General features: G+C 41.6%; 2 protein-coding genes across 2 annotated transcripts; one reads left to right on the plus strand and one right to left on the minus strand.

Moving 5' to 3' along the window:
• The first annotated feature begins 20,224 nt into the window (after nucleotides 1–20,224).
• On the plus strand, nucleotides 20,225–21,499 carry LOC123395707 (NDR1/HIN1-like protein 13). The gene has a single exon (XM_045090738.1). It carries the CDS (start codon nucleotides 20,332–20,334, stop codon nucleotides 21,298–21,300), a length of 969 nt encoding a protein of 322 aa, XP_044946673.1. The 5' UTR covers nucleotides 20,225–20,331; the 3' UTR covers nucleotides 21,301–21,499.
• A 1,715-nt stretch (nucleotides 21,500–23,214) lies between these two features.
• On the minus strand, nucleotides 23,215–25,779 carry LOC123452870 (non-structural maintenance of chromosomes element 1 homolog). Its single transcript, XM_045129596.1, has 6 exons — nucleotides 25,552–25,779; nucleotides 24,853–25,049; nucleotides 24,670–24,750; nucleotides 24,016–24,249; nucleotides 23,797–23,874; nucleotides 23,215–23,718 (listed from the first exon to the last, which is right to left on the minus strand). Exons 1-6 carry the CDS (start codon nucleotides 25,667–25,669, stop codon nucleotides 23,431–23,433), a joined length of 996 nt encoding a protein of 331 aa, XP_044985531.1. The 5' UTR covers nucleotides 25,670–25,779; the 3' UTR covers nucleotides 23,215–23,430.
• Between the last annotated feature and the right edge of the window lie 46,310 nt (nucleotides 25,780–72,089).

A 72,089-nucleotide genomic window follows, 5' to 3' on the forward strand; every position in this document is an offset into this window, starting at 1 on the left:
AGGAACTGGCACTTGGCACTGAGTTAATAAGTTAGTCCCAAAAAATATATAAAAGGCATGCAAAACATCCAAAGTTTGACAAGATAATAGCATGAAACCATCAAAAATTATAGATACGTTGGAGACGTATCAAGCGTCTTGATCTATCTCTATAGATCTTGATGCATAATATGTAAGCAGCTTCTCCGAGGTCCTTCATTTAAAAACTCTTGTTCAAATATATCTTCACGCTTTTTAAATGTTCTATATTGTTTTCAATCCGCAATATGTCATCCACATATAATATTAGAAACGCTATAGAGCTCCCACTCACTTTCTTGTATATACAAGCTTCTCCATAAACTTGTATAAAACCAAATGCTTTGATCGCCTCATCAAAGTGAAGATTCCAACTCCGAGATGCTTGCAGCAGTCCATAAATGGATCGCTGGAGCTTGCATCTTTGTCAGCATTCTATGGATCGACAAAACCTTCCGATTGCATCATATACAACTCTTCCTTAAGGAAACCATCAAGGAACGTTGTTTTGACATCCATATGCCAGATTTCATAATCGTAAAATGCACCTATTGCTAACATGATTCTGACGGACTTAAGCATTGCTACAGGTGATAAATTCTCATCGTAGTCAACTCCTCAAACTTGTGAAAATCCCTTTGCAACAAATCGAGCTTTATAGACGGTGACATTACCGCCCGCGTCCGTCTTCCACTTAAAGATCCATTTGTTCAGAATATCCTTTCGAGCTTTAGGTAATAGTTCCAAAGTCCATACCTTGTTTTCATACATGGATCCTATCTCGGATTTCATGGCCTATAGCCATTTGTTGGAATTCGGGCCCACCATCGCTTCTCCATAGCTCGTAGGTTCATCATTGTCCAACAACACGACCTCTAAGACAAGATTATTGTTCCACTCAGGAGCAGTACACGTGCTTGTCGACCTACGAGGTTTGGTAGTAACTTGATGTGAAGCTTCATGATCACCATCATTAGCTTCCTGTTCAACTAGTGTAGGTGCCGCACGAACATCTTCCTGTGCCTTGATTCTCTTTGGTTGAAGTGACAATTCAATAACCTCATCAAGTTCCACCACCCTCCCACTCAATTCTTTCGGGAGAAACTCTTTCTCGAGAAAGGATCCATTCTTAGCAACAAACACTTTGCACTCGAATCTGAGATAGAAGGTATACCCAACTATTTCCTTTGTGTATCCTATGAAGACACACTTATTCTCTTTGGGTTCGAGCTTATCAGGCTAAAGCCTTTTGACATAAGCACCACAACCCCAAACTTTAAGAAAAGACAGCCTAGGTTTCTTGCTAAACCATAATTCATACGGTGTCGTCTCAACGTACTTAGATGGTGCCTATTTAAAGTGAATGCGGCTGCCTCTAATGAATAACCCCAAAATTATAGTGGTAAATCGGTAAGAGACATCATAGAAAGCACCATATCTAATAAGGTATGATTACGACGTTCGGACACACCATTATGTTGTGGTGTTCCAGGTGGCGTAAGTCGTGAAACAATTCTACACTCCCTCAAGTGCATGCCAAACTCATAACTCATATATTCTCCTCCTCGATTAGATCGCATGAACTTAATCTTCTTGTTACGATGATTCTCCACTTCACTCTGAAATTGCTTGAACTTTTCAAATGTTTCAGACTTGTGTTTCATCAAGTAAATATATACATATCTACTCAAATCATCGGTGAAGGTGAGAAAATAACGATATCCACCGCGCGCCTCAACACTCATTGGACCGTACACATCCGTATGTATGATCTCCAACAAGTCACCGCCCGTTCCATTGTACCGGAGAACGGGGTTTTAGTCATCTTGCCCATTAGGAATGGTTCGCATGTGTCAAGTGATTCGAAATCAAGTGAGTCCAAAAGTCCATTAGCATGGAGCTTCTTGATGTGTTTTACACCAATATGACCCAAGCGATAGTGCCACAAGAAAGTGGTACTATCATTATTAACTCTAAATCTTTTGGAATCAGTGTTATAAATATGTGTATCATCACTATCGAGATTCAGTAAGAACAAACCATTCATATTGGGTGGATGATCATATAAGACATTACTCATATAAATAGAGCAACCATTATTCTCTGATTTAAATGAGTAATCGTCCGCATTAAACAAGATCCATATTTAATGTTCATGCTCAACAGAGGCACCAAATAACAATTATTTAGGTTCATAACTAATCCCGATGTTAATCGAAGAGCGAGCGTGTTGACGGCGATCACATCAACCTTGGAATCATTTCCCACGAGCATCGTCACTTTGTCCTTTGCCATCCTCCGTTTATTCCGTAGTTCCTGTTTGGAGTTACAAACATGAGCAACCGAACCAATATCAAATACCCAGGCACTACTACGAGAGCTAGTAAGGTACACATCAATAACATGTATATCAGATATACCTTTGTTGACGTTGTCAGCCTTATTATCGGCCATATAGTTGGGGAAATTGTGCTTCTAGTGGCAAGTTCCCTTGCAATAGAAGCACTCAATGTTAGGCTTGGGGCCAGCCTTGGGTTTCTTCGTGGGAGCGTCAGCTGACTTTTCGTTCTTCTGGAAGTTTCCCTTCTTCTTGCCCTTCTTGAAACTAGTGGTTTTATTCACCATTAACACTTGATGCTCCTTTTTGATTTCTACTTCCACGACTTTCAGCATCGCGAATAGCTGCGAGAGTGACTTGTTTATCCCTTGCATATTATAGTTCATCAAGAAGGTCTTGTATCTAGATGGTAGTGATTGAAGAACTCTGTCAGTGATCATCTCAGGTGGAAGCTCATCTCCCAACTGACTCAAACGGTTGTAGTACCCAGACATTTTGGAGGTCTCATACCTCTCGATTCAAGCATTATCTTCAAAAAGTAACTTCAACTCTTGAACATCTCATATGATCCATGGCATTCAAAATGCCTTTGAAGTCCAGATTCCAAGCTATACAACATGGCACACTGAACTATCGAGTATTCATTAGCACGCACATGCCAGGCATTCACAACACCCGCGAACGTGACCATAGGGGGTGGTGCCTCAAGCGGTGCATCAAGTACATAAGCCTTTTACGAAGCCGTGAGGATAATCCTCAGATTACGGACCTAGTCCTCATAGTTACTTCCATCATCTTTGAGCTTAGCTTTCTCTAGGAACACATTAAAATTCAGGGGAGCTACTGCGTGAGCCATTGATCTACAACACAATTTGCAAAGACAACTTGGACTATGTTCATGATAATGGATTCAATTAATGATATTACTTAAGAACTCCCACTGAACTCAACATCCCTCAGTTTCTTCGAGTGTTACATGATCCAAATCCACCAACCCAAGTCCGATCATCACGTGAGACGAGGTTGTTTCAATGGTGAACATCTCCATGTTGATCATATCTACTATATGACTCATGTTCGACCTTTCGGTCTCCTATGTTCCGAGGCTATGTTTGTACATGCTAGGCTCTCAAGTTTAACCCAAGTGTTCCGCATGTGCAAAACTGGCTTACACCCATTGTATGCGAGCGTAGAGTCTATCACACCTGATCATCGCGTGGTGCTTTGAAATGATGAACCTTTGCAACGGTGCACACTTGGGGAGAACCCAATTTTATCTTGAAATTTTAGTGAGGGGTCATCTTATAATGCTACTATGGTCCTAAGTAAAATAAGATGCATAAAAGGATTGACATCACATGCAAATCATAATAGTGACATGATATGGTCGTCATCATTTGAGCTTTTGATCTCCATCTTCAAAGCACTGGCATGGTCTCCATCATCACCGGCATGACACCATGATATCCATCATCATGATATCCATCAACGTGTCACCATTGGGGTTGTCACGCCCACTATGCTTATACCACTATTGCTAACACATAGCGATCAAGTAAAAGAAAAAAAGGCATAAAGAATTAAAGACAACCCTATGGATCCTGCCGGTTGCCGTACTCGTCGACATGCAAGTCATGATAATTATATACAAAACATGATAATCTCATACAACACATATATCTCATCAGGTTCTTGGCCATATCATATCACAACATACCCTGCAAAAACAAGTTAGACGTCCTCTACTTTGTTGTTGCAAGTTTTACGTGGCTGCTATGGGTAACTAGTAAGAATCGTTCTTACCTACGCAAAACCACAACGGTGATATTCACGTTGATATTTAACCTTCTACAAGGACCTCCTCTGTCAAATCCGATTCAACAAAAGTGGGAGAGATGGACACTCGCCAGCCATCTTTATGCAACAAGTTGCATGTCAGTCGATGGAACCGGTCTCTCGTGCGTGGACGAGTAAGGTTGGTCTAGGCCGCTTCATCCCACAATACCGCCGAATCAAAATAAGACTAAGAAAGTAAGAAATCTAAACATCAACGCCTACAAACACTTTGTGTTCTACTCATGCATGTTATCTACGCATAGACCTAGATCATGACGCCACTCTTGGGGAACGTCGCATGGGAAACAAAAAAAATTCCTACGCTCACCAAGAACAATCTATGGAGATCAACATATACCAGAGTGAGAGTGCATCTACATATCCTTGTATATTGCTAAGCGGAAGCGTTGAGGAGCGCGGTTGATGTAGTCGAACGTCTACGTGACCCAATCACGATCCGTCTCACGATCCAGTCAGGAATGTCCTGATAAAGTGTCGCATGTACGACACCTCCGCATTCATCACACGTGCAGCTTGATGACACCTTCACCACCTTGATCTAGCGAGCGTGGGTGAAGTGGTAGATGAGTTCTCCGGCAGCACAACTACATGGTGGCGGTGGTGGTGCGATCTCGGCAGGGCTTCGCCAAGCGACACCGCGATGTGACGTAGGAGAAAACGATCTAGTGAGAGAGAGGGAGAGCGCCACCAAGGATTTGTGTGTTGGCTTACTCTATCTACCTCTTTATTTATAGGAGGAAGGGGTAGGTGGGTGCAGCCTTCCCCCCTCCTCCAAGGGAGGGCTGGACGGCCAAGTGGGGAGGAGTCCACCTCCCACAAGGGAGGTGGGCGCCCTAAGGGAGGAGTCCCTCCTCCTCAAGGCACCTCCCCACCTACCACTTGGGCGCATGGGCCTCTTTGGGTGGGGCGCCCAACCCATCACGGCTAGTATGCCTCACTCTTAAGCCCATGTGGGCCCCTGGGGTGGATGGACCCCCTCGATGGACCCCCGGAACCCTTTCGGCACTCCCGGTACTATACCGGAAAAACCGGAAACCTTTCCAGAACCCGAATACCACTTTCCTATATATAAATATTTACCCTGGGCCATTCCGGAACTCCTTGTGACATCCAGGATCTCGGTCGGTACTCCAAACAACCTTCGGTCACCAACACTATACTCAACTATATCTACATTATCACTGAATGTTAAGTGTGCAGACCCTGCGGGTTCGAGAACTATGTATACATGACCGAGACACCTCTATGGTCAATGACCCATAGCGGGACCTGGATGCCCATATTGGTTCCCACATATTCTATGAAGATCTATATCGGTCGAACCAACAATGTCAAGGATTCAGCTAATCTCGTATGCAGTTCCCTTTGTCCATCGGTATGTTACTTGCCCGAGATTCGATCATCGGTATCTCCATACATAGTTCAATCTTGTTACTGGCAAGTCTCTTTACTCATTAAGTAATACAAGATCCCATGACTAACTCCTTATCCACATTGCTTGCAACCTTAGTGTGATGTAGTATTACCGAGTGGACCAGAGAAACCTCCCCGTGACACTGAGTGACAAATCCCGGCCTTGATCCATGCCAACTCCATGTACACCCATGGAGATACCTGTAGAGCATCTTTATAGTCACCCAGTTATGTTGCGACGTTTGATACACACAAGGCATTCCTCCGATGCTAGTGAGTTGCATGACCTCATGGTCATATGGATAGATACATTGACATGCAGAAAGCAATATTAGTAAACTGGATACGATCAAACGCTATGCTTAAGGTTAGGGTCTTGTGCATCACATCATTCTCCTAATGATGTGATCTCGTCATTAAATGACAACTCATGTCTATGACTAGGAAACCTTATCCATCTTTAATAAACGAGCTAGTCCAGTAGAGGCATACTAGGGACACTTTGTTGTCTATGTACCCACACATGTATATGAGTTTCCAATCAATACAATTATAGCATGGAAAATAAACGATTATCATGAAGAGGAAAATATGATAATAACTACTTTATTATTGCCTTTAGGGCATATTTCCAACAAAGGACGAGAGGGGAAACCCTCCTCTCATCTAGGGAGGAGTCCAAGCGAGAGGAAGATGGAGGGTGGCTCTCTCCCCCTCTCTCTCGGTGGTGCCGTAGTGCCCCCGGAGGAACCATCGTGGCAGCGATCTACACCAACAACTCCTCCAACTTCTCAACAGTGCCATCACCTTCCATCATCTATTATCACCGGTCCACTCCCACGCAACCTTTTATACCCCCTACTTAAACATGGTTCTTTATACTTCATATTATTATCTAATGATGTGTTGCCATCCTATGATGTTTGAGTAGATTACTTTGGTCCTATTGGTTGATTGATGATCCTGGTTGTCTTATGTGCCTTCTGTGCCACGCACACATGGGGGATTACCGATGTAGGGCGTTGCAATATGTTCATGATTAGCTTATAGTGGATTGCAAGAGTGAAAAAATCTTAAACCCGAGTAAGGGAATTGTTGCATATGGGATAAAGGTGATTTTATACTTAAAGCTATGGTTGATTTTTACCTTAATGAGCTTTAGTAGTTGTGGATTCTTGCTAGAGTTCCAATTATAAGTGCATATGATCCAAGTACAAAATTTTTGTTAGCTCATGTCTCTCCCTCATATAAAATTGGAACGATGACGACCGATCTAGTTATCAATTGCTTATGACAATCTCACAAATCCTACCACCACTTTTTTACACTTGATATACTAACTTAATTATTCTTTATGTAACCAACCCCTAATTTTATTTACATGTTCTTTATTATCTTGCTAAACTATCTTATTACACCTACAAAGTACTTCTAGTTTTATTCTCGCAGACTAGTTTTATTCTTGTTCTAGGTAAAGTAAGTGTTAGCATGCGAAGAGTTGTATCGATGGTCAACAGAACTTGAGAGAATATTAATTAGCATGCAAAAGGTTACAATCGATCCCCTACACTTGGGGGTTATCACGGTATTACTCTCCTCAGGCCCGAACCTGGATAAACCCCTCGTGTGACCTCCAATCCAAGACTTCCAACTGCACTTGGACCGTGATACGTGTCCAACATATCAATAATTTAGGAAGTATTCATGCCATATTTAACTATGTTTACAATTTTTTAATATGATTTTGATGCACTTTATATGATTTAATTGTAACTAACCCGGACTGACGCTCTTTTCAGCAAAATTACCGTGGCTTTGTTTTTGCGAAGAAAATAAAAGTTCTCGGAATCGCCCGAAACTTTTGGACGATTTTTCCTGGAACAAATAAGAAGTACTGGAGTGAGTAACCACTAGAGGGTGTCTACCAGGTGCCCCCAAGCCATCAGGGCACGGCCGCACCCTATAGGTTGGGACCACCGTGCGGCTCTGTTCCGCGTGATTCAAACACTGAAAAATCCTATAAATCCCCAAACCCCTAGAAGTTAACCTAGAACTTCCGCTCTGTTGCCGAAAGCCTTTGTACTTAATAAATATCATTTGAAACACTGTTTTGGCACCCTGTCGGAGAGGGCAATCATCATCAAAGTCCATCTTCATCATCCGGATGGTCTCCATGACGAAGAGGGGGTAGTTCACCCTCGGGGCTAAGGGTATGTACCAGCAGCTATGTGTTTGGTATCTCTCTATATCGTGTTCTTGAGATGGCACGATCTTGATGTATCACGGGCTTTGTTAATGTAGTTGGATAATATTGTGTTTGTCCCTTGCTATCTTGATGTGATGAATTGATTCTATCCCTTTTGAGATTTTGTTATGTTGGATTGAATACTGGATTTGGGATCACTTGATGTATGTATTGCATGTGGATACCCGTGGTGACAATGGAGTGTTCTATTAATTCACTTGATACATGTTTTGGTACTCAACTTGCAGATTCCTATGGTGACAATGGGGTAATCTATGCATATGGGTTGATACACGTTCTTGTCCTACTTTCTTTGATAGAAATCTTGGGGTACTCTTTGAAGTTCTTTGCGCTGGATTGAATATCATGAATTCGAAATTGTTTGATGCATGTCGAATAAATAAACCACGGATACTTGAGGTGACATTGGAGTATCTACGCGACATTACGGTTGATTGATGCATATCATATGGTGGTTATTTTAGTACGAACTCTAGGGCTGTTTTTGACACCTATAGGAATAGCTCAATAGATTGATCGAAAAGGATAACTTTGAGCTGGTTCTACAACCTACAATAATTTCATCTAATGTTCTTCCGTACTTATGAAATTTGGAGTGATTATTTGTCGCACGTTGAGGGATGACCATATGATTCTATTATGATAGCATTTTTGAGAGATTGTACTAGTAAAAGTATGAATACTAGGCCTTATTTCCAAGCATTGCAATACCATTTATGCTCACTTTTACTACTTTTAACCTTGCTGTTTTATATTTTTCAGATTATAAAAACATATATCTTCTACCAATACTACACTTGTATCACTGTCTCTTTGCCGACCTAATGCACATATACAATTTTCATTTTATTGAGTGTGTTGGGGACACAAGAGATTTCTTGTATTTGATTGCAGGGTTGTTCGAGAGGGACCATCTTCATCATATATCTCCCATGGATTGATAAACCTTAGGTCATCCACTTGAGGTAAATTTGTTGTTGTCCTACAAAACTCTACACTTGGATGCCCAACAACGTCTACAAGAATAAAGTTGTGTAGTAGATATCAAGCTCTTTTCTTGGCTGATTGCCGGGGAGGTGAGTGCTTGAAGGTATATCTTTAGATCTTGCAATTGAATATTTTATTTTCTTGTTTATCACTAGTTTGGTTTATAAAATAAAACTACAAAAATGGAATTGAGGTGGCCTCAAATGCTTCGTCCTTATAATGTTTTTCATGAGAATGATGGTTCGGAAAATTGTGCCAAAAGTGCTAGAAGACGAATTTAATAAATGTTTGGCATTAAATCCTTGTATTATAAGCATGACTGCAAGGTTGTTGGTATGAATTATATGAATATACATGAGGCTAATGATATGCAAAGCCATAATCTTGGCGATGTTATGTTTGATGAAGATGACATTTTTAGTCCCCCAAGTTTTGACGAGTAAATTTATTATGATGATGGCATGCCTCTTATCTATGATGATTGTGGTGGTGACATGTATGCTATAAAGAGTGATAGTAACCATGAAACTTATCATCACGATTGTAATGTTGAATTAGGTTATGCCAATCAAGTATCTCTTAGTAGTTATTTTGTTGAGTTTGCTCCCACTACTATGAATGAGAAGAAATTTGTGTATGTAGAGAGTGCTAAATTTTCTATGCTTATGGATCTTGAAGGGAATGATTTATGTGATAGTTATATTTTTAAATTTCTTCATGATGCTATTGAAAATTATTATGAGAGGGGAATATATGCTTATGTATATTTCAATAATATCAAGTTTCCTCCCTACGTGTTCAAAGTTTGGAAGTCATGCTTGTTTTGCCTTCTTTGCAAGTTGATTATTGATACAATAAATTTTTTGCTTACAAAATACCTATGCATAAGAAGTGGGTTAGACTTAAATGTGTTTGCCATGTGATTCAAAATGCTCTCTTGCATGGTTCATTACTACCATCATAATGCCTAGCTAAAAGGCATTAAGGAAAAGCGCTTGTTGGAAGACAACTCAATAGTTACACCTATTGTTTTTGTGTGTTCACATGATTAATATAATGTGGTAATCATGTTTTGTGTCTTTTATTTCAATAATGTGCCAAGTAAAGCCTTTGGGATAGTGTGGATGATAGTTGACTTGGTTCTGTGCAAAACAGAAACTTCTGTGTCCAGTATAAAAATTAACAAAATTTACTAGAGCATGAAAATATTATGAAATTTTTACGTATTCTTTCTTTGAAAATTTCTTATGTTGTACTAAAGTTTCAAACTCTTCGGAGGTAGGGAAGTGTGGTTTTAGGTTAGATCTTTACAGACTATTCTGTTTTTGATAGATTCTGCTTCGCATGCATAGTTTGCTCGTTTTAGTTTTTCCATACGTTATATTTAGTGATATAAATTATAGAAATGATAGAATACAGTAGGTATTATGTGATAACAATTATGAATCTTGTCTTGACAATATCTAAGTGAATAGTCTATCATTAATACACTAACCCACCTCACGAAATTCCGTTAAGTTTTGTGTGATTGAAGTTTTCAAGTTTTGGGTGAGACACTCATGTCTACTATGCAACTTTATTCTTGTAGACTCGTGTTGGGCCTCCAAATGTAGAGTTTTGTATGACAGTAGAAATTTTTCCTCAAGTGGATGACCTAAGGTTTATCAATTCGTGGGAGGAGTAGGATGAAGATGGTCTCTCTCAAAAAAAAACCTGCAACCAAATAATAAAAAGTCTCTTGTGTCCCCAACACACCAAATACAATGGTAATTTGTATAGGTGCACTAGTTCAATGAAGGGGCGCTAATACAAGTGCAGTAATGATAGTGGATATTGATTTTTGTAATAGGAACAATAAAAAACATCAAGGTAGCAAGTACAAAAGTGAGCACAAATGGTATTGCAATGCTTGAAAATAAGGCCTAGGGTCCGTACTTTCGCTAATGCAACCTCTCAACAATGGTAACATAATTGGATCACATAACAATCCCTCATAGTGCGATGAAGAATCACTCCAAAGTTCCTATCTAGGAGAGAACATAAGAAGAAATTGTTTGTAGGGTATGAAACCACCTCAAATTTATTCTTTTCAATCGATCTATCCAAGAGTTTGTACTAAAATAACAGAAGTTATCCTTTCCGAACGATCTATCTAAGAGTTCGTACTAAAATAACACCAAAACAAATGCAGATTCATAATACTCAATCTAACACAAAGAACCTCAAAGAGTGCCCCAAGATTTCTACTGGAGAAACATAGACGAGAACGTGCATCAACCCCTATGGATAGATTACCCCAATGTCACCTCGGTAATCCGCGAGTGGAGTGCCAAAACATATACCAAGTGAATCAATATGATACCCCATTGCCACCACGGGTATTCATAGCAATACATAAATTAAGTGCTCTCAAATCCATAAAATTATTAAATCCGACAAAAAGAAATCTCAAAGGGAAAACTCAGTTCATCACAACAATATAGAGAGGGAGAAACACCGTATGATCCAACTATATTAACCAAGCCCGCGATACATCAAGATTGTGCCATATCAAGAACACGAGAGAGGCATAGATAGATAGATAGATAGATAGATAGATAGATAGATAGATAGAGAGAGAGAGAGATTAAACACATAGCTAATAGTACAAAACCTCAGCCCAGAGGGTGGACTACTCCCACCTCATTATGGCGGCCATACAGACGATGAAGATGGCCACCGGAGATGGTTTCCCCTCTCCGGCAGGGTACTGGAATGTCTCAAGATTGGTTTTTCGTCGATACAAAGAGTTGTGGCAGCGGAGCTTCTGATCTAGGGTTATTTCTGTTTTTTATAGGGATTTTTGGCGTCGGTCTCACGTCAAGATGGGACATGAGGTACCCACTATCCACAAGTCCACGGGCAAGGCCTCTGGCGCACCCTGGTGGGTAGTGGCCACCTCCTTCACCTTCTAGTCCTCCCATGAAGCTTCTAGTGGATCTTTTATTCCAAAAAATCATCAAAAAGTGTCGTTGCATTTGGAGAACTTTTCTTTCTACACAAAAAACAACACCATAGTAGTTCTGCTGAAAATAACGTTAGTGTGGTTAGTTCCATTCAAATCGTACCAAGACCATATAGAATTATTATAAACATGGGATGAATACTTCATAAACTACACATACGTTGGAGACGTATCAGCATTCCCAAGCTTAATTCCTACTCGTCCTCGAGTAGGTAAATGACAAAAGAAATAATTTATGAAGTGTGAATGCTAGCATAGTGCATAAGTTTGATCAATGATAATTTCAATCACTTTTCCTAGCATCATAACAACAAATCCTTCTTATAAAACTCATCATGATAAATTAGCAATTGAAAACGGAATTTTTGATGTGGAATGCTACCTATCATATTCATCATATACTATTTTGTTTTGTAGCATGGGCATTTGTACTTGAATGACTCAAAGCAATAGTCTATAATTTGACATGAAAACTTTAATACTCAAGCATGTCAACAAGCAACCAAGTCTTTCAAAATATCAACGCTAAATAACGCTATCCCTAGCCCATCATGCTCAATCATTGACCCATTCATGCAACACACCCAAATATTAGCTACATCCAATGCTCAAGTATGATAACAGTGTTCCGTAGTTGGTGCTTTATAAGAGAAGATGGAGACTCAGATAAAAAATAAAAATTGCATAAAAGTAAATAGATAGGCCATTCATAGAGGGAAGGAGAGATTTGCAGCGGTGCGAGAGCTTAAAGCAAAAAAATTGAGAGATAAAATATTTTGGGTGGCATGCTTTTCGTGTAAACGCAAACGACTAAGAGTTCCCAATATCTTCCACGCTAAACAAATCATAGGCGGTTCCCAAACTGAAAATCAAGTTTATTCCTTTTTCCACCATTCTTTCACACTCTCCGGCTAGCCGCATACATGGGTATTGTCCATACCAACACTTTCCAAGGAATTTTTTATTTGACAACATAAAATAAATTTCTTTGCATTTCGGGACTAGGTATCCCTATTACCGCCATACTCTCGTGTAATGACAAGTGAATAAACACTCATCTTGAGAATAACCTATTTAACATGGAAGATACCGGCCACCATTACATAGAACGACACTAAAATGCCGCATATAGGTAGGTATGGTGGACTCATTTGGCACAACTTTGGGTTTAGGATTTGGATGCACAAGCAGCATTCCCTTTTAGTACAAGTGAAGGCTAGCAAATAGATTGAGAAGCGCCCAACCAAGGAAAGAAAACCATCATAAGCGAACATTAAACATAACTAACACTGAATAATGCAACACAACTAGGATGTAGTTTCATAGCATAATTATTGACTTCATGTGCATGCATAGGGAATCACAAACCTTAACACCAATATTTTTACTAAAGCATAATTACTCATCAACACAACTCACATATCACTATCTTCATATCGCAAAACTATTGCAAAGAATCAAGTTTAACATCCAATGATCTTCATGGAAGTTTTTATTATATCTCCCCTAGATATCTATCACTTTGGGACCAGTTTCATTTAAATCTGATTGCCATTGCTAATAACAAGCTCCCAAAAAAGATAAGTGAAGAACGAGAGCACAAGTTTCTTTAAAATTTTCAACTCTCATAATAATATAAGTGAAGCAAGAGAGGATTTATTCAAAGTTTCTACTAACTCTCAAAATAATGTAAGTGAAACATGAGAGCATATTACTTCAAAATAACAGTATCACCGTGTTCAAAAGATATAAGTGAAGTACTAGAGCAATTCAATCAAACTACTATCAAAAGATATAAGTGAAGATCAATGAGTAGTCAAACAATTAAGTAGCTACATGAATAAAGATTTTAGATCAGATATTTTATTTCAAACAACAAATAAAACAAAATACACTCCAAGAGTATCACATATCATGTGGACAAATAAAAATTTAGGCTCAACGTAGGCTAACCGATAATTGTTGATGAAGAAAGGTGGGATGTGCAGCATCCCCAAGCTTAGATGCTTGAGACTTCTTGAAATATTTTCTTGGAGTGACTTGGTTATCCCCAAGCTTGAGCTTCTGTATCTCGTGCAATCCTCTCATATCCCGGTTTCACCTAAATCTCAAAAACTTCATCCACACAATACTTGAAAATAACTCGTGAGATATGTTAGTGCACATAAGAATAAATCAACTCTTTCTGTACTATCAAGAAAAGTTGCATAATAATTTTCAAACATTAGGTACTGTATACTATCATTTCCAAAATTTATATTTACCAATATAAGCCATGGAAACTCTGGGATAAATAGATAACAAAACTATGCCAGCAATTTGTCCAAACAGAACAGTCTGTAGAAATCTGTTTACAAAGTTTACTTATATGTCTTCAAAAATTCTGAAACTTTAGTAAATGATAAATAATTTTCATGAAACCAGCGTGTAAAAATTACAGAAACTTTCCACTTTCCAGTAAAATATGATAATTCAAATACTATAGCATAAGTTTCTATTTTTATACAACACACATCACACATGCAATTCAAGCATTCTAAAGGAAATTCGTGGAAGTTTTTATTGAAAACCAAGATTATAAATAACATCTAACATATAAAAACAAAATAAAATTATGCTCCAAGAAAAACACATACCATGTGACGAATAAAAATATAGCTCCAAGTAAGATATACCGATAATGTTGGAGATGAAAGAGGGGATGCCTATCGGGGCATCCCAGAGCTTAGACACTTGAGTCTTACTTGTATATTACCTTGGGGTGCCTTGGGAATCCCCAATCATAGGTTCTTGTTGCTCCTTATTCTCCTCATATTGGCACCTCACCCAAAACTTTAAAACTTCAATAACACAAAACTTAACGGAACTTCGTGAGATGGGTTAGTGTGATAAATATAGATCATTCTCTTAGGCACTGTCAAGACAATATTCATAGTTGATCTCAAATGATGCATGTTGTATTATATCATTCCCATAATTTATATCACTAAATATAAGCTACGGAAACACTAAAACAAGCAAACTATGCACGGAAATCAGAATCTGTCAAAAACATAAGAGTGTGTGAAGATCTGAATGAAAACCATACTTTCTTGACTCTAAAAATTCTGAACAATTATGAAAACGCAGAGAAATTGCTTACCAAAATTGTGTAAAAATTTCAAAATTTGTTCATGCCCCAGTAAAATCATAGAAATTCTGCACTGGACGTAAAAGTTTCTGTTTTTGCACAAAATCAAACAAACAAGTATCCACATTATCCCAAAGGCTTTACTTGGCACTTTATTGAAATAAAATCTATAAAACATGATTACCACAGTATATTAATCATGTGAACACACAAAACCAGAAAGTAAAAGTGTTGGGTTGTCTCCCAACAAGCGCTTTTCTTTAATGCCTTTTAGCTAGGCATGATGATTTCAATGATGCTCACATAATAAGTAGTAATTGAAGCATGCAATAGAGCATAATGAAGCACATTACAAGCACATTTAGGGTGTGTTTAGTTGGGGGACCAAGTGGAATGTCATGGAATCATTCCATTCCTAAGGAATGGAATGGTTCCATCTTGGTGTTCGGTTAGAATGGAACATGGTAGGATGGAATGGTTCTTAGGAGAAGAACGGCTCCCCCTCTCCCCACGGCGCACACAAAGCAAGCGGCAGCGGCGGCGGCGCATGCGGACGAGCGGCGGCGGTGCACGCGGGCGAGAGCCGCAGCGACGGCGGACGAGCAGCTGCAGCAGACGAGCAGCCACAGCGAACGAGGAGACACAGCGGACGAGGAGACGCATCCGGTTCCGCGTGGTCCGCTCGATTTGGGGAGACCACGCGGAACGGCATATTGAGTGAATATGTCGTTCCCTAGAATTAACTGGTTCCGGTTCCTCTATCAATCTAAACACGTGAATGGGCCTTTGGGATGGAACCGACCCATCTCGTTCCCCTTGGTTCCACCAACTGAACACACCCTTAACTCTAACCCGCTTCCTATGCATAGGGATTTTGCAAGCAAAGAATTTATCGTAGCAATAATCAACTTGCATAGAAAGTCAAAACAAGCATGACTTCAAAACTTTGAACACATAGGAAGGAAACTTGGTACTATTGCAATTCCTACAAGCATATTGTTCCTTCCTCATAATAATTTTCAGTAGCATCATGAAGGAATTCAACAATATAACTATCACCTAAAGCGTTATTTTCATGATGCACAAGCATATAATTTTTATTACTACACACACAAGCAAACATTTTCTCATTCATAGTAGTGGGAGCAAACTCAACAAAATAACTATCATGTGATACTTGAGTGGCATACTCCAATTGAAAATTAAAATCATGATGAGAAGTTTCATGGGCTTTATTACTGTTTATAACATATATGTCATCACTATAATCATCATAGGTAGCAACTTTGTTTTCATAGTCAATTGAAGCCTCTTCCAAAATAGTAGGTTCATCACTAAATAAAGGCATGACCTCTCCAAATCCACTTTTATCATTATGACAATAAGATTTAACACCCTCCAAATTCGTGGGATCATTAGTAACTAGAGTTGACACTCTTCCAAACACACTTTCATCAGTATAATTATCATAAAAAGGTGGCATGCTTTCATCATAATAGATTTGCACAACAAAACTTGGGGGGCTAAAAATATCATCTTCATCAAACATAGCATCCCCAAGCTTGCGGCTTTGCATATCATTAGCATCATGGATATTCTAAGAATTCATACTAACAATATTACTATCATGCTCATCATTCAAGGATTTCACATTGAGCATTTTCATAAATTCTTCCTCTAACAATTGAGCACAATTTTCCTTACCATCATTTTCAAGAAATACATTATAAATATGAACAATATGAGACCACCTCAATTCCATTTTTTTCTAATTTTGTTTTCATAAACCGAACTAGTCATAAAAAAGAAACTAAAAGGTTCAATTGCAAGATCTAAAGATATACCTTCAAGCACTAACCTCCTCGACAACGGTGCCAGAAAAGAGCTTGATGTCTACTACACAACTTTATTATTGTAGACTCGTGTTGGGCCTCCAAGCGCAGAGTTTTGTAGGACAGTAGCAATTTTCCCTCAAGTTGATGATCTCAGGTTTATCAATCCATGTGAGGCATAGGATGAAGATGGTATATCTCAAACAACCCTGCAACCAAATAACAAAAAGTCTCTTGTGTCCCAAACACACCAAATACAATGATAATTTGTATATGTGCACTAGTTCAAGGAAGAGATGGTGATACAAGTGTAGTAATGATAGTAGAAATTGATTTTTGTAATAGGAACAATAAAAAACAGCAAGGTAGCAAGTAACAAAAGTGAGCACAAACGGTACTGGAATGCTTGAAAATGAGGCATAGGATCCGTAATTTCGCTAGTGCAATCCCTCAACAATGCTAATATAATTGGATCACATAACAATCCTCAACATGCGATGAAAAATCACTCCAAAGTTCCTACCTAGCGGAGAACATAAGAAGAAATTGTTTGTAGGGTACGAAACCACCTCAAAGTTATTCTTTCCAATCGATCTATCCAAGAGTTCGCACTAAAATAACACAAGTTATCATTTCCGATCGTCTATCTAAGAGTTTGTACTAAAATAACACCAAAACAAATTCAGATACATAATACTCAATCCAACACAAAGAACCTCAAAGAGTTCCCCAAGATTTCTACCGGAGAAACAAGGACAAGAACGTGCATTAAGCCCTATGCATAGATTACCCCAATGTCACATCGGGGATCTGCGAGTTGAGTGCCAAAACATATACCAAGTGAATCAATATGATACCCCAATGTCACCACCGGTATTCATAGCAAGACATAAATCAAGTGCTCTCAAATCCATACAAGTATTCAATCGAATAAAATGAAATCTCAAAGGGAAAATTGAATTCATCACAACACGATAGAGAGGGAGAAACACTATATGATCCAACTATATTAGCAAAGCTCGCGATACATCAAAATTGTGTCATCTCTAGAACACGAGAGAGAGAGAGAGAGATTAAACACATAGCTACTGGTACAAAACCTCATCCCCGAGGGTGGACTACTCTCTCCTCATCATGGTGGCCATAGGGATGATGAAGCTAGCTACCGGAGATGATTTCCCCTCGCCGAGAGGGTACTAGAACGTCTCCAGATTGGTTTTTGGTTGATACCCAGAGTTGTGGCAGTGGACCTTCTGATCAAGGGTTATTTCTGGGGGGTGTATTTGTAGGAATTTCTGGTGTCGGTCTCACATCAAGATGGGCCACGAGGTGCCGACTACCCACCAGCCCACGGGCAAGGCCTCTAGCGCGCCCTCGTGGGTAGTGGCCACCTCCTTCCCCTTCTGGTCCTCCCGCGAAGTTTCTAGTGCCTCTTTAGTTCCAAAAAAATCGTCAAAAAGTTTCATTGCATTTGGAGAACTTTTATTTCCGCACAAAAAACAACACCGCGGTAGTTCTGCTGAAAACAACGTTAGTCCAGGTTACTTCCATTCAAATCATACCAAAACCATATTGAATTGTTATAAACATGGCATGAATACTTCATAAATTATAGATACATTGGAGACATATCACACACCGATATGAGGAGAATAAGGAGAAGCAAGAACATAATGTTGAGGATGCCCAAGTAACCCCTAAGGTAATATCCAAGGAAGACTCAAGCGTCTAAGCTTGGGATTGGCCTGGATGGCATCCCCTCTTTCGTCTTCAACACAAACGGTATATCTTACCTGGAGCTATATTTTGATTCGTCACATAATATGTGTTTTGCTTATAGCGTTATTTTATTTTGTTAAACTTTGTTTTCTGTTATTTATAACCATGTTTTTCAATAAAAGGTATCAAGAATTGCCTTGAGGATGCTAGAATTGCATGTTTTGATGTGTGTTGTATAAAAACAGAAACTTATTTGTATTATTTGAACTATGAAATTTTACTAGAACGTGTAAAGTTTATGAAATTTTGACATGGTACTGTCATACAAATTCTATATCATTTCCTAAAGTTTTATAGTTTTTAGAGTTACATAAGTTCACTTTTGAAAAGAATTGCTACAGATTGTTCTGTTTGGACATATTGTTGTCATAGTTTTGTTAACTACTTAACCGAGAGTTTTCATGGCTTATATTGATAGATATAGATTGTGGAAATGATAGTATACAGTACCTAATGTTTGAAAATTATTATGAAACTTGTCTTGTTAGTACATGAAGTGTTAATTTTTCTTATGTGTACTAACCTATCTCACAAGTTCTTTTCAAGTTTTATGTGGACAAAGTTTTCCAGACTTGGGTGAAACCGGGATATGAGAGGATTGAACGAGATACAGAAACTCAAGCTTGGGGATGCCCAATGCACCCCAAGTAAATATTACAAGAAGTCTCAAGCAGCTAAGCTTGGGATGCTACGCATCCCGCCTCTCTTCGTCAACAACTATCGGTTAGACTATGTTGATCCTAAGTTTTTATTCGTTCACATGATATGTTCTATTCTTGAAGTATATTTTTGTTTAGTTTGTTGTTTCAAATTAATCTCACATCTTGAAGTCTTTATTGAGAGAGAGTCCTCATATAGCTACTTAATTGTTTGACTACTCGTTAATCTTCACTTATATCTTTTTAAGAGTAGCTTGTGTTCACTCTTTTGCTTCACTTATATCCTAAGAGAAAATGTTGAATGAATTGAATGTCATAACTATGAATATAAATTATATATATATGCTTTATATGTTTGTCCCATGGGGAGTAATGACTTCACACACTATGAGTATAAGCGGTTAAATTTATTGGAAGTTAGCAAACATAGCATTGATCACTTGAACAGTTTATGAAAGAATATTAAAGGAAGAGAGATTTCACATATAAATGTACTGTCTTGGACATCTTCTATGATTGTGAACCCTCGTTAATTATTTTTAAACTTGACTAAGTAGTTGATGTTGGATAACAAAGACAACGTAATAGTTATGTTTGTTTATATTCATATAGAAATTATATTGTCATGGATCCTCTAACATGTGGTGGTTGCTTAGGATTTTTTTTTGCAAGCTAAAAATTCGTAGTAAGTAGAGATACTACATGTGCATCCAAAAAACCTTAAACCCAGTTTCTTGCAATGAGAGTCCATCATATCTATCTATGGATTGAATAAGATCCTTTAAATAAGTTGTCATCGGTATAAAAACAATAAAAATATACTCTTAAACATGTATAATCTTTTATTAAAAGGTAAAATAAACTTTGTGCGAACTTATGATGATTAAGAAGTAAAAGTAACGGACTGTATAATAGTGATTACTATCACAAGGGATAATATAAAGTGGCTTTCCGTGATGGAACACAAATCTACACCTCCATAATTAAATTTCTTCTTTTCCCAAACGATTTTTGCTAAAACAAATAATAGTGGTTTGAACAGCGTGAGATGACCGTTTCCCTCACGCGTCTCTTGTCTTCTCCCTATAAAACCAAGCAAGACTCCATTCGCACGCACCTCGATCACACACTCTTCTCCCCGGTTCTTCTCGAGCTCACGTCACCACGACCCGGGCGCGTCATGGCCGACCGCGTCCACCCCATCCCGGCGCCGCCACATCCCGCGTCCCCTCTGCCGCCGCCGGACCAGGAGGACGCGGCGGCCACGGAGACCACACCTCTCCACCCGACCTTCTACGGCCCGCCGGCGCCGCCGCCCGGGACGTACATCGTCCAGATTCCCAAGGACCAGGTCCTCCGCGTGCCGCCCCCCGACCGGGCCCGCCGGTACAAGAGCCTCGCGGAGCGTCCGGTCCGGCGCCGTCGCCTGCGCCGCGCCTGCTTTGGCGCCTGCGGGGCCGTGCTCTTCCTTGCTATCTCCGCCGCCGTGTTCGTGGGCGCTGTGTACCTCGTCTTCCGCCCCCGCGCGCCCGCCTTCTCCGTCGCCTCCCTCTCCATCCGTGGCCTTGACGCGGTCGCCCCTTCGCTCTCCCCGGAGCTCGACGTCACCTTGCGCGCGGACAACGGCGCGAACAAGAAGGTCGGCGTCGACTACCGCGGCGCCGGTGAGGTGGCAGTCTCCTACTCCGGTGTGCGTCTTGCGGCCGGCCAGTGGCCGGCGTTCCACCAGGCGCCGAGGAACGTGACGGTGTACTCCACGACGCTGAGGGGGACCGGCGTGAGCTTCAGCGACGAGCAGAGGAAGCAGCTGGCAGCGGAGCAGGCGGCGCGCGCGTTGCCGCTGACGGTGGAGGCGCGGCTGCCCGTGAGGCTGCGGTTCGGGAAGGTGCTGCGGACGTGGACGGTGGACGTGAAGGCGACGTGCCAGGTGACGGTTGACAAGCTGGCCGGCGAGGCGGCGGCGGCCAACAGAGGATGCCGGGTCAAGGTCAGGCCGTTCTTGTGGTGGTGGTGGTGACTGGTGGCCGGGGCCGGCGACGGCGCCGGCGCCGCTTGTGGTTTTCAATGTGCCAACGGCTAGCAGTAGCAACAGCGGCCGAGCATTAACTGCGAAGTTATTTGACGGTGGGGTGAATTGAATTTTGTAAATTTCAGGCATGTTTCTTGTGGTGTGGTTTCAATTGTTTGATTTGAGGAAATACACTATCATTCTCAGACTTAACTGGTTAATTACCCCCTTGTCTTGAAAAGAAAGGCATGTTTAGATCACATAGTACTACAGATATTAAATGAATGAATGTATGTACGTACATGAGCATTTTTTATTGTATCGTGTTAAAAAAAATAACATATAAACTTTAAAATATACTAGTAAGTTAATAGTACAGAAGGATAATTACAAAACACAACAAAATACTTATAATGTGGAAGTAATTTTGGTCTAGGTTTACAATTTCACGTACAATCAAAATGTTTTTAAATATATTACTCCCTCCATATCAAAATATAAATTCCCTTTTCGACACTACAGACACGAGGAAGTATTAGTGAAAGGTTTAAAAGCTTTCAAAACTGTCCAAAATATCATGTTATTTGTGGAAGTGAAGGGAGTACATGTATTTTTTATTTTATTTTCGTTACCATTGGTATATAGCTAAAGTTACCGCTGGTGGTTACCTACTTAATTACCTGCCTTTTCTGGTTTACTTACCAACTAAGGAATCATGTTTATAAAATAACTAATAAAAGAACCTCTTTGATTTAAGTGAATCCCGTAGGAATTTAAATGAATTTTTCATATAAAGTTTGTTTGATTCATGTGCTAGGCCTCTGCATTATTGCGATGCACACGCTCTGGCATGGCATAAGATCAAAAACATCAACGAGTTGCATATTTGCTTTTTCCCCTTACAATATTGGATTTATATTTCATGTGTCATATCAGCAGCAGGGTTTTCTTCTGATTGATCAGCGCATGCCATTGAATTGACTCTGTAAAATTGCACCACGAGTCAGGAAAATCGTTCTACGAGCGAGGTACAGCCTTTTTTTTACCAAAGTCTTGCGCATACCATTTCTACAGTAGCTTTGTAATATTTTTGCTGGTGTTGATGTAACCTATCAGTTAGAATGTTTGTATTTTAATTGATGTCTTGTAAATTTTATTCTGCCTCTATCAGCGTAATTTCAAAAAAAAAAAAAAAAAAAAAAAACAAGGCATATCCTCTCTTGTTTGGTCATAACGGCGTTAGTGTTAATGAAGCTCCGACTCATAAAACTCCAAATAAGACTGAACTGTACAGACGCTACTGTAGTTCCATTTGCCTTTCCAGACCAATATAAAAGCATATGACAAAAGCATAGTGCTGGAGCGGCTGGCCATGATCCTGTGCTCTGAAGCTGGTTTGTCCTGTTGCCTCCTCAATATTTCTTTAAATGTATTTTTTTCTGGATGAACTCAGGTGACCGAGCTGGTTTGTCCGGCTGCTTCCTCGATCCTAATTTTTCGACATGTTATCTTTCGTGCGACACTGTCCCAAGTCCCAACGGCTTGATCTTGCTCAAACCGCACTAGCAAGCTAGTCTTCTGTACCTACCTTTCTTTAACCGTTGTGTAATCAGCCTAGGCTGGCACGAGAAATGGATGGAACAGAACAGTTCAACAAGCTATCACCACTTGTCGCAGCGTAACGTACGTAGCGTAGCTATCACCTGCTGAACTAGTCTAACTTAAACCGAGCATGCAGCTGTATGCCACTTCGGATTGTGTCTTTGGATCCTGACGCACGCAGAGACGGCCTGCCTCCACCCCTCAGATCGCGATATCACGGATCTCGAGGCACGATCCGACGGTGACTGGAGTTGAGGATTGACCCCGTAGAATTGTTTACGACACAGGGAAAAAGTAGGGCCATGCAATGCAACACCTGAATGGCGTAATGGCATAATAATTATACTTAAACTAAAATAACACGGGCCGTCCTTATCCTTGTCTTCCCAGCTGGCTAAAGCTAGGCGGCAAACGGGCAAACAGAGGAGCAGGTCAAGCAAGTAACTCCAGGAAAGGCAGAAACCACCAGCATAGTGATACCAGCTACGCTATGTACACGACAAAAGCGGCATTGCATTGCCAATCTTGCTAGATCCATCACTTCTTCCTTCTCTTTGAGGACCTGGCCGGCTGTGAAGCATCTGCAGATGGTGCCTCCTGCGCTTTGGCCATCCTCGAACTTCTCCTGGTCACCGCGGTCGATGGGCCTGCTTCTGCAGCTTCTTCCGCCACTTCAGCCTTGATTCTGCGTTTCCTCCTCGAAGGAGGGTCAGCCGGTGGGGCAGATGGACCTTCCCCGCCGGGCTCGTTCGCTTCCTCGTCGTCCTCATCCTCGCCTTCCTGCTGGGGCCACTCAGTGGCACACTGGGGACAAGCTCTTGAGGCCTGAATGTGCAGATAAGTTAGCAAACAATGACGCCAACGGCAACACGAGTAAAAATGGGACTGGGATTGCGGAACTACCTTCCGCTGCGGAAATTTCTTCTTCAGACAGTAGATATGGATTCTCACATTGCATCCCTCCTTAGAACAAGTTGATGCCTGGTGTGAATACAAAGATAATAATGCTGGTATCAGAGCACAGAACGCTTATAGAGATTCTCAAAAACGTCTGTACTGTATATGGTGCGGAATGAGTGGCAACAAGGGAAACACAATCTCAGAGTGATCACACATCAGTACCTTTATACCAGCTTCATTGCAAACCTCGCATGATGGGATGTCATTACTGCGAAACCAGCTCCGGAGATCAAGAAATGATCTGATACCAAGACCAATCTTGCCCTCCGAGGTGTAAGCCAGCCAACGGTCTTGTATCAGGTCATTAAGAGTATTTTCCTTTTGAGAGAACGAGAAGTTTGTGATAGAAGAAGGAAGACGAGATTGAGTGTCTTGTGTACTGTCCGCAATTACGACCTGAGAATAGAACACTAAATAGTTTATGATACCCTTATTGCAAAGAAGATTCAACTCTACCAATCAGCAGATACAAATCATGCGACAGAAAATACTGGAACTTGCATGTACAGATCATGACACAGCCATCCTAACTGTTGGTAAATCACAATTGAATGAAGCTACAACATAAGCACACATCAATTAGTATAGCTAGACAACAATGTGTTGTGAGTACGGTACATATGGATGGGTAGATGATGCTTTAATCATGATCAGTTCATCACACCTTGAGGATATCTTCGCACGTTATGTCCTAAACAGCTAAGGTTTTGTGCTTCTTGCATGATCACACATGACAGTATGTGAATGCACAAGTAAGGAGTTGTTTAAACATAATAAAAGAGAGCCATGTGTCCATGACAGACTGGTACAGCAAACCTGGTTGTCGATCCGGACGTTGAGAGCATCAATACTAGTTATGCTCCCATCGTTTCCAGCTTCATGAACTATTGCTTCTAACTGCCACAAGAGCCATTGTGAATACAGTTATGCGAACATACAAATAAGTCATTCAGCATACATCATGCTGAGTTGAGCTAGTTAAAGCAAGCATCTGCATACCAGTCCCTTGTAGAATGCAATCTGTGGAACGGAATACTTGGAGCCAAGCTTTGATTCTTCATCAGAAATGTTGTTGACCACTCCATAATAAACTGTTCCATCATACTGGTTTATACATGCTCGCAGATCAAATTGCAAGTACCTTAACTCATTGTTGATCTTCATAAGTGTATCACTGAATAGTTGCTGGTGAGTGGCTGCAGGTCATGACAATAGTAGACATATTCAACTGGAGATGGAGTTTGGTGATCTAATTACAGTCTGTAGGCAATATGTTGGCTGAAATACACTTGTATATATAAAAACACGATTCAACCAGCCAACCAGGTCTCAACTGAACTAACAATGATATTAAACACACGCAAACCAAGATAATTCTGTTTTTTAGGCAATCAGAAGATGCAACATTGAACCGATTGTGAATCAGTGAATGGCAGTTGATCCTCCAATGAACACAAACTCATTTACTGAAAAGGAAAGGTTTTGAACCCTACAGGGGCTACATCAGTAACTGCGACTACATCAGTCGAAGTCAAACGGACGCTTGACTAAAAGTTGCCACGGAAGCATTACATCGAACACATGGGCGACTAAAAGTTCCCGGTTGCGCATTACATCGAACACCTAGGCCGCTACGAGTAACGAGGAGAGGGATGGAACTAATCGAAGGGAGGGGAAGAGAAGCGGGCAGGCGGGTACCGGGGTTCTTGCCGCCGGAGATGGCGGTGAAGAGGGCGTGGAAGTCTCGCTCCGAGAGCGGTCCACGGGAGAGGAGCGCCTGCAGCAGCGTGTGGTGCCGCCATGAGAGCGGCGCCATCGGATCGTGCAGCTCCTCTAGCGCGTGCCTTTGTGTAGGGATCTGTGGGGGGCGGGGGAAGGAGAAACCCTGGCTTGGCACGCAGAATGGGTGGGATTACGCGGCCGAGGTGGGGAACGGAACGGATTGGGAGGTTTTTGCGGCTCGCGGGAAGACGTCCAAGATCGCGCGGGAAATGTTTCGCGGTGGTTGTGTCACGCCCAAATCAACTTTTCTTTTCTAAATACAAAGCAAAGATAGTGAATATACACTCTAAAACATATCTATATATATATATCCGTATATAGTTCGTTAGTGAAATCTGTAAAAAAATTATATTTAAAAACGGATGAAGTAAAAAAAATACGATCACGTACGTAACATATATCTTAGTACCTAAATAGTTCATCCTCGATAACCTATATTTTTCAACATGCAACATATCCATGTCACTAATTTACATCCAACCATTCACATCCATAGGTTGCCTCGCCTGTTCTCTCTAAAAAAATAAGACGGCGACAATTTCCTTTTCGCTACATCGGCGAGGCCGGGGGTTTCTTTCCCTCCGTTGGTCAGTCGGGCGACGGGTAGGGAAAGGAACCCCGTTTTTTTGTCTTGTATATAGTTAGAAATAAGATTGTAAATTTTTTTTCATCAGCGTCTTGGATGACGATTGTGTTGACATTGAGAATAATTATTCCTCGATCCCAACCACATCTCGACGATGTCGATGGATCGAAGGGATTTGTTTTCTGCCATTACTCATGTGTGGTGGACCTGGTATTCAGAGGTGTTGCCGGCGAGGCGGTGGCTGCCGCTTCGGATGGCGATGGCGACGAGCAGATGGTGACGACCTCTCTCGTACAGGGTTTGCGTTTGATGGTTGGCGAATCTGTCAGTCTTCTTCGATAGCATCGCCTGAAGATAGCGGTTTCGAGACCTAAAGCGTTCGGGGTTGTTCCCCGGCCTATATGCCACACAAATAAGTGTTCTGATGTTCATGGCGGTCCTTTATTCGGTTCAGAAAGCTTCGATGCGATGTGGCGTCGATGATCATTTGATTTGCGGCTGCTATCTCGTCTACTTCTCGCACAGACGTCGAAAGAAGATGACAGCAGGCTTGGATTTAGTTCAACAATCTCTCCCTCTAAGGACTGTGTTGTAATTTTTATTTTCTTGAAGATGGATATGTTGTTATTCCGGGACAGTTGCTCACTCTGTTTTAGTGTGTGTCACACGCATTGTATGATGGATATTTGCCTAATGAAAATGTGGTTACACATAAAGAAACATTCACATCACTTCACCTCAATATGTCTACCCACGTCCTCGGCAATAATGCCACATCAGCAACTTTTTCACGTGCATGATGTCAGGTCGTGCCTTCGGTTACGAACTGTTAAAAATAGAATAGTTGCTTATTAATTAAACTAATTAGGATTAAACTAATTGTTAGATAAGTTACTTGGTTCTAAGTAACAATGTAATTCCTTGTCTCTCGAGTCAAATATGTAATTCCTTGGCACTCAAGTAACTATGTGTTTATTTGGGTGCTAAACAACATGTGTACTTTCGTCTGGGTATAAATATCCCATTTCTATCATCAATAAAGACGAATGAATCATCTTTCATTCATCTCTCTTCATTTTTTATTTTTTACTTAAAACACGTTATAATGCACTTTGCTCTCCGATCGAGCGATTTAGCAACACACAGGAGAAGAGATGACACATGAAGGATTGCCTACACACAGGATCATCAAGAAGAACAGATAAATAGATAACATCGAAATCAACACCTTAGGGCAGCACGGAAAATTGCACCAATAAAACCAACGGCGATTTTAACCTAATTGCTATGATACATCATGCGCTAGTGCGATTTACCTAATCTTTGTTCTTCAATACTACCATGAATTGTTGCTCTTGGCACAACAAGACAGTCGAATGGCCTTCACGATGCAATACTCGACCAACGCATGAAAGCAGTACTTCTCGACAGCGTGTCGTGCATGCAAGAACAAGGCATCACATTTACCCTTTTTCATGAGCCAACGGTGCAAACCAAGGCAATCAATTAACGAGCCCGGAATCAAAAAGATCCGTATATGAATCAAGTCTACGTCATGGACTACTTCTCACATGAAACTTACGATCAAAGTACTTGATCGCAATATCAGGTGCTATTTTCCTAGTTTTGTTCATAGTACATAATCATGGTCAACCATAAATCGACACCCTTGGCACCGGCCACGCCACAACAACAGTATGACTGCAATCCCATTGATCTAATGAGAAGGATGTACTTGTTGAAGGCACTCAAGAACGTGACCGCATCAGCATCCTACTAAATGTAGCAGTGATCGACCCTACCCTCCGGTGCGCAGCCTTCTGTGGCGGGCCCCAGACTGGCGGGTAACAGCGCTTGGCGAAGCCCTCCGACATGGCGGCAACATTGCCTCGACTCTGGCCGCACGCGCACAATAGCCATGCCACCTCCACCCTCTCATCATCTTCCATCCCCGTGCTCCCTCTCGGCCATGGCCCGTCTCCTTGATTTGGGCCGGTGCGCGACGCAACGCGCCCTCCAGCACGGCTTCCTATGGCACAAGGCGTGCCAACCAAGGCAATGCTTCCCGACGGCGCGGCGGCAGATGTTAATCCCTAGCTGCACAGAGGAAATTGGGGATTCCTATCCTCTATTTTATTTTTTAGTTCAGGCCTTTAAATTTCTATTATCTACAGAAGGTTCCTCCAATTTTTGTTAAGCCCTCTGGCTTTGTTCATCATGCAGTATAGTCCTCAACTTCTACTGTCAAGTCATCTAAACTCCTATGATTTGTAATACAACCCTCTGTTTTCGCACTTTAACCCTCAGGTTATTACTATTTGTACTCTATAAGCCCTCGGTTTTAGAAAACATACATGGAAGAACCTCATTTCATCCTAAATTACATACAAACATAATTATACACCATTTTACAATGGGTAAAATTCTCATTTGAAGTATGTAAATTGTTATTTTTCCACCTATATGTATTACCACGGTAATACTAATGCAAAAGAATATTTCGCATACATTTATTCCATCGGAATTTTAAATATTCCCTAGCATACGTTATAGGAGAACAACTATATTCTTTTGCAATTGATTTTTTTGCAATCTAAATGTAATTCAAACATGAATTATGAAGTGTCATACTTATTATGACCATTCACATTTATTTGTGAATCACAAGGTATTGATGGCATCTACTACATAATTTGCAGATTATCCGTCACTACTGTGAGGTCTACGTCTTGTCATTTTAACAAGATGACTACCTTCGAAGTGCTCTTCCGAATATTAATATTTAGATGTGACTACCTCAAGATATCATAAGATAATATTGGCATCTACTATAAAGTTTTGCAGACTATCCACTATTACTGCAAAGGTCTACACCATGTCATTCTGATAGACGATTACCTTCAAAGTGATTTTCTTAAATATAGCATAACCTAAGGTAATAGAATTATAAACATCTACTGACAAAAGTCAGACTATGTTTTCTATTACTGCGAGATCTACATCATATTGGTGATTATCTTCAAAGTGTTATCATATATCAATTGAGGTCTACACATATGGCTACAAGGCATCATCCATACAAAAAATTGCTCCTCTAAAGAATTTATTGTTGTTGTTCACAAAAACATTTTACTCTCATAGTAAAATATCATCATGCATAGTCACTGCATGCTAAATGGTATTTTTTGTGCCAATATGAATTATTCAAGCCTCAATTTGCTTGAATAGGTCTTGGAAAATTATGCAAAAATTTGCATACTCCAACGATTACCTTCTATTACATTGGTAAAATACATGGCAATCGAGCCCACGTCACTATTTCTAATTATAGCGTCGTCCATCCATCAAGATGGATCCATAATTTATGGCAATGATTGAGTGTCTCAACACTTCCGCAAGGTCCACATCACATTGTGGTTATACTTTCATATTGACTAACCAATGTTAAACATACAACATGTATGTTTTTAGCAGCGACTCTAAAGTTTCAAATGTTCATATGCATTTTATATGTCATCAACTTCATTTAGTTCTCAAACTAAGTACATAATGGATGAATATTTATTCACCTTGAATATTCCCTTGAGACAAACATGCTGCCATGAGCACATCGTGAATGATCACACATTCATTTTTTAATACCTCAAGTCTATCGCAGCTCACCATTTTGTCACTCAATCAACTTTAAGTTGAGATCGCATGATCAAATATATTTCGTATGCAGATCCGGTTGAAAAGCCCATGATACACTTTACATCCCCATATGATGGTATTACCATTTTCCATGATGAAGAAACATGGAATTTCTTAAAATCACTAGACTCACCCCACATGTGCTATACCATCTTTTGAAAATCTTGTTGGTACTGAATGCCAAGTCAGTGGCGACAAAATATAGCCATGCGGACTTCAAAGTAAAGTGGCAGCTAAAAGACAACCAAAGATAGAACATGGTCAAACTCTCAAGTTTGTCAAATATGTGGTTACATAAATATCATACATATGATTACCAAACCCTCAAACATATGGTCAAACCACACCACGAATTTATTAAAAGGCAAATAAGTTCCTTGGGATAGTTGAAAATTTGCAAGCATACAACCAGAAAATATTCTGGTAAATGATTTTTCTCAAATCTTCATGAGCAGGAGAACCAAAAATATAGTATAATAAAAGAATGATCAATTACTTTGTGCCTATGATATGTTTGCATAATTAATTTTCCAATATATGGGCGACCTCATGTAATATCCTAAGTATTCCCAAAATATCAGTAGCCTACACTTGTGCTACTACGTGTAGTGTGATGTCCAATATACTATTGCTTGGACATTATATTTGCTAAATTTTGAATGTATGAATCAATTTATACTCAGTTTGTTGCGTACGCAATAATTTTCTAAATCTTACAAAATATTTGGTTTTAATCCTTATAATCCTGGTTTGGGGTTGATTAGAAAAATTATTGGCACTTCTATTGGTCACAACTTTTTAAGTTACAATATTTCATAACTCATCAGATTTTATATGCACCACATGTGCCATAGGAGAAATAAGTTTTAAGGCTCTCTCACCTTAAAAATTCAAATGAGCCACTAATTCTTCCTTGAACGCATTCAGAAGGTATGTGGATTACTCAACCATTATGTGGTCTTATATAGATACTTCATGGTACTCACTGAAACATTTATAAAATGATTTCAAGTGTGTCTCTTGTTACACAAAACCATGAATTATATAACTAAATTAATTGCTCAAGCTTTCAAAGTAAGAGCAAATTATCCTATACAAGGGATAAATCCATTCGAATGGACAACTTCGTTGAACTCATTTCACGAGCAATGTCTGGTTATATATTACTATATATATACCTAAAATGGTTTAGTTCAATATCTTATCAAATATGATGAAATTAATTACATGACCAATCATAAAGAATTGTAAATTTACTAGCCTCTTGCTGGACTCATACGGCCTTACACACCGTAAGTATGATCTAAATCATACCAACTGCATAGCATACTACTTTCCCCTTGTAGTAATTGTGTGGAAACTAACAAAGTATTTCCTATCTGCGATAATTCGGTTACATACTGATATCACCACTCCAGCATACATCAATGGGCCCTCACAGAAAATTAGGGATCTATACGAGGAATAACAATTTGTCCGTCAATCAAAATTATTCATAGCCCGTATGCTCATTGCATTAGCAATAAGGATATTTTCTGGCATTAGGGGGAGATAAGTACCACAAAGAGTGCCGAGGAATAAATTATAAATGTTATTGACATTCAGTCCTTCTATCCACGTATTCAAAGAATCTAAACTAAAAGTTTAGAATCACATATTTGCAACTCATTGCAAATCTCCCACATATGTTTACTGATGACAAATGTGCCACTCAATTTTATATTCCTGCAGTAAAGTGTCGGAAAGAGTGGAGGTAAGTGATAAATCACTCTTCTCCCCAAATGAGAGCAATACGAGGAGAAATCTGACCACACGAGGTATAATCTCGCATACACTTCTGCGAAAATAGAGGAAATCAAATCCTCAACCAGTAAATGTAATTCAACATCAAGTTGAAAGACACCTCACTGGATGCTCATCATCCAAAGCCCGACATAAACTTGCACAATTTTTTTTTGTCGGGACATCGAAACACCTTGACTCCATTGTTGTAGGAAATCACAAGGAGATAAAAGGAATAAATACATTTACACAAATTACGCCCATTCCTCAAGAATCATATAGCATAAGTCTACATTTATCGGCATATATTTATTCTCAAAATTGCTAAAACCTTTTGGACCGTGAACCAAAATCCATGGTAGGGTGCCTCTTGTACTCATATTGGTTCACATAAAAGGAAGCAAGTAATGAAGAATAGCACTCGCGCTGCAAACGAGTGATATTTACCACAGTAATACGTACTCCTCATAAGTATCTTTCATATGGAATAGTAAAACTTCTCATTCATAGACAAAGCCAATGAGGTGGTGAGAAAGCGAGGCTTGTAGCAAAAGGGTTCATGCACAGACCCGACATCGATTATGGTGTAACATGCCCTCTTGGTATGAGTGGAACTATGTTTCGATACTAAATATAATTGGCAATAAAAAAATATCCATGCAGTTAATGGATGAAGTGGCTACATACTCATATGAGTCACTCATTTCGAAAATCTATATTGATGTCCCTAAAGGGCTTACAATTCCGAACCCGAAAAGAAATCGCAACATGTATTGTGTAAACCTTCATAAGTCAATCTATGGCTCAAAATAGTCGTGAATCATATGATACTACTGACTAGATGAGTTCCTTCTTCAAAGGATTTCTCAAAGGGTGATGATTTTTTGTGTGTTAATAAAGGAATCCCAAAATTTTATTTCCTTACATCACCTCGGTGTATATCTATGATTTCGTCATAGATGTCTCTACAAGACATAAACATACACAAAATCATCTCAAGACAGAAATTTTGGATTCAACCAAATTTATCTTAAGTTTAGAACTTGATCATTCTCTCAAGAATAAATGCCAGTCTACATATATCCAAAACATATACGAGAAGTTCAATTTGGATATATCATATCAATAAATGACATGTATGGTCATATTGCCCTGATCGGGTACAAATATATTCTTACCTAGGGGTGATAATGAAGTGACATAAATACCTGAAGTTCTATCTCACTAATATCAAAGCACTCATATGATTGCAAGCTATGTCACGCCTCACACCATATTTGCTATGTTTGCTTAGAGTGCAACCCCCAATAAAAGGTACATGCTTGATATCTGGAATATCATCCTATATCTTAAGCTCACAATAAATCTTGGAAAATTCCATCAGAAAATACAAGATATGACCATGATATGATATAATGATATTGGCTCTTTATTTGATCTCAACAATGCCATATCAATGACTGAATTCACTGGAATAGTCTTCTCATGGAAGTCATCTAAATAGACTTTAATGAGTATTTCCACTTACCATTCTGACATGATTACTTTATCTAAAAGCATTGCAAAATATGTATAGCTTAGCAGAATGATTAACCACACTCAAAATCATGTGGTTGAGATTCATCAGAATCACATAACTTGATTTATCAAGATGTTTCCACTTGTGTTACTCAATACCTACAGGTTATATGAAGAGCAATATCAAAAGGCACATTGCTAAAAAAATACTTATCCTCACGGATTATAGAAAAGTGAGGAAATAATTTGCAAACAAAGTAGTGTAAAAATCCAATAGATTATACACAATCTCATGTTCATGTCAATGGAATTGGCGTGAGACATTCTCTATATTTGCAAAGTTAAGGGGGAGTAATCTCCCAAACTATAACCTATTAACAATGATCAGATTGCATATATTGTACTCTTTTTGCCTTGATGAGTTTTTCCCTAATGGTTTCTCATAAAAGGTTTTTAACGAGACAATATAAACACAAGTGTTTGTATATGCCATATCATTTTCTCCTTATATTTTTTCCACTGGGTTTTAAAGGAGTTTCCAATAGCATGTCAGATCCACTCTTTTCCCTTATGAGTTTTCTCCCGTAGTTTCTCGTAATGGTTTTTAATGAGTTAGTATCTTATCAAAGATCATATGTCGTACTTTCTATTTTCCCTACTCGGGGTTTTAAAGGAAGTACTCAAGACATGTTAATTGTTCTCTAAACTCACCAATGAGTTTTCTCCTTCTTCAAAGGTTTTTCTCATATGAGTTATCAAGAGACAATAATCATTATATGTTGCATCATTTTCTCCTTATTATTTTTCCCACTAGGTTTAAAGGAGTTTTAGCAACATATCTGCACAATTCTCCTCATATTTTCCCCACGGGGGTTTTGGAGGAGACTTTCAAGATTATTCAAAGAATTGGTCAAGATGATGGATATACCCTAGAAGTACAACGAGGAGTGTTAAAAATAGAATAATTCTTACTAATTAAGCTATTTAGGATTAAATTAATTGTTAGATAAGTTACTTGGTCCATGTAATTCCTTGGCTCTCAAGGCAACTATGTAATTCCTTGGCTCTCAAGCAACTATGTGTTTACTTGGTTGCCAAGCAACACGTGTACTTCCGCCCGGGTATAAATACCCCACTTCTATCATCAATAAAGACGAATGGATCATCTTTCATTCATCTCTCTTCGTTCTTTATTATTATTACTTAAAACATGAATGAGTAAATTAAGCCCTTTCATTTCAAGTAGTAAATGAGGCTTGACCAGTCGATCCTCCTTCCAAAATCCTTTCACTTATCAATAGCAATTGCGTGGTGGCTAGGGAGTAGGGACCCATATCTATACCAGGTATGCACCCCGGCAAACGCCTCTCCCTCTTCGTCTTCTTTGTCTCCATTAAATTGTTGGATATATGCCCTAGAGGCAATGATAAATAGTTATTATAATATTTCCTGTTTAAAGATAATCGTTTATTATCCATGCTATAATTGTATTGAATGAAAACATAGATACATGTGTGGATACATAGACAAAACAATGTTCCTAGCAAGCCTCTAGTTGGCTAGCCAGTTGATCAATGATAGTCAAGGTTTTCTGACTATGAGCAAGTGTTGTCACTTGATAACTGGATCACGTAATTAGGAGAATCATGTGATGGACTAGACCCAAACTATGAACGTAGCAAATTGATCGTGTCGTTTTATTGCTATAGTGTTCTGCGTGTCAAGTATTTGTTCCTATGACCATGAGATCATATAACTCACTGGCACCAGAGGAATACCTTCTGTGCATCAAACATCACAACGTAACTGGGTGACTATAAAGGTGCTCTACAGGTATCTCCGAAGGTGTCAGTTGAGTTAGTATGGATCAAGACTGGGATTTGTCACTCCGTGTGATGGAGAGGTATCTCGGGGCCCACTCGGTAATACAACATCATACACAAGCCTTGCAAGCAATGTGACTAAGTGTAAGTCACCGGATCTTGTATTACGAAACGAGTAAAGAGACTTGCCGGTAACGATATTGAAATAGGTATGTGAATACTGACGATCAAATATCGGGCAAGTAACATACCGAAGGACAAAGGGAATGACATACGGGATTATATGAATCCTTGACACTGAGGTTCAACCGATAAGATCTTCGGAGAATATGTAGGATCCAATATGGGCATCCAGGTCCCGCTATTGGATATTGACCAAGGAGTACCTCGGGGCATGTCTACATAGTTCTCGAACCCGCAGGGTCTGCACACTTAAGGTTCGGTGATGTTTTAGTATAGTTGAGTTATATGTGTGGTTACCAAATGTTGTTCGGAGTCCCGGATGAGACCACGGACGTCATGAGTGTTTCCGGAATGGTCCGGAGACGAAGATTGATATATAGGATGACTTCATTTGGTTACCGAAAAGTTTTCGGGCATTACCGGGAATGTACCAGGAGTGACGAATGGGTTCCGGAAGTTCACCGGGAGGGGGGCAACCCTCCCGGGGGAAGCCCAAAGGCCCTAGAGTGGCAAACCAGCCCTTAGTGGGCTGGTGGGACAGCCCAAGAGGGCCTATGCACCAAGAAATAAAAACCAAAGGAAAAAAAAGAGAAAGGTGGGAAGGAAGAGAAGGACTACACTTTCCAATCTAGTTGGACTAGGATTGGAGTAGGACTCCTCCTCCTCCCTAGCCGGCGCACCCTTGAGGGCTTGGCCCTCAAGGAAAGCCTCCTACCCCTCCCTCCTATATATAGTGGTTATTTAGGGATGATTTGAGACAACTTTTGCCACGTTTAACTCAGATCTAGACACCATAGTTTTACCTCTAGATCGTATTTCTGCGGAGCTCGGGCGGAGCCCTGCAGGAGTAGATCCTTCACCACCACCGGAGCGTCGTCGCGCTGCCGGAGAACTCATCTACTTCTCCGTCTTTCTTGCTGGATCAAGAAGGCCGAGATCATCGTTGAGTTGTACGTGTGCTGAACGCGGAGGTGCCGTCCGTTCGGTACTAGATCGGGACGGATCGTGGGACAGTTCGTGGGACAGTTCGCGGGGCGGATCGAGGGACGTGAGGACGTTCCACTACATCAACCGCATTTCTTAACACTTCCTGCTGTGCAATCTACAAGGGTACGTAGATCCAAATCTCCTCTCGTAGATGGACATCACCATGATAGGTCTTCGTGCGCGTAGGAATTTTTTTGTTTCCCATGCGACGTTCCCCAACATAAATCCCACTACTTAGATGCAACTAAAATTGATGGATCTTCTTCTCCTTCCTATGCAAAGGTGACTAGCGCAGTTGATCTCCTATTTAAGCAACTCTGTTGTTGCATTCCCGTCATCTCTACTACTTTGTGCATGCGCCCTTGATCGAGAATCGTCAGGTTTCAGCCTCGGATAGTCAATGACCTTGATTGGACAAATCTGAAGTTTCTGTTGTCTGCGCCAGCTTATTTGGCAGACCTCGACATCGCCTCCCCTCTCTGTAATTCTCTGATGTCGCCAGTTTATGCAACTCAAGAAACCACAAAACAAATCAGATGCTTGCAGTGACACGGGCTAGCCATAGTACAGGGTTTTGAAGATACACAAGCATGCCATCATTAAATATTCTTCTAATTTTGCATTTAAAAATGATTTATCTTCCAAACCATTATCTCAATTAATGATCCGCTTTCACCACTGACTTTTTCGCGACGAGATCTTCAAAAGTAGATCCCATGTCGATATGTTTCGATAACTTTTATTTTCGTCGGTAGTTGCCAGATTACTATCTATTACTTGTCGCATTATTTGTCACATAGTTCTCACATTAAATCAACTTGGTTATCAGGCTTATGAATGTCGATATACCCAACTAAAAAACTTGATTCATTGTACTTCTGCTAGTTCATGCATTTACTTGCTTATTGTTAGTGCTTTAATACCCACTTTTTAGCTTCACATAACATTGCAATTCTTAACAAGTATAAAATTATTGTCTCAATAACTATGTATAATTTTTGTGACAACTATACACCCGTAAGATGACAACTATGATGACATAAATGTGGCAACCAGGAACGACGGAAAAAAATAAATAAAACATGTCAACATGAGATCTTATTTTGAAGGTCTCGTCTAGACGAATCTAACGGTGAAGGCGGATCTCCAATCAAATTATTAATTTGTGAGATAAATCATTTCTAAAATTTAAAAAATGATTTAATGTGATGATGTGATCATGAGGTAGAAGATTCTTGCATGTGCATGAGGCTATGCGAGCCGCTGCATGAAAAAGATGTGGTGCGGCGCTTTTCTTTAGAATTTCTGTTCATTGCAAAACAAAATAAAAGTGAATAAATCGCATCAACTAATTTAGGGTTTTATTAATATAAATTATGAAGTAAATGGATCCCATGGCATAGCTTTCACTAGAGGCATCTGTCTCATGAGCATAGTAACAGTGGCTGAACAAATTACTGTTGAGGAATTGATATAAAAATTAATAATTAAGATGATATTCATGGCATGATCAATGTATAGGCATTACGTGTGTGACAAGTAGACCGAAACGATTATGCATCTACTACTATTACTCCACCCTTAGACCTTTATCCAACATGCATCTTAAGGTATTAAGTTCATAACAAATAGAGTAACTCTTGGAGCATGATGGCATAACATAGACAAAGTAACACCAAAAAATATGTTCGAACCACGTCAGTTTACCCTTATTAGCAAAAATACAAATATGTGCCTCGCTACTACTCGTGTCATAGAGTGAGGACACGGCAAGATCAAACCTACCACTAGGAACCACTCCCTTTGAAGATCTACTCACCTACTTGTCCAAAGAAAACTTATAGATCAGAAAGCATACATAGCTATATGAAATCACACATAACAAATCTCATATTTCCTCAGTTACTTTCAATGAACAATCTGAACGTAAACTCACAATTCATCGAATCCCAACAAACACACTACAAAGATTACATCGAATGGGTATCTCAAGAGATCATTGTATTGAAGATCGAGAGAGAGAGAGAGAGGGAGAGAGGCATCTAGCTACATGCTATGGATCTGTAGGTCCTAGTGGAACTACTCACACATCATTAGAGATGCATCAAGGTTGATGAATATGGCCTCCATGATGGATTCCCCCTCCGACAAGTACCGGAAAATCCCCCTGGTGGGATCACGAACGAACATAGACTTGCGGTGGCGAAAACATAGTTATGTATGCTCCCCTAGGGTTTTTGGTATATTAGAGAATTTATAGGCCATAGAGGCAGTGCATTGGACCCATGAGGAAGTCACAATGGTGGGGGCGTGCCTTACCCCCAGGGCGCTCCCTGCCCTTGTCACCGCATCGTGCAATGTATGGACTCGCTCCGAAGCTTCCAGGTATTGTTTTGGTCCAGAAAAATCATTAAAAAGTTTTGTCGCATTTGGACTTTGTTTGTTACATATTTTCTAAAAAGCCAAAAACATGCAGAAAATAACAATTTGCATTGGGTTAATATGTTAGTTCCACAAATGATATAAAATGAAGTATAAATCATACAATGATGATAAAATAATAGCATGAAACAATAAAATATTATAGGTACATTGGAGACGTATCAAGACGTTGGAACAAAAGGCAAAGATCAAGCGAGAAAGAGATGTTCGCCAAACATGTATCGAAGCTAAATGTTGGTCAAGTGTTAGGCTATAAGCATGTGCGAACACAGATTTAAATGCGTTAGAATCATATATTATACATCCTCTATTCTTAAATAGTTATAACCCACTACCTATTTTTTCTCTTCATGCAACTATGTCACATCATCAAGTCATGCGTGTGGTCATAAGTTATAGTATGTGCACTAATCTATCCATGCAACCATGCGAGGTCAACAATCATGCATGGTGTTTCACTACTATTGGTGTGGTCATAGACTCTATTCTTAAATAGTTTTAACCCACTACCTATTTGTTTTCTCTTCATGCAACTAATCATCAGGTCATGCATGTGGTCATAAGTTACAGTTTGTGCACTAATCTATCCATGCAACCATGCGATGTCAATAGTCATGCATGGTGTTTCACTACTATTCGTGTGGTCATAGACGGTATATACATTGGTCACCTGTAGAAAATATTGCAAAATGAGTCATGGGATATATTTTATCACAAACTTCATATGCCCTATTTATGCATATGTTTTATCAAGGTTCCCACAACAACACACGAGGTTGATACGTCTTCAATGTATTAATAATTTATGAAGTATTCATGCCAATATTCTACAACTTTCATATACTTTTGGCAACATTTATATTATTTTTTGGGACTAACTTACTTATCCACTGCCTAGTGCCACTTCCTATTTTGTGTGTGTGTTTTGTTTCACAAAAATCCACATCAAACGGACTCCAAACGCGATAAAATTTACGGAGATTTTTTTTGTAATATATGCGAACTTTGGGAAGAAGAATCAACATCGCACGATGCCCAAGGCTCTCACAAGCCGACAAGACGGGGCCACGGAGGTGGCCGCACACAGATGGATTGTGTCCACCCCTCAAGTCGGTTGGGACCCTTCTTTCTCTGCAAGAAAGATATTTTCGTGATAAAAATCCCCTCAAAATTTCAGACCGATCGGAGTTACGGAACTTTGGATATTGAAGGAATGGTGAAAGGCAAGAAAACAGTAGTGAAAACAGGAGAGAAACAAAGAGAGAGATCCAATCTCGGTGGGGCTCTCTCCCCTCCGGGAGACATTGCGGCCAACTACCACAGGGAGAACCTCTACCTTGATGGGGAGAGGCCATGGAGAAGGAAGCCCATGGGGGGAGACTCTCTCCCCCTCTCTTCCGGCGACGCAGGTGTGCTACCAGGGGAGCCATCGCCGGGGTGATCGTCTTCATCAACATCACCATCTTCATAACATTCCTCATCTCTTTTCAGCGCTCCACCCTCCCACACCCCGCTGTAATCCCCTACTTGAACATGGTGTTTCATGCCACATATTATTAATCAATGATGTGTTGTCATCGTATGATGTTTGAGTAGATCTATGTTGTCCTTTGGGTTGATTGATGATCTTGATTGGTTTGAGTGTATGTTTTATTTTGGTGTTGTCCTAAGGTGCCTTTCATGAGGCGCACACGTGAAGGATTCACACTGGAGGGTGTTGCAATTTGTTCATGATTTGCTTATAGTGGGTGGCTAGAGTGACAGAAGCTTATACCCCAAGTAAGGGGGTTGTTTACGTATGGGAGTAAACGAGACTTGATGTTTAATGCTATGGTTGGGTTTACCTTAATGATTTCTAGTAGTTGCGGATGCTTTCTAGAGATCCAACCATAAGTTCATATGATCCAAGTATGCAAAGTGTGTTAGCTCATGCCTCTTCCTCATAATTGTTTTTGCAATAATGCTTACCGATCTTGTTATCAATTGCCTACGATGATTCCACACACCATAACATCATTATTTTACACTCACTATTTGTAATATATTGTAATATATATACTAATTCTATTTAGTGCAACAACTATTTTCATATTTTAGTTCTCCAATATCATGCAAAGCTATCCTCTTTATTGTTGGGGAACATAGTAGTAATTCAAAAAAATCCTACGGCATACCATGATTTATCTAGGAGAAACCAGCAACGAGAGATGTTGTAGAGCATCTTCATACCTTTGAAGGTCGCTAAGCGGAAGCGTTACTATGAACGCGGTTGATGGAGTCGTATGATGTCTACTATGCAACCTTCTCCTTGTAGACGTTGTTGGGCCTCCAAGTGCAGAGGTTTGTAGGACAGTAGCAACTTTCCCTCAAGTGGGTGACCTAAGGTTTATCAATCTGTGGGAGGCGTAGGATGAAGATGGTCTCTCTCAAGCAACCCTGCAACCAAATAACAAAGAGTCTCTTGTGTACCCAACACACCCAATACAATGGTAAATTGTATGGGTGCACTAGTTCGGCGAAGAGATGGTGATACAAGTGCAATATGGATAGTAGATATAGGTTTTTGTAATCTGAAATTATAAAAAATAGCAAGGTAATTAATAATAAAAGTGAGCACGAACGGTATTGCAATGCATGGAAACAAGGCCTAGGGTTCATACTTTCACTAGTGAAGTTCTCTCAAAAATGATAACATAATTGGATCATATAACTAGCCCTCAACATGCAACAAAGAGTCACCCCCAAAGTCACTAATAGCGGAGAACAAACGAAGAGATTATTGTCGGGTACGAAACCACCACAAAGTTATTCTTTCTGATCAATCTATCCTAGAGTTCATACTAGAATAACACCTTAAGACACACATCAACCAAGACCCTAATGTCACCTAGATACTCCATTGTCACCTGAAGTATCCGTGGGCATGATTATACGATATGCATCACACAATCTCAGAATCATCTATCCAACCAACACATAGAACTTCAAAGAGTGCCCCAAAGTTTCTACCGGAGAGTCAAAACGTGTGCCAACCCATATGCATAGGTTCCCGATGTCACGAAACCTGCAAGTTGATCACCAAAACATACATCAAGTACTCACATGAATATCCCATTGTCACCACAGATAGATGTAAGTGCATCTAGTGCCCCTTAGTGATTTTGGTGGTTTGAAGACTTATAGGTTAAGTATCTAATGTGTTCATGAGTGTACACAGGATCTATAAGTCGCTGAGGAGTTTGAAATATTCGATGAATATCGACACCTAAAAATGTATATCTTTGGCTGAAGAAATTGGTCTGAAGCTGAAGAATTGAATCACGAAGAAATTGCGATGAAATTGATATTCCTCATGAAGAAATTGAAGATGAGGAATTCGGTGTGTCCTGAAAAAAAAACAATCTAAAGATTTTGAAGCATGAAGATTGATTTATGTCTGTTTGATTTTCTTCACTTCTGAGTCATAGGAACACCGTACTGTTAAAGGGTGTCAAAGTAACACGTTGGAATGAATGTTCTCATGATGCTCAACCCAAGCCTAATCCTACCAAAATCCTCAAGTGAGGAATATGAAAGACATGAGGACTCTCACAGTTGAGGGTCCCGACCATTACCGCAAGTCGCGCCACATCACTGATCTTATCCACACTAACGGTCATATTATTTAAGGGCATTAATGTCAAATCATGTCGGGATGCTCCCAGGCTATAAATAGCCGCCCCCCACAACCATTAGCTGGTTGGCTGCTCCGTTAGAAACTGACACTTGTCATAAGAGCAACCCAAATTCCTCAGAGTCTTCGAGAGCAATTCATCAGTGAGGAAATACCCCAAACACCAAACCACAAACCCAAAACCAAGTGATTGAGCATCACTGAAGAAGTTGTTCCTGTGTGAAACTGAAGCCTTTTACCTTTGAGGACTATGCATCCTCCAGACGGTTAGGCGTCATGGTCTAGAGCAATCCATCAGTCAATTGTGGATCGCCAGGTGACCAAGTTTGTGAGGGTTTGGAAGTCTGCCCTGAAGACTTACCACGAGTGTTGGGCGAGGACTGTGTGTCCTTAGCTCAAGGAGAATACGGTAGGGACTGTGTGTCCTGGGAGTGTGTGTCTTTTGGTTTCAATACCAAGCCGCTCCAAACCAGATGTACAACTGTCACAACAGTTGGAACTGGGTCATCAACCACTGTCTTCACTGTGAAACGAGTTCTATTTCTTCAACTCTTTAAATTCCTCATATTGTATGTTGATGATTTCCACTATCACTCTTTGAAGAATTTACTGAAGACTTTCTCTGAAATTCCTCAACCCCAAATTCTTCACGCGAGTTAATCCTCATCTGTTTTCTCCGTGCGTGCATACTGTTTTTCATATTCTTCACCTTGAAAACTGCTGTAGTGATACTTTGCACTCCTGATCCTTTGTTGTTTCCGCTGAAAGTTAGTCATCTATGAGGAATTTCCTCAAAAGGAATTTCCTCGGTGATGGAATTCTAAAAACCTCCTATTCACCCCCCTCTAGTCGATATAACGCACTTTCAATTGGTATCAGAGCAAGGTACTCCCTTGTTCTGTGTGATTTTGGTTTAACCACCTGGAGTTTTAGTTATGTCGACTGCAGGCATGATCAAGGTTAGTGCAGGATGTCCTACTTTCGAAGGAAAGGACTTTCCCTTCTAGAAGACCAAGATGCAGATGCATCTACAAGCTATTGACAATGATCTCTGGTATATTGTGGAACATGGTGTCCCTATCGTCACTGCTACTGTCTCTGTCGCTGATGTGAAGAAATTCAAGCAACTTGATTCTCAAGCGAAGAATATCATCTGTCTCCATCTGAGCGAGGGCCAGTATGGCAGAGTGAGTGTTTTGGGCTCAACCAAACTTATATGGGAAAAGCTATCCAAAGTTAATGAAGGAGTATCAACCCAGCGTGATTCTCGTGTTGATGTTCTTTGCAATCTCTTCAATCATTTCAAGAGGCTTGACAATGAAAGCTGCCAAGATACCTTTGATCGCCTCAGTGACATATTAAATGAACTGCAAGCACTGGGAGCTCGAGACATCACTGATCACAAAGTTGTGAAGAAACTGCTAAGATCTTTGGATTCTTCATTTGATACTGTAGTTCTGATGATTCAAGAAAGACCAGACTACAAGATGCTTGATCCAGCTGATATACTCGAAAGACTCAATACTCATGAATTCCAACAAGAAGAAAAGAGAGATCTATATGGTCCAAGCAATTCTAGACCACGTGCACTGAAGGCCAAAGCAATTTCCTCATGTGAAGAAGAAGACTCAGATCGTAGCATTGGTGATCCTGAAGAATTTGGACAGGAGCTTGCAATGCACGTGAGGAAATTCCAGAAGTTTACAAGACGTGGCCACTTTGGTAAATCTTCAAGAAGAGATATGAGAAAATCAGAATCTTCATCTGAGGACTACAAGAAAAGAACCTGCCACAAATGCAAGAAATCAGGTCACTACGTTGCTGATTGTCCTCATTGGGGAAAGGAATCAAAGAAGAAGAAATACAAGGATGAAAGTTCTGATGACTCGAAGAAAAAGAAGAAATCTTCAAAATCCTCATCCTCAAAGTCCTCATCACACAAGAAGACTAGTTTCAGAAAGGCTCGGGCACTTATTGGCAAGGAAATGGATTTGGAGGCAGAATCCGAGGAATATGATGAAGAGGAGGGTTCTGATGAAGACTCAGAATCTAGACAGGCTAGTCTTGCACTTGCAACCACATTCGTTAGCAAGTCAATCTTCAACCTTGAAGAAAATGATAAGACCATCCACACTGATGATTATGCTGATGACTTCGCTCCAACCTATTGCTTCATGGCAAAAGGTTCAAAGGTACCGAATGATGCTTCCTCCTCTGATTCAAGTGACTGTGAACCTGATGATTATAAAAAAAACCAGTTACAGTAAACTTGCTATCATTGCCACTAAACAACAAACCGCCGTGGAAAAGCTTCAGAAACTGCTAGACAGAAGCGATGATCTGTTGAATGATGAAATGAATCTTACCCAAATCCTCACTGAAGATATGAAAAGTCTTCAGTCCAGATTTGATAATCTTCAAGATCGTCATGTTACACTCCTCGCTGATCACGAGAAACTTTCCTATGGATTTCTTCAAAGGAAGCTTGATCTTGAGAAGCTGAGGATTTCTCATGATGATCTTCGTATGGAAAATGAATTCATTACTAGCTCAACAGATTAGTACTGCTCAAGCTGAATTCATTCCTCCATGTCTTAAATGCATCGAACGTGAAACTGCTAATTCTTCACCACAAGCATCAAATGCTTCTATTGCTACAAATTCTTCAACTGCTCCTGTAGTGTCAAATTCCTCACTTGAGGAAACCACAAATGTCACTGATGAAAATGCAGGGCTGAAGGAATTGTATGTGACATGCATATACAAAAGTCTCAAAGGACACCAAACCCTTTGTGATGTGCTCAAAAAGCAGATCTTGAATAGGAACCCGAGGAAAGAAGGAATTGCCTTTGAGGGGAAATTGAATGCTGATGGATCATATTGGAAACCTGAGCAGTATCCCAAAACCTGATGGGTTGCTGCTAAAGGGCCTCCTTTTGACCCATCCAATCTAACAGGATTTTCATGTGAATTATCCTATTCCTCAGATGAGTCATTTGACTCTAACTATAGACTGTTCAAAAATCAATCTGGTGAATTATTTGCTCGATATGTTGGAACTAACTGCAGTAATGGGCCTCCCCTGAGGAAAATCTGGGTTCCCAAAAGTTGCCTTGAAAATCTTCACGTGAATGTCCTCATGACACCACCTATGAAGAATTTGAACCCCAGATCAAATTCCTCAGGAGGACCAAAGTCTTCAAGAGGATCAAAATCTTCAACTGGTCAAAACTATGCTCGTACCCGTGCTAATGTTTCTATCATGCAGGGAAATTACAAGGAATATGAATATGAGCGTTATTCTTCAAATCATTATGTTCATAATTCCTAAATAAGTTCTTTGCATATTCATTTGAGTACTTTAACCCCCCTATTGTTAAGAGAAGTGCATTAGCTTCAATGCCCCCTTTCTCATATGGTGCTCGCAGGATGATGAATGCTTTACCACCCATTCAGATGTGGGTGATGAAGAAATTGAACTAATCACTTCTGGAGGTCAGGTCTACAGATGAAAATCATCATTTGAAGAATTTGCTGGAGACTGCTGCCTCTTGAGCTTACGTTGGTTTTTCCCTTGAAGAGGAAAGGGTGATGCAGCACAGGAGGAGTAAGTATTTCTCTCAGTTTGAGAACCAAGGTATCAATCCAGTAGGAGAATCGCGTCAAGTCCAGAGTACCTGCGCAAACACAAAAGAGCTTGCACCCAACGCTATAAAGGGGTTGTCAATCCCTTCAAGATTGATTGCAAAGTGAGATCTGAAGGCGGAAAGTGCAACGAAGTAAAAGAGTAAGGCTGAAAATATGGTGTGAAGTAGACCCCGGGGCAATAGTGTTCACTAGAGGCTTCTCTCAAAATAGCAAATATTACGGTGGGTGAACAAATTACTGTCGAGCAATTGATAGAACCGCGCAAAGTCATGACGATATCTAAGGCAATGATCATACATATAGGCATCACGTCCGAGACAAGTAGACCGATACTTTCTGCATCTACTACTATTACTCCACACATCAACCGCTATCCAGCATGCATCTAGTGTATTGAGTTCATGGCGAACAGAGTAACGCTTTAAGCAAGATGACATGATGTAGAGGGATAAACTCAAACCAATGATGAAAACCCCATCTTTTTACCCTTGATGGCAGCAACACGATGCGTGCCTCGCTACCCCTTCTGTCACTGGGTGAGGTCACCGCACGGTATGAACCCAAAACCAAGCACTTCTCCCATTGCAAGAATCATAGACCAAGTTGGCCAAACAAAACCCACAACTCGAAGAGAATTACAAGGATATGAAATCATGCATATAAGAGATCAGAAGAAACTCAAATAAGATTCATAGATAATCTGATCATCAATCCCCAATTCATCGGATCTCGACAAACACACCGCAAAAGAAGATTACATCGGATAGATCTCCATGAAGATCATGGAGAAATTTGTATTGAAGATCCAAGAGATAGAAGAAGCCATCTAGCTACTAGCTATGGACCCGAAGGTCTATGGTGAACTACTCACGCATCATCGGAAAAGGTCATGGTGTTGATGAAGAAGCCCTCCGTATCCGAATCTCCCCTCCGGCAGGGCACCAGAACGTGATCTAGATGGGATCTTGCGGAGACAGAAGCTTGCGGCAGCGGAAAAGTATTTTCGCGGATCTCTCTCGCAGTTTTGGAATTTTTCTGAATTTATAGGCGGAAGAGGTAGGGCAGACGTGCCACAAGGGGGCCACAAGCCTGCTAGGCGTGGGCCCCCCTGGCCGCGCCTAGGGGGCTTGTGGGATACCCTGCTAGCCCCTGCCTTGGTTCTCAAGTCTAGCGCGTATCTTCTATTCCGGAAAAAATCTTTTCGGAAGTTTTATTCCGTTTGGACACCGTTTAAAATCCTCCTCTGAAAAGGGTCAAAAACACGGAAAAAACAAGAACTGGCACTTGGCACTGAGTTAATAAGTTAGTCCCAAAAAAGATAAAAAAGGTATACAAAACATCCAAAGTTTGACAAGATAATATCATGGAACTATAAAAAATTATATATATGTTGGGGACGTATCAAGCATCCCCAAGCTTAACTCGTGCTCGTCCTCGAGTAGGGAAGTGATAAAGACTGAATTTTTGATGTGGAATGCTACCTAGCATAGTTGTCCTTTGTAACTTCTTTCATGTGATATTAATGTTCAGATCCATAAGATTCAAACAATAGTTTGCTATTGACATGAAAACAATAATACTTCAAGCAAACTAGCAAGGTTATCATTAACTTTCGAAATAACAAGGCCAAAGAAAGTTATCCCTACAAAATCATATAGTCTGACTATGCTCCATCATCCCCACACAACTAATTTAAATCATGCACAACCCCGGTATTGGCCAAGTAATTGTTTTTTCACTCTTACTTTCTCAAACCTTTTTCAACTATCACGCAATACATGAGCGTGAGCCATGGATATAGCACTATAGGTGGAATAGAGCGTGGTGGTGGTTGTGAGACAAAAAGGGAGGAGATGGTCACATTGACTTGGCGTATCAAAGGGTTATGTAGATGCCCATTAATAGATATCAATGTGAATGAGTAGGGATTGCCATACAAAGGATGCACTAGAGCTATAAGTATGTGAAAGCTCAAAAGGAGAACTAGTGGGTGTGCATCCAACTTGCTTGCTCACGAAGACCTAGGGCAATTTTGAGGAAGCCCATCATTGGAATATACAAGCAAAGTTATATAATAAAGATTCCCACTAGTATATGGTGGTGACAAAGCAAGAAGCTCTCAATCATGAAGAACATGGTGCTATTATGAAGCACAAGTGTGGAAAAAGATAGTAGCATTGTCCCTTCTCTCTTTTTTTATATGGGCTCTTGGGCCTCTTTTTTTCTCTTTTTTTGTGTGGGCAAATTTGGCCTCTTTTTTTTATTTCCTCACATGGGACAATGCTCTAATGATGATGATCATCACACTTTTATTTACTCACAGCTCAAAGCTTAGAACGATGATGACTCTATAGGAAATGCCTCCGGCAGTGTACCGGGATGTGCAACGATCTAGCTTGGCGTATGACGTTGAAACATCTCGCTAGCTATCTTACGATCATGCAATGGCAATATGAGAGTGACGACACTAGTCATGAGATGAAACGGTGGGAGTTGCATGGCAATATATCTCAGAATGGCTATGAAAATGCCATAGTAGGTAGGTATGGTGGCTGTTTTGAGGAAGGCATATGGTGGGTTTGTGCACCGGCGAAAATGGCGTGGTACTAGAGAGGCTAGAAATGGTGGAAGGTGAAAGTGCATCTATACCATGAACTCACATTAGTCATGAAGAACTCACATACTTGTTGCGATTTTTTTATTAGTAATCAAAACAAAGTGCTAAACGCATACTCCTAGGGGAAGGGTTGGTAGGTGTTAACCATCGCGCGATCCCGACCGCAACACAAAGGATGACAATCAATAGATCAATTATGCTCTGACTTCCTAACATAGCGGTTCACCATACGTGCATGTTATGGGAATCACTAACTTCAAGACAAGTATTTCTAGATTCACAACACCCTACTAACATAACTCTTAATATTACCAAATCCACGTCTCAAAACTAATTGAGAGGAATCAGAACTTCTCTTTCTACTCAATGCACATGAAGATGGAGGTTTTTGTATCCTCTTTGGTTACCTATCACCTTTGGGACTACTTTCATAGCACAAACCAACTACCAAGTCACGCACCGCCGTGCTCTAAAAGATCTAAGTGAAGCACACTGAGCAAAATTATCTAGCTCAAAAGATATAAGTGAAGCACGATGAGCATTCTAGGAAATTCACGATGAGTGCATGTCTCTCTCAAAAGGTGTGCAGAAAGGATGATTGTGACAAAAAAAACTACTACGATACAAGACACTCCAAGCAAAACACATATCATGTGGTGAATAAAAATATAGCTCCAAGTAATGTTACCGATGGATTGAAGACGAAAGAGGGGATGCCTTTCCGGGGCATCCCCAAGCTTAGGCTTTTTGGTGTCCTTGTATTTGGCTTGGTATTCCTTGGGCATCCCCAAGCTTGAGCTCTTTCCACTCTTTATCCCTTTGTCCATGAGAACATCACCCAAAACTTGAAAACTTCACAACACAAAACTTAAACAGAAACTCGTGATATCATTAGCACAAGAAAACCAACTACCACCTCTTCAGGTACTGTAGAAATCTTGATTTCTATTTATATTGGTGTTAGATTACTGTATTCTCACTTTTCAATGGCTAGTATCCCCCGATACTATCCATAGTTTCATCAAAACAAGCAACCAACTCAACAAAAAACAGAATCTGTCAAAAACAGACCAGTCTGTAGCAATCTGTATACTTCGTATACTTCTGTTACCTCAAAAATTCTGAACAATTACGACTGCCTAGGAAAAAGTCATATCAATCAGCAGAAAAAAGAATCAACTCAAAATCTCTTTCTGAATAAAAATGAAAAATAATCTCGTGAGCGAAAAGTTTCTGTCTTTTTCCTGCAGGATCAAACAACCATCACCAAGACTAGTCATAAAGGTTTTGCTTGGCTCAAAAACAAAAGACACTATCATAACAAAATTATGATGGAGTGGATGCAAGAAAACATAAAGAAAAATATAAATTCATTGGGTTGCCTCCCAACAAGCGCTATTGTTTAACGCCCTTAGCTAGGCATAAAGCGATAGAATCACGTATCGTCGTCTTTGGTCCTCAAACCATAAGTAGCGTGATCACTCATCATCTTAAGGTCTTCATCTTTCTTACTAGATGATTCACCACTATTTTAGGAACAAAAATAGACTTGGTGGCCTTATTGTGGGCAAAGTTTGGAGTATTCTGCACAGCGGCAAAAGCGGAACCCAAGTTGGTTATAACATCCTCTAGTTTGCCAATCCTAGCGGAATCATGACCTAGTTTTTCGTTAACTGTGGGTTCCTTCTCCTTTAAATTTTTCAAAACCATTCCCACCTTGGATCCGTACTGAGTGATTTGATTGTGGATCTTTTTATCCAAATTCTCAATGAGTTCGATCGTAGCAACTTTATTTTCAATGACGTCCAGCCTACGCATCACATGTTCTAGAGTTAAGGTACTTCCATTAACCATGAGTGGGGGCGAGCCTACCAAATTTATTACAGCTCCGTAAGAATCAACGGTATGGCTACCCAAGAAATTTCCGCCTACGATGGTGTCAAGAATATACCTATTCCAAGGAGAAATACCCACATAAAAAACTGCGAAGCAGGATGGTAGTAGATTGCTTACGAGTATATCTACTCTGAGCATTGCAAATCCTATACCAAGCGTCCTTTAAGTTTTCTTCCTCATTTTGCTTGAAATTGAGAACTTCGTTCTCAGGAATATCGTTCAAAGCGGTGGGTCTAGCCATGAGGACAGGTACACTATCCCACACAAGCGAACAGGAAGCAAGCGAGAAAAAAAGGGCGAACGAAAAAGGCAAACAAAAAAGGCAAATATTTTTGTATTTTTTTCAGAAGTGGGGGAGAGGAAAACGAGAGGCAAAAAAGTAAATGCAAGAAATGAGTTTGCGACACTTACTTGGATGAGTTCTTGACTTGATGCTCCCCGGCAACGGCGCCATAAATCCTTCTGCTGCCTCTTGAGCTTGCGTTGGTTTTTCCCTTGAAGAGGAAAGGATGATGCAACACAGGAGCAGTAAGTATTTCCCTCAGTTTGAGAACCAAGGTATCAATACAGTAGGAGAATCGCGTCAAGTCCAGAGCACCTGCACAAACACAAAAGAGCTTGCACCCAACGCTATAAAGGGGTTGTCAATCCCTTCAAGATTGATTGCAAAATGAGATCCGAAGGAGGAAAGTGCAACGAAGTAAAAGAGTAAGGCTGGAAATACGGTGTGTAGTAGATCCCGGGGCCATAGTGTTCACTATAGGCTTCTCTCAAAATAGCAAATATTACGGTGGGTGAACAAATTACTGTCGAGCAATTGATAGAACCGCGCAAAGTCATAACGATATCTAAGGCAATGATCATACATATAGGCATCACGTCCGAGACAAGTAGACCGATACTTTCTGCACCTACTACTATTACTCCACACATCGACCGCTATCCAGCATGCATCTAGTGTATTGAGTTCATGACGAACAGAGTAACGCTTTAAGCAAGATGACATGATGTAGAGGGATAAACTCAAACAAATGATGAAAACCCCATCTTTTTACCCTTGATGGCAACAACATGATGCGTGCCTCGCTACCCCTTCTGCCACTGGGTGAGGTCACTGCACGGTATGAACCCAAAACCAAGCACTTCTACCATTGCAAGAATCATAGATGAAGTTGGCCAAACAAAACCCACAACTCGAAGAGAATTACAAGGATATGAATTCATGCATATAAGAGATCAGAAGAAAATCAAATAAGAATCATAGATAATCTGATCATCAATCCACAATTCATCGGATCTCGACAAACACATCGCAAAATAAGATTACATCGGATACATCTCCATGAAGATCATGGAGAACTTTCTATTGAAGATCCAAGAGAGAGAAGAAGCCATCTAGCTACTAGCTATGGACCCGAAGGTCTATGGTTAACTACTCATGCATCATCGGAGAGGTCATGGTGTTGATGAAGAAGCCCTCCGTATCCGAATCTCCCCTCCGACAGGGCACGAGAACATGCCCCAGATGGGAACTTGCGGAGACAGAATCTTGCGGCGGCGGAAAAGTATTTTCGTGGATCTCTCTCGCAGTTTTGGAATTTTTCTGAATTTATAGGCGAAAGAAGGTAGGGCAGACGTGCCACAGGGGGCCCACAAGCCAGCTAGGCGCGGGCCCCCTGGCCGCGCCTAGGGGGCTTGTGGGGTCCCCTGCTGGCCCGTGCCTTGGTTCTCAAGTCTCGCGCGTATCTTTTGTTCCGGAAAAAAATCTTTTCGGAAGTTTTATTCCATTTGGACACCGTTTAAAATCCTCCTCTGAAAAGGGTAAAAAACACAGAAAAAACAAGAACTCGCACTTGGCACTGAGTTAATAAGTTAGTCCCAAAAAGGATAAAAAAGGCATACAAAACATCCAAAGTTTAACAACATAATAACATGGAACTATCAAAACTTATAGATACGTTGGAGACGTATCAGAGACGTGAGGAAAACGCTGGATGGGACGCAAGCTAATATTGAAGAAATAGAAAAATTTCACACGTCCTTATAATTCTGTATATGATGAAATTCCTATCTGATGAAATTAATATCATATTCTTCAAGTCTGAAGCATATGAGATGGTAAGCTGTACTAATTCATCTACAGGATGACAAACCCAAGAGTACTGAGTAGGTTCTTGATAGTGGCTGCACACACTACATAACTGGTGACAAAAGCTTGCTGATGAATATGCCACTAACTCCATCACCCGTGAAGCAAATCACATATGCTGACAAAGGTAAAAGCAAGGTATTGGGACTTGGCAAAGTGGCTATTTCCAAGGATAGGCACATGGACAAAGTGATGCTTGTTGAATCCCTTGTATTTAACCTCATGTGAGTCTCAATGCTTTGTGATCTTGATATGATTGTTATCTTTGGAAGATATAGATGTGTTGTCATCATGGAATCTGACAGATCCAAAGTCTTCGAAGGTGTTAGAAGAGGGGATTTGTACATTGTTGATTTCTCTACAGGTCCTCAACGAGCCACTTGCTTACTAGCAAAAACCTCAGAAGGGTGGCTATGGCATCGAAGACTTGGTCATGCAGTCATGAGGAATTTGCACACGCTCGCGAAGAATAAGCATGTCATCGGCATCGAATCAGTCAAATTCCTCAAGGACCACCTCTGCGGTGCTTGTGAGTGTGGGAAAATGACCAGATCCAAGCACCCCTCGAAGACTATCATGACGACTACTCGTCCACTTGAATTGCTCCACATGGATCTATTTGGACCTACTCATTATGCCACTCTAACAAATACAACATCTTTATATGGCTTTGTCATAGTTGATGATTATTCCAGATACACATGGGTGCATATCATTTTATATAAAACTGAAGTGCAGGAAGTCTTCAAACGATTTTCCTCAAGGGCCTCGACGAACTTCGGCGTCAAGATAAAACACATCAGGAGTGATAATGGAACAGAGTTCAAAAACACTGGTCTTGATAATTATCTTGATGAACTTGGTATTACTCATGAATTGTCTGCTCGTTATACTCCTCAACAGAACGGTGTCGTCGAAAGGAAGAACAGGACTCTGGTTGAGATGGCAAGAACCATGCTTGAAGAATATCAGACTCCTCGTTGCTTTTGGCCTGAAGCAATTAACACTGCCTGCCATATCATCAACATGGCATATCTTCACAAATTCCTCAAGAAAACCTCATATGAACTCCTCACTGACAAGAAACCCAATGTAATTTATTTCAAAGTCTTCGGTGCAAAATGCTGGATTAGAGATCCTCACCATAGCTCAAAGTTTGCACCTAAGGCACATGAGGGTTTTATGCTCGGTTACGGAAAGGAATCGCACACCTACAGAGTCTTCAACACCTATCACAACAAGGTTGTTGAGACTGTAGATGTGCGGTTAGATGAAACTAATGGCTCGCAAAGAGAACAATTGCCTCTTGATCCAGATAAGCTGTCTCTTGAGGAAGCAATAAAGCTCAAAGCTACTGAAGACATTGTTCCCACTGAAGAAATTGATGAAGAGATCATTCCCAGCACTGATGAAAATCAAGAAGATGCTCCTGAGGGAATTGCTCCAGAACCAATTCCTTAGCCGAGACGAAATCCTCAACCAGCTCATCCAAGGATTGCAAGTGAAGTAGAACTTGACAAAATCCTCGATGACATCAACGCGCCAGGTCCTCTCACTCGCTCAAAAGCTTCACACTCAGTTAACTTTTGTGGGCATTTTTCTTTTGTGTCTATCACAAAACCTTCAAAAGTTGCTGAGGCTTTCATGGAACTGGAGTGGATCCAAGCCATGCAAGACAAACTTCTTTAATTCAAGCTGAATGACGTATGGGAGCTCGTCAAACGACTAGATCCTCGCAAGCACAATATCATCGGCACCAAGTGGATTTTCCGAAACAAGCAAGATGAGGATGGTCAAGTGGTGAGGAATAAGGCATGACTTGTAGCCCAAGGCTACACACAGGTTGAAGGAATTGATTTCGATGAAACTTTTGCACCTGTTGCTAGACTTGAAGCTATTCGAATACTACTTGCTTATGCTAATCATCATAACATTATCTTATATCAAATGGATGTGAAAAGTGCATTCCTCAATGGTAAGCTTGAGGAAGAAGTATATGTTACTCAGCCCCCAGGTTTTGAGGATCCAAAGAATCCAGACAAAGTCTTCACACTCAAAAAGGCGCTCTATGGTCTCAAGCAAGCCCCTCGGGCGTGGTATGATACATTGAAGGAATTCTTCATGAAGAAAGGCTTCAAACCTGGTTCACTCGATCCAACTCTTTTCACCAAATCCTACGATAATGAACTATTTGTGTGCCAGATATATGTCGATGACATCATATTTGGCTGTACTGACAAATGTTACAGTGATGAATTTGCTTACATGATGAGTGAAGAATATCATATGTCTATGATGGGGGAGCTGAAATTCTTCTTAGGTCTTCAAATTCGTCAACAACGCAATGGAATCTTCATATCACAGGAGAAATACCTCAAGGATGTTCTGAGGAAATTCGACATGCATGAATGCAAAGGTGCCAAGACTCCAATGCCTACCAACGGCCACCTCTGCACTGACGAAAATGGTAAAGAATTCGATCAGCAGGTATATCGTTCCATGATTGGCTCTTTACTGTACTTATGTGCATCTAGGCCACATATAATGCTTAGTGTTTGCATGTGTGCGTGTTTTCAAGCAAAACCAAAGGAATCACACCATAAGGCTTTGAAGCATATTCTTCGATACTTAGCTCACACACCAACACTAGGATTATGGTACCCCAAGGGCTCAAATCTTCATCTTGTGGGATATTCTGATTCTGACTATGCTGGTGACCGTGTGGATCGCAAATCAACTTCTAGCACATGTCATTTCCTTGGAAGATCATTAGTATGCTGGTCCTCAAAGAAGCAGAACTGCGTTTCACTCTCCACTGTCGAAGCTGAGTACATTGCTACTGGTTCATGTTGTGCTCAATTGCTATGGATGAAGCAAACCCTCAAGGACTACGACATCAACATGAAGAATGTGCCTCTCTACTGCGACAATGAGAGTGCGATCAAGATTGCATACAACCTAGTACAACACTCGAAGACCAAGCACATCCAGATTCATCATCATTTTCTTCGGGACCATGTCCTCAAGGGCAATATCCTTATCGACCATGTGAAGACTGACGATCAACTGGCAGATATCTTCACTAAGCCCTTGGATGAGAAAAGGTTTTGCAAGTTGCGGTGTGAGCTAAATATCTTAGAGTCTTCAAATGTTTTGTAAAAACATGAACACATCCTAACACTTATGCAAAATTGATGACTTAGATGTGCAACACACGAAGAATCGATTTTCTTCAACTAATGAAGAATATCACTCTTAGTGTGAGGAAATCAACGAAGAAATTGATTCTCATGGCCCTACGACAATTGTACGCGGCGTCTGAAATCAACATTCTTATATTGTGGGTCACGCCACCACCCAACTTGAAATTCCTCAAGTTGAATTTCTTCAAAGCTGAATTTCTTCAAAGCTGAATTTCTTCAAAGTTGATTTTCTTCAAAGAAGTTGTTCTTCAAACTTGTATTTCTTCAAAGCTGAAATTCATCATCATGACGCTTTTGTTGGGGAAGGTCGCATGGGAAACAAAAATTTTCCTACGCGCACGAAGACCTATCATGGTGATGTCCATCTACGAGAGGGGATGAGTGATCTACGTACCCTTGTAGACCGTACAGCAAAAGCGTTAGAGAACGCGGTTGATGTAGTGGAACGTCCTCACGTCCCTCGATCCGCCCCGCGAACAATCCCGCGATCAGTCCCACGATCTAGTACCGAACGGACGGCACCTCCGCGTTCAGCACACGTACAGCTCGACGATGATCTCGGCCTTCTTGATCCAGCAAGAGAGATGGAGAGGTAGAAGAGTTCTCCGGCAGCGTGACGGCGCTCTGGAGGTTGGTGATGACCTTGTCTCAGCAGGGCTCCGCCCGAGCTCCGCAGAAACGCGATCTAGAGGAAAAACCGTGGAGGTATGTGGTCGGGCTGCCGTGGAAAAATCGTCTCAAATCAGCCCTAAAACCTCCGTATATATAGGTGGGAGGGAGGGGGGCCTTGCCTTGGGGTCCAAGGACCCTCAAGGGGTCGGCCGAGCCAAGGGGGAGGACTCTCCCCCCCCAAACCGAGTTGGACTAGGTTTGGTGGGAGGGAGTCCCCCTCCCTTCCCACCTCCTCCCTTTTTTTTTCCTTTTTTCCTTTGATTTCTTATCCTTGGCGCATAGGGCCCTTTTGGGCTGTCCCACCAGCCCACTAAGGGCTGGTGCGCCACCCTTATGGCCTATGGGCTTCCCCGGGGTGGGTTGCCCCCCCGGTGAACTCCCGGAACCCATTCGTCATTCCCGGTACATTCCCGGTAACTCTGAAAACCTTCCGGTAATCAAATGAGGTCATCCTATATATCAATCTTCGTTTCCGGACCATTCCGGAAACTCTCGTGACGTCCGTGATCTCATCCGGGACTCCGAACAACATTCGGTAACCAACCATATAACTCAAATACGCATAAAACAACGTCGAACCTTAAGTGTGCAGACCCTGCGGGTTCGAGAACTATGTAGACATGACCCGAGAGACTCCTCGGTCAATATCCAATAGCGGGACCTGGATGCCCATATTGGATCCTACATATTCTACGAAGATCTTATCGTTTGAACCTCAGTGCCAAGGATTCGTATAATCCCGTATGTCATTCCCTTTGTCCTTCGGTATGTTACTTGCCCGAGATTCGATCGTCAGTATCCGCATACCTATTTCAATCTCGTTTACCGGCAAGTCTCTTTACTCGTTCCGTAATACAAGATCCCGCAACTTACACTAAGTTACATTGCTTGCAAGGCTTGTGTGTGATGTTGTATTACCGAGTGGGCCCCGAGATACCTCTCCGTCATACGGAGTGACAAATCCCAGTCTTGATCCATACTAACTCAATTAACACCTTCGGAGATACCTGTAGAGCATCTTTATAGTCACCCAGTTACGTTGCGACGTTTGATACACACAAAGCATTCCTCCGGTGTCAGTGAGTTATATGATCTCATGGTCATAGGAATAAATACTTGACACGCAGAAAACAGTAGCAACAAAATGACACGATCAACATGCTACGTCTATTAGTTTGGGTCTAGTCCATCACGTGATTCTCCCAATGACGTGATCCAGTTATCAAGCAACAACACCTTGTTCATAATCAGAAGACACTGACTATCATCGATCAACTGGCTAGCCAACTAGAGGCATGCTAGGGACGGTGTTTTGTCTATGTATCCACACATGTAAATGAGTCTTCATTCAATACAATTATAGCATGGATAATAAACTATTATCTTGATACAGGAATTATAATAATAACTATATATTTATTATTGCCTCTAGGGCATAATTCCAACAGTCTCCCACTTGCACTAGAGTCAATAATCTAGCCCTCACATCACCATGTGAATTACATTGTAATAAATCTAACACCCATACAGTTCTGGTGTCGATCATGTTTTGGCCGTGGAAGACGTTTAGTCAGCGGGTCTGCTACATTCAGATCCGTGTGCACTTTGCATATATTTACGTCCTCTTCCTCGACGTAGTCGCGGATGAGGTTGAAGCGTCGTTTGATGTGTCTGGTCTTCTTGTGAAACCGTGGTTCCTTTGCTAAGGCAATGGCACCAGTGTTGTCACAGAACAAGGTTATTGGATTCAGTGCGCTTGGCACCACTCCAAGATCTGTCATGAACTGCTTCATCCAGACACCCTCCTTAGCCGCCTCCGAGGCAGCCATGTACTCCGCTTCACATGTAGAATCTGCTACGACGCTTTGCTTGGAACTGCACCAGCTTACTGCACCCCCATTAAGAATAAATACGTATCCGGTTTGCGACTTAGAGTCGTCCGGATCTGTGTCAAAGCTTGCATCGACGTAACCTTTTACGGTGAGCTCTTCGTCACCTCCATACACGAGAAACATCTCCTTAGTCCTTTTCAGGTACTTCAGGATATTCTTGACCACTGTCCAGTGATCCACTCCTGGATTACTCTGGAACCTACCTACCATACTTATGGCCAGGCTAACATCCGGTCTAGTGCACAGCATCGCATACATGATAGAACCTATGGCTGAAGCATAGGGGACGGAGCGCATATGCTCTCTATCTTCATCAGTTGCTGGGCACTGAGTCTTACTCAATCTCGTACCTTGTAAAACTGGCAAGAACCCTTTCCTGGACTATTCCATTTTGAACCTCTTCAAAACTTTATCAAGGTATGTGCTTTGTGAAAGTCCTATCAGGCGTTTTGATCTATCCCTATAGATCTTAATGCCTAGAATGTAAGCAGCTTCTCCTAGGTCCTTCATAGAGAAACTTTTATTCAATTAACCTTTTATGCTCTCCAAAAACTCTATGTTGTTTCCAATCAGTAATATGTCATCCACATATAATATTAGAAACGTCACAGAGCTCCCACTCACTTTCTTGTAAATACAAGATTCTCCAACCACTTGTATAAACCCAAATGCTTTGATCACCTCATCAAAGCGTTTGTTCCAACTCCGAGATGCTTGCACCAGTCCATAAATGGATCGCTGGAGCTTGCACACCTTGTCAGCATTTTTAGGATCGACAAAACCTTCGGGTTGCATCATATACAACTCTTCCTTAAGGAAACCGTTAAGGAACGCCGTTTTGACATCCATCTGCCAGATTTCATAATCGAAAAATGCAGCTATTGCTAACATGATTCTCACGGACTTAAGCATCGCTACGGGTGAGAAAGTCTCATCGTAGTCAACTCCTGGAACTTGTGAAAAACCCTTTGCCACAAGTTGAGCTTTATAAACGGTCACATTGCCGTCAGCGTTCGTCTTCTTCTTAAAGATCCATTTGTTCTGAATAGCCTTGCGGCCCTCAGGTAGTATCTCCAAAGTCCACACTTTGTTCTCATACATGGATCCTATCTCGGATTTCATGGCTTCTAGCCATTTATTGGAATCTGGGCCCACCATTGCTTCTTCATAATTTGTAGGTTCATTGTTGTCTAACAACATGATTGATAAGACGGGATTACCGTACCACTCTGGAGCAGCGCGTGATCTCGTCGACCTGCGTGGTTCTACAGAAACTTGAACTGGAGTTTCATGATCATCATCATTAACTTCCTCCTCAACCGGCGTCGCAACGACAGAGGTTTCCCCTTGCCCTGCGCCACCATCCAGAGGGATGAGAGGTTCGACAACCTCGTCAAGTTCTATCTTCCTCCCACTCAATTCTCTCTAGAGAAACTCCTTCTCGAGAAAAGCTCCGTTTTTAGCAAAAATCACTTTGCCCTCGGATTTGAGATAGAAGGTGTACCCAACTGTCTCTTTTGGGTAACCTATGAAGACGCACTTTTCCGCTTTGGGTTCCAGCTTTTCAGGCTGAAACTTTTTGACATAAGCATCACATCCCCAAACTTTAAGAAACGACAACTTTGGCCTTTTGACATACCACAGTTCGTATGGTGTCGTCTCAACGGATTTTGATGGTGCCCTATTTAAAGTGAATGCAGCTGTTTCTAATGCATAACCCCAAAATGATAACGACAAATCAGTAAGAGACATCATAGATCGCACCATCTCTAACAAAGTACGATTACGACGTTCGGACACACCATTACGCTGTGGTGTTCCAGGCGGTGTTAACTGCGAAACAATTCCACATTGTCTTAAGTGAGCACCAAACTCGAAACTCAGATATTCACCCCCACGATCAGACCGTAGGAACTTGATCTTCTTGTTACGATGATTTTCCACTTCACTCTGAAATTGCTTGAACTTTTCAAATGTTTCAGACTTGTGCTTCATCAAGTAGACATAACCATATCTACTTAAATCGTCAGTGAAGGTGAGAAAATAACGATATCCGCCGCGTGCCTCTACGCTCATTGGACCACACACATCGGTATGTATGATTTCCAACAAGTCACTTGCACGCTCCATTGTTCCGGAGAACGGAGTCTTAGTCATCTTGCCCATGAGGCATGGTTCGCACGTGTCAAGTGAATCAAAGTCAAGTGACTCCAAAAGTCCATCAGCATGGAGTTTCTTCATGCGCTTTACACCAATATGACCCAAGCGGCAGTGCCACAAAAATATGGCGCTATCATTGTTTACTCTAACTCTTTTGGTCTCAATGTTATGTATATGCGTATCTCTATCAAGATTCAATATGAACAATCCTCTCACATTCGGTGCATGACCATAAAAGATGTTACTCATAGAAATAGAACAACCATTATTCTCAGACTTAAAAGAGTAACCGTCTCGCAATAAACAAGATCCAGATATAATGTTCATGCTCAACGCAGGCACTAAATAACAATGATTTAAGTTCATCACTAATCCCGATGGTAGCTGAAGTGACACTGTGCCGACGACGATTGCATCAACCTTGGAACCATTTCCTACGCGCATCGTCACTTCGTCTTTCGCCAGCCTTCGTCTATTCCGCAGTTCCTGCTTCGAGTTGCAAATGTGAGCAACAGAACCGGTATCGAATACCCAGGCACTACTACGAGAGCCGGTTAAGTACACATCAATAACATGTATATCAAATATACCTGATTTTTCTTTGCCCGCCTTCTTATCTGCCAGATACTTGGGGCAATTGCGCTTCCAGTGACCCATACCCTTGCAATAGAAACACTCCGTTTCAGGCTTAGGTCCAGCTTTGGGTTTCTTCGGTGGATTGGCAACAGGCTTGCCGCTCTTCTTCGAATTGCCCTTCTTGCCTTTGCCGTTTCTCTTGAAACTAGTGGTCTTATTCACCATCAACACTTGATGCTCTTTACGGAGTTCAGACTCTGCGACTTTCAACATCGCAAACAACTCGTTGGGAGACTTGTTCATCCCTTGCATGTTGTAGTTCAACACAAAGCCTTTGTAGCTTGGCGGCAGTGATTGAAGGATTCTGTCAGTGATAGCTTCTTGCGGGAGTTCAATCCCCAGTTCAGCTAGACGGTTTGAGTACCCAGACATTTTGAGCACATGTTCACTGACAGACGAGTTTTCCTCCATCTTGCAAGCATAGAATTTATCGGAGGTCTCATACCTCTCGATCCGGGCGTTCTTCTAAAAGATAAACTCCAACTCCTGGAACATCTCAAATGCTCCATGACGCTCAAAGCGACGTTGAAGTCCCGGTTCTAAGCCATACAAGACTGCACATTGAACTACCGAGTAGTCCTCCTTACGCGCTAACCAAGCGTTCTTAACATCCTGATCAGCCGTAGCAGGTGGTTCATCTCCTAGCGCAACATTAAGGACATAATCCTTCTTCCCAGCTTGTAAGATTAGCTTAAGATTACGAGCCCAGTCTACAAAGTTGCTTCCATCATCTTTCAACTTAGCTTTCTCTAGGAACGTATTAAAATTCAGGATGACTGTCGCGTGAGCCATGATCTACAACACAAATATTTTCAAAGTGGACTTAGACTATGTTCAAGATAATTAGAGTTCAACTTAATCAAATTATATGCTAAACTCCCACTCAAAAAGTACATCTCTCTAGTCATTTGAGTGGTTCATGATCCACTTACACTATCCCAAGTCCGATCATCACGTGAGTTGAGTATAGTTTCAGTGGTAAGCATCCCTATGCTAATCATATCAACTATATGATTCATGATCGACCTTTCGGTCTCATGTGTTCCGAGGCCATGTCTGCACATGCTAGGCTCGTCAAGCTTAACCCGAGTGTTCCGCGTGCGCAACTGTTTTGCACCCGTTGTATGTGAACGTTGAGTCTATCACACCCGATCATCACGTGGTGTCTCGAAACGACGAACTGTAGCAACGGTGCGCAGTCGGGGAGAACACAATTTCGTCTTGAAATTTTAGTGAGAGATCACCTCATAATGCTACCGTCGTTCTAAGCAAAATAAGGTGCATAAAAGGATTAACATCACATGCAATTCATAAGTGACATGATATGGCCATCATCACGTGCTTCTTGATCTCCATCACCAAAGCACCGGCACGATCTTCTTGTCACCGGCGCCACACCATGATCATCCATCAACGTGTTGCCATCGGGGTTGTCGTGCTACTTATGCTATTACTACTAAAGCTACATCCTAGCAAAATAGTAAACGCATCTGCAAGCACAAACGTTAGTATAAAGACAACCCTATGGCTCCTGTCGGTTGCCGTACCATCGACATGCAAGTCGATATTTCTATTACAACATGATCATCTCATACATCCAATATATCACATCACATCGTTGGCCATATCACATCACAATCATACCCTGCAAAAACAAGTTAGACGTCCTCTAATTTTGTTGTTGCATGTTTTACGTGGTGACCAAGGGTATCTAGTAGGATCGCATCTTACTTACGCAAACACCACAACGGAGATATATGAGTTGCTATTTAACCTCATCCAAGGACCTCCTCGGTCAAATCTGATTCAACTAAAGTTGGAGAAACCGTCACTTGCCAGTCATCTTTGAACAAAGGGGGTTACTCGTAACGATGAAACCAGTCTCTCGTAAGCGTACGAGTAATGTCGGTCCAAGCCGCTTCAATCCAACAATACCGCGGAATCAAGAAAAGACTAAGGAGGGCAGCAAAGCGCACATCACCGCCCACAAAACCTTTTGTGTTCTACTCGAGAAGACATCTACGCATGAACCTAGCTCTGATACCACTGTTGGGGAAGGTCGCATGGGAAACAAAAATTTTCCTACGCGCACGAAGACCTATCATGGTGATGTCCATCTACGAGAGGGGATGAGTGATCTACGTACCCTTGTAGACCGTACAGCAAAAGCGTTAGAGAACGCGGTTGATGTAGTGGAACGTCCTCACGTCCCTCGATCCGCCCCGCGAACAATCCCGCGATCAGTCCCACGATCTAGTACCGAACGGACGGCACCTCCGCGTTCAGCACACGTACAGCTCGACGATGATCTCGGCCTTCTTGATCCAGCAAGAGAGATGGAGAGGTAGAAGAGTTCTCCGGCAGCGTGACGGCGCTCCGGAGGTTGGTGATGACCTTGTCTCAGCAGGGCTCCGCCCGAGCTCCGCAGAAACGCGATCTAGAGGAAAAACCGTGGAGGTATGTGGTCGGGCTGCCGTGGAAAAATCGTCTCAAATCAGCCCTAAAACCTTCGTATATATAGGTGGGAGGGAGGGGGGCCTTGCCTTGGGGTCCAAGGACCCTCAAGGGGTCGGCCGAGCCAAGGGGGAGGACTCTCCCCCCCCAAACCGAGTTGGACTAGGTTTGGTGGGAGGGAGTCCCCCTCCCTTCCCACCTCCTCCCTTTTTTTTTCCTTTTTTCCTTTGATTTCTTATCCTTGGCGCATAGGGCCCTTTTGGGCTGTCCCACCAGCCCACTAAGGGCTGGTGCGCCACCCTTATGGCCTATGGGCTTCCCCGGGGTGGGTTGCCCCCCCGGTGAACTCCCGGAACCCATTCGTCATTCCCGGTACATTCCCGGTAACTCCGAAAACCTTCCGGTAATCAAATGAGGTCATCCTATATATCAATCTTCGTTTCCGGACCATTCCGGAAACCCTCGTGACGTCCGTGATCTCATCCGGGACTCCAAACAACATTCGGTAACCAACCATATAACTCAAATACGCATAAAACAACGTCGAACCTTAAGTGTGCAGACCTTGCGGGTTCGAGAACTATGTAGACATGACCCGAGAGACACCTCGGTCAATATCCAATAGCGGGACCTGGATGCCCATATTGGATCCTACATATTCTACGAAGATCTTATCGTTTGAACCTCAGTGCCAAGGATTCGTATAATCCCGTATGTCATTCCCTTTGTCCTTCGGTTTGTTACTTGCCCGAGATTCGATCGTCAGTATCCGCATACCTATTTCAATCTCGTTTACCGGCAAGTCTCTTTACTCGTTCCGTAATACAAGATCCCGCAACTTACACTAAGTTACATTGCTTGCAAGGCTTGTGTGTGATGTTGTATTACCGAGTGGTCCCCGAGATACCTCTCTGTCATACGGAGTGACAAATCCCAGTCTTGATCCATACTAACTCAATTAACACCTTCGGAGATACCTGTAGAGCATCTTTATAGTCACCCAGTTACGTTGCGACGTTTGATACACACAAAGCATTCCTCCGGTGTCAGTGAGTTATATGATCTCATGGTCATAGGAATAAATACTTGACACGCAGAAAACAGTAGCAACAAAATGACACGATCAACATGCTACGTCTATTAGTTTGGGTCTAGTCCATCACGTGATTCTTCCAATGACGTGATCTAGTTATCAAGCAACAACACCTTGTTCATAATCAGAAGACACTGACTATCATCGATCAACTGGCTAGCCAACTAGAGGCATGCTAGGGACGGTGTTTTGTCTATGTATCCACACATGTAAATGAGTCTTCATTCAATACAATTATAGCATGGATAATAAACTATTATCTTGATACAGGAATTATAATAATAACTATATATTTATTATTGCCTCTAGGGCATAATTCCAACAGCTTTGTCACAAAATCCTCAAGTTAATGAAAATCATCAAACTTGATGATTTTCATTTGGCTAGATATATATATAGACTGTGATTTCAAAGTCCTCAACAACATTCACTTATAGCTATATCTTCAATTTGATATTTCATCTAAGTGAATGTGATCGGACCCTACTTTCCATCTATGCTACTCTCACCCAGTCTATTCAATTCTTCATATGCGTTCTACTTGAAACTTTGTTCAAAATCCTCACTGCGTCCTTGTGAGCTGATGATTTTGTAACAAAATCCTCAAATCTTCAAAAATGATTTTTATATCGTTACACAGTAACTGAACCCCACTTCCCATTATCAGATAAGCATGATCTCCACCGCTTTAAATGGTTGCTACATGTGTCATGCGGAGATGAAAGGATAGGGGTAGTTTGGTCCGAAAGAATCGGCCAGACAGTTTTCACCTCGGCTATAAATATGTCCTTACCCCCTCCGGTCAAAACTCTTCGTTCTCTCTCTCGACCTCCTCTCCGCTACAACAAAGCCCTAGCACCACCGCTAGAAGTTTCGTCGCCGGCGAGGAAAAGCTTTAGTGCCTCGACCTCTCCATCGCCGAAATCATGCCGGAACCGGATCATCTTCGTCTACCGCCGCCCTAGCTGTCCTCTGTTGCCAAGTTAGGGAGTAGTGGACTCGCACCGAAGAGCATCTACTACTACTTCTTCCTGTGTTCTTCGTGCGCGCTATATAGGGTAAATAAAACCCTATTTTTACAGTCCCGCTTTGATATACTATTTTATCGTAGATTTGTGAAACTTATTTTTCCTCAAGTGTCTATCCGTCTCTATTCCTCAAACACTGCTCATTCCTCAACTGTTGATGAATTTCACTAAACATCTAAAAGTCTTCACGAGATTCCTCAATTGTGCAAATTTTCGAATCTGTACAACTCTGGAACCCAAGATCAGAGTGCTTAGACAAATTCCTCAACCCACTGGTCAAATACCTCAACTTTAAAATTTTCAATTTCATCAAATCTGAGAACGCATATGACCTCTCCAAATTCCTCGCAACTGTACTCTATTCACAGGTACAAAATGTCGGTTGATGAATCTCTAGGTTCTCATCAACTTAACTCATTTGCAGCGTTTCTTGAAGAAAATCTGCATGCTTCATCATAATCCTCAAGAGTTCAATTTCCTCAGCAAAAGCCTCAACTGAAGAAAATGGAAGATGAAAGGAAGCAAAAGGGTGGCAAGAAGCTTGAACAGAACACTGCCATCGATATTCCTGATGACATATACGTGGAATACTGCACACCTGATGAGCGAGAGACAATGCTCAAGAGGAAGATAAGGCTTCAAAAGATAGAACGCCGGTGGGCTAAGGAGTGGAAAGAATACAGATTCGTCACTCCCAAGTACGCGAAGAAATTTGCCCTTAAGCCTCCTGGCAAACGGCCTCCTCTCGAAGATTATCAGGATGCACACCCCTCAAGCCTCAAGACAATTGATGACTATCCTGAGGAAAAGACAAAACATTTGTCAAAGATTCAGAAGCAGGCAGAAGCTGTAGTGAGGAAATTTAATGAAGAATATGCTGCTGCTGCTACTACCGCCACCTCCTCTGCAGCTCAAACTTCTGGCACGACCATTCCTCAAGTGAAATCTATGCCGCCAAAACCAAAGGCTTCAAAGCCTAAGGAGAAATTGCTTCAGAAAGCTGCACCAGCATCCGCACCAAAACCCTCAGCAGCACCAAAGGCTTCAAAGCCTGAACACAAGCAGATTGTGAAGCAGCTACCGACTGTTTCCAGCTCCTCTGTTCCTTCTGCAAATAGCTCAGAAACAAAGTCTTCACAAACTCCAATGAAGAGTAATGTGACTGCTGGGAGAGGAACCAGACCTAGCACAAGCAAAATCATCACAGTCCCTTCTGCATCAGAAGGCAGTGATGAATATGATGATGAGACTCTGCAAGCCATCATCAGAAACAAGTAGGAGAGGGTAGCACAAGCTTCAGGCAGCGCCATTCCTCTGGCCATGGATCCAAAAGTCCTTTTGGACTACATAAATGTATGGTATGATGACCCCAACACACCTATCGATGACTTGAAGCTTCCCCCAGGCATCAGCCACATGGTGGCCACTTTCATCAACGAGGCCAAGTGGAAGGAGACGCAAGCCAAACAAGCTAAGGCTGCGAAGCTCAAAAAGGAGAAATTCCTCAGACAAAATCTCCTCAGCTTGACGCCTGATGCACTTGTGTCCACTCAGGCAGAATTGAAGACTTTGACACCAAGCTATCTGATCGTCAAAGTCTCAAGAACAATTTCATCAAGTTTGTTACTAATGCAGTTGATGATTACAACAAAAAGGCTGCCCCTCCAGCAACACCTCAGCAGCCTGAGATTGAGGAAGAACAAACTGCCCCTGCTGAGGAAATGCCTCAAGAAAGCCGTGCTGATGAACCGGCTATTGAGAAAACCACCAAGGAAACTCCAGCTGATGACTCTGCTCCAGCTAAGGCTTCTAAGCGAGCTGACGACTCTGCCCCAGCTGAAGAAACTGCCTCAGCTGTGGAAGTGAAGAAAATGACTCCGTCTGCATCAGACGTGAAGAAAACAAGAGCTGCTGAAAAGGAAGCTAAGAAGAGAAAAGCTTCCTCAACAGAAGAATCAACTGAGGCCAAGCGCCTCAAATCTCTTGATGAAAATGCTCCTCTGGATCCTGTGCCTCTCAACATTGCTCCATCCTATGAGATGACTCCCTTCGAAAGCGAAGACAAGGAGCACATGACTGATGAGGAAATGAAGAATGATGTGTCTGAGGAACACACTGATGAAGAAATTCAGATTGATGACAGTCCTCAGACCTTTATTCCTCCTGAAGAACCTGCTCAAGGATCAACTGCGCTAGCTGAAGAATTTGGCTCTCTGCTATTGCGACAACAAACCTTCCGTGACAACGGCGCCAGGAGAGACTTACAAGGATATCAAATCATGCATATAAGAAATCAACAAAGACTCAAATATAATTCATAGATAATCTGATCACAAATCCACAATTCACTGGATCTCAACAAACACACCGCCAAAGAGGATTACATCGGATAGATCTCCATGAAGATCATGGAGAACTTTGTATTGAAGATCCAAGAGAGAGAAGAAGCCATCTAGCTACTAACCACGGACCCGTAGGTCTGAAGTGGACTACTCATGAGTCATTGGAGAGGCGATGATGTTGATGTAGAAGCCCTCCAAGTCCAAAGTTGTCACATCCCTAACCCTTAAGCAAGATAGCATTGTGCTCATGTCTTCTTTGCATTTGCATCCAAGAAGTTTCAACAAAAACAACAAAGTGGCAAAGGAAAAACTCAAAACCCTAGCCACCATTTCAATTAAAGGAAATCTCAAACTAGTTCAAAATCAATGAACCCAAAATGGCCTCAAGAAATGTTCAAACTTTCTGATAAATCATGAAAGTAAATGAGCATTGGAGAAAACTATTTTCTTGACACTTTAAGCTTTTTGAATAAATGAAAAAGGCTACTCGTTTCAAGTTTTAAATTCGAAATCAGAAACTATAAATTTCCAAAAATGTTGAAAACCTTGGAAATGGTTGGGGATATTATAACAAATATTTCAGGAGGTCTAAAATAGTTTTTACCTTTTGTTTTGGAGCTAAATTAATTAGCAAAACAATAATTAGCAAAACAGAAAAACAAAATCAGAAAAAAATGGAAAAACCTTACCTGTCGCCTAAGCCTGGCCCGGCCCATCCCTGGCTCGTCCCCTCCCTCGCGCCAGTAGGCAGCAGGAGGTGGCCGCCGCCCCCTCCGGCGCGGCCACGCACCTGCGTGCCTGCCTGGCCGCCGCCTCGCGCTGGCGACGACGGGGATAAGCTCCCCAGGGCCTCCCCTATCCATTCCCCGCCTCGGTTCTCTTCCTCCTCCCGGATCTCCTCCTCCTCCTTGCTGTCGCCATTAGAGCCGAGCTCGAGCTCGAGCTACCCGTGCCCCTAGCCATAGGATTCCCTCCCAGAGCACGCCATTAGCTCCGCCTCGTCGCCCTGGTCATCTCTGCAGAAGCCGAAGCTTCCTCGAGCCGTGCAATGCCCGCAACGCCGTCGTCTTCCACCTTTGGCCGCCGGACCTCTCCCGTCGATTCGTCACCCCCAGGTCTTCCCCGAGCCGTCTAAGCTCTGCTCTGCACTCCCCGTGAGCATGCGATCGTTTCCCCTAAGTTTTCCCCGTCGATCCCCTCCTCTAGCTCTAGTTTCACCGGAGCCCGACGAGGACCGCCGCTGCCGCTCGTCGCCGGTAGCCCTCCGATGATCAGCTCGTCCTTCCGAGGGCACCAGCAGCTCCAGGTCGACGCGTAGATGCTGTAGCAGCTAAGAACCGAGCGTAGATCCCTCTGATTCAAAGACCCCGACGACGCCCGAGCCTTGGCCGCCGCCAAGCTCGTCACCGGCGTCATCTCCGGCCAGATCAGCCCCGGCTAGGTGCAGAAATGAAGCTGCGGGAGACGTGTCGTTCCTCTGGTGCTCTCCGCGCAGCATTTGGCCCCCTGTGCGCCGTTTCCGAGCCCCTCCGCCGTGCTGGTGGTCGCCGGAGGCTCCCCGCCGGCGAGGACGACCTCGCCGCCGGTGGATGTCGACGTGGCAAAGCTAACCCAGCAGCTCAGCACCTAATCACTCACTGACAAGTGGGCCCAAGGCCAAGTCAAACCTCAGTTAGGGCTGGTCAGCGCGGGATTAGTCCCAGAGAGGCTGACCAGTGGGGCCCCCCTGTCAGGTTTGACCTGAGCAGGTCGGCTGACCTGCTGACGTCAGTCTGATGCAATAAATAGAATTTCCAGTATAAAACTAATTCAGGAAATTGCTAAAAATTGTAAAAATCATAGAAATTAATCTGTAACTCCAATGAAAATAATTTATATATGAAAAAGTATCAGAAAAATTCAAGGATTCTGATTATGCTATTTTCAACCATGTTTAAAAAAGTTACAGAACCCTAAATTGTGGAATAAGGAATAATTCAATTCTTATAATCACTTTATAAATGGAATTTGCAAAAATATTCAAATTCCATTATATATACAATGTTCTCCACTGTCCTAATTACAATTCAGTACCATAACATGACATTTCATGCATGTTAACATCAAGTTGATCTGAGCATCAGGTCGAATCAATTAAACCGGTATCCGAGAATACCCGTTTGAATTGCTATTCGAATGTGATTCAAATCAACTCTAAACCTAATACATGTTGAAAATAATAACTTATCACCTTGCATTCTCATGCCATGCTCATGCATCATTTTGGGTGCATATGATTGTTACTGAATGTTGCCATTCATTTCGGTAGGCTCCGCACCCCCGGATTCCACCGAATATCCGTCTGACGGATATCGTTCCTCCTCTGAGCAACAAGGCAAGCAACCCCTTTGATCATTCCGATAACTCCCATGTTCTTGCTCCTGCACCTAATTATTGCATTTAAGATCAAATGCTTCAACTTCTTTTGCCACGATAGTTGAACCCACTTCCTTTGCATGACTTAACCTTGTCACAGTAAATAGCCGAACCTTGCAACCTAGCATACCTGGTAGTTGCTTGAACTATGATGTGCCTTATCCTGCTATGCATGCTATGCTTAGAGTTGTGTATGGTCTGTCATCTGGGAGATGAACAGAAATGTGGAATGTGTTCGGTGAGCAAAGGTTGTGTGTTGAACTTGATTTGGTAAAGGTACCGGTGAAAGGCTGTGTAGGAGTACATGGCGGGTTGTTTCATTGGAACCGTCCTTAGGAACTGAGTTCCGTGTATGTATTCCAAGACTAGATACTACCACATGCTGGGCCCTGAAATATGACCACGCTCGGCCTATTAATCGCGTAGTACCCAGTCCAGGAGTTGCAAGTAGTTTCTGGTGTTTATAGTAATGCTGGAGGTCGTGCATGGTGCTGACCTAAGAGATGGGCCGTGATGCGGTAGGCAGTGGCACGGTGTACCAAGTGGCACCCGGATGGTGGGCTTGGGAACCCTCCGCACATCGTTTGAGGCCGTGGCGGAAACCTCGGCCGGACTTCCGTACGGGTTACTCTCAGATAGGCGATAAACCTGGACTAGGTACTAGTGTGGTTAACGGTCGTGGCCGACTCCCTCGCTGGGCTTCCGCTTGAAGGTTGCCGAGGTGCATGACGTGCACATAACGATAAGTGGCGAGAGCGTGTGTGACGAAGTACACCCCTGCAGGGTTATGATCTATTCGAATAGCCGCGTCCGCGGATATGGACTACTTGGAGACATATGTTGTTCATAGATAACTTCAATGGCTACTCATAAAATTGTCAAGATAAGCGTGAGTGTCGTGGACGGCATTTCCGTATGGAGACGGAATGATTCCACGATAGTGTATTGTTGTGGTGTTAGTGGACTCGTGTGCGAGAAATCAATTTGTCAAAACTAATTTCAAAATGCAAGTTGTCTAGCCACGAGTCAAATGCTGGCTTCCCGCATGAAACCCCACAATACCTTTTGATACCTTGCATGAGTAGTTAGTTCTCCTAAAGTCTTGCTGAGTACCTTCGTACTCATGTTTGCTTAATAAATGTTGCAGAGGTTGCTAATGACCCTAATGGAGGGTTCTTCGTAGACATCAATGACGACGAGTAGCTGGTGTCCCAGCTACGATCTGGCCCTACGTCGGCTCTGTAGTATAGTCAGGCCATGTGCCTTCTAGTTGCCCTGTCTGTACTCAGACAGTTTAAACTCTTCCGCTGGCTTGTATTTGTATGACTGTTATTATGGGTCGTGAGACCCTTAATGTGTAATATTATGTGTGTGGCTCTTCCGAGCCTCTTAAATAAAGGTTGTATGTTTATGGTTATGTTGTGATGCCATCGATGTATCTATACATATCGGTATGTCATGCGTACGTGTGTCGTACTTGATATGTATGGGGTTCGAATACCTAGTCGTGAACTTTAGTAGCACTCCTTACAAGGAAATGCCCCTTTGTGATCCAACGAGCC

Source organism: Hordeum vulgare, chromosome 5H, assembly GCF_904849725.1.
Source record: "Hordeum vulgare subsp. vulgare chromosome 5H, MorexV3_pseudomolecules_assembly, whole genome shotgun sequence".
In the NCBI taxonomy this organism is placed as follows: domain Eukaryota; kingdom Viridiplantae; phylum Streptophyta; class Magnoliopsida; order Poales; family Poaceae; genus Hordeum; species Hordeum vulgare.

Coding starts and splice junctions, on each gene's coding strand:
- LOC123395707 (XM_045090738.1), top strand. CDS start 20,332: ATGACCGTTTCCCTCACGCGTCTCTTGTCTTCTCCCTATAAAACCAAG.
- LOC123452870 (XM_045129596.1), bottom strand. CDS start 25,669: ATGGCGCCGCTCTCATGGCGGCACCACACGCTGCTGCAGGCGCTCCTC. Junction 24,751..24,852: donor TTGCATTCTACAAGGGACTG/GTATGCAGATGC, acceptor CTCTTGTGGCAG/TTAGAAGCAATAGTTCATGA. Junction 23,719..23,796: donor AGAAATTTCCGCAGCGGAAG/GTAGTTCCGCAA, acceptor CTGCACATTCAG/GCCTCAAGAGCTTGTCCCCA.